Raw genomic sequence first — 72,089 nt, 5'->3', positions numbered from 1 at the left:
CATTTGAATGGCAGAAGAGGAAATTGAAACATTTGATTGTCTTTAGGAGTATGTAGAAAAAGCATTTGAAGAAATGTATGTTACCTTCAGAGCTAACAAAAGAACCCTAGGGAACACTTGTGATATCATGTTTATCTATAGATTTATGCCATCACAGCAGTTTCTATGATGTGTACTCTGCTTGCTGTTATTTTTAATTTAATGGAGAACATGGACTTTAGTTGAATGTAGCTTTTGTTGCCTTTTAATTACATGACTCTGTGTGTGTGCGTGCGCACGCGCGCACATTGTGCTGTGCTTTGTCTACATTAGATATAAGTATGTACTTGTTTTTATCCAGTCATTCAGATTTTGCAGTATATTTTCAATGACTTTAGACCTGATTCACATCAAAACCTATCCTGATACAAAATTAATTGAGAGTGCTTAAAACCCTGTCTGAAGTGGATGATCATCCACTCTATGTAATTAGCAAAAATCAGAGAGGTGACTGAGTACAGTCTCAGAAGCACAAACAACTGCCCCAAATAAGTCAAAATCCTCAAAAAGCTAATAAAGAATCTCATGTTTAATTAAAGTGTATTCATGAAAGGTAAAAGAACCATAGTACCTACTAACTCTCACTTTTAGAAACAAGATAAATGTCAGAGGACATTTTGAATCTCTATAGTACTTCTTTCTTTTATTTTAAAAACAGGAAAACATAATCCTGAAGCAACACTGAAACACACCTATAATGAAGAATCCCTTCCCCCCATATAGAAACTGTCAAAATGAAGGGTTTTTTAACCCAAAAGCTTGCTTAATAAATATTCTCCAACTATTTGGGTTGGTCTAATAAAAGATATCAAATTCACTCAAGGAACCTTGTCTGCCCTGGTCCAAAACAAGCATTTAATACAATTTCTCATCTTGCATCAAAATAAGCGAAGCCTGGCAACCAATCAACCAGAGATAGAGCTAATCAGTAAATTTAGTTTTTGGATTTAAGCCTTTGGATGCATGGGCACCATGAGGCAGTGGTATCAAGGTCTGGGATGAAATCTTAACTTTATTGAAGTCAATGTCAAAATTCCCTTTGACCTCTGTGGGATCCCTGGGATTTTATAACATGGAGGGCTATCCATACTGAAAACAAGAATAGGGGCTGTATGTGACAAAAGATTAGCTGGTGTCCTTAGGGAAATAGTTAGTTATAAGGTTTTACAGCAACACTCACCCACATTTTAAAAACAACTGTCTATCCTTTCAGCATATCAAATAGCTCATTGTTATTTATCCAGCCACTAGCAGTACATCAAGAAGAAGTAGCATTAAATTGAACACAGAAAGTGCAGATCTACTCTAACCTTCCTGTCTAATGTAGGAATATAAATCAGAAAATAAAATTCTTAATAAGACAGAAAAATCAAGGACAGTGTGGCAGTGCACGTTTGGTGCCTGTCATTTTAAGGGCAGGAGCAGGCAGCCACCAGGTGCCTGATGTGGGCAGCCATTTTCAGACAGAGGCCAGAGAGGCAGCAGTCTGTGTTGAGCAGCCAAGGATGGCTTGAAGCTGCACCCTGCCCAGGAATGGTGGCCTGCTGGGGCTCCTAGAGGCATAGGAGCCCCCAAGAAATGCCAGGGCAGTTACCACCCTGGTGAAAGACAGGGAAGTGTGCCTTATAACCCAAAACCCCACAACCTAGTGGGTTAGTGCGTAACCCGGCAAGGAGGTCAGCAGGACCCAAGGGTGTCCAGAGTGGGGCAAGGTGCCCAGAGTGAACGAGGACCAAGGAGCCCAGAGTTTGGGAAAGGTCATGGAGTCTAGCAAGGAGTGTTGAGCATAGTGAACACACAAGGAGCCCAGAGACTAGGAGCCCCAACTGTATGTGTGAGGCAAGGAGCCCAGTATAAGTGAGGGGTGTGGAGACCAATGAGAGAGGCCAGAGTTAGGAGCCAGGATATGATTACATCTTGGATGCTGTATGCAAGGCATGGGCCATGGTGTAGTCAAGGTGTAGGGAATGGAGCCATAGATGGTGCCCCCTGGCATCGGGGCATGTACCACCAGTTTAGTCTAATAGCATAGTCATGGCAGACGAGACTGAGCAGACTGTCCCATAGACAGGTAGGTGGGTCAGCTTGAGACCTGACCCCGAGTGTGTCCCCTATCACAGACGGCTATAAAGCTATAACTCAAAAATATGTACTAATATTTTATAGCCGGTTGCTACCCAGATTTAATTTGCACATGTAGCAGGGTCTCTCCTGTGGCTGAGAGCCCTGTCAGTTGACAGGGCTTCCAGCTACAGGGATACACCATACCCAGTGTAAAGCCTGCAGGCCCTGGGGATCAAGACAGCTGCAATCTCCAGAGCTCAGGGGTGCATGAAACAACTGTACTTTTGGTTCATTACAATATCAACAGCACCCTCCCATTACCTGCAATGGCTCCTACTATGGTATACATTTCCATATTTTATCAGAAACAAATCTTGGTAATCTCAAAAACATGGCAGGGAGTAAAATTATTTGTGTGTGTTAATTTTCCCCACTGATCTCTAGCATACAATAGTTTTGAAGCTGAAGACATGTTTTTGTTGCTATAGAAACAGCATCCACTTTTACTTTTCATCACTAAACATAATTTCTAAACATGTTTAAGAAAAACAAAAGGAGGGATACTTACAACGATAAAGCCAAGTGCAATAACTTTTCAACTAGATAAATATTTGTATTTACTTTTGTATCCATCTCTGAGAATTCTGAAGTCAGCATATTTTATTCACAAGTTTAATGGTTGTGTTTTTAAATGCCCAGTGGGGTTCACATCACAAATGCTCTTAATTCTATTTTAAAGGATTCCATCTGGTTGGAATAGGTACCAGTAACTTGTATAGCATCTTCATAATTAAAATACTAATGTTGGCCCTAATTGAACTATAACAAAATTATTCACAGAAGTAAGGGTTTTTGGGGGGGGGGAGGGGAGAGGGGTTTATAGTGGCAGAATTTTTCAGGATCAAACCATTAATTTGTGAACTAGTCTAGGGTTAATCTTGCTTTTGTCCTCAAAAGTGTCATTGAATTGATATGAAAGTGCCCTACTTAAGTATTCAGAAAGGACTGCTCTCATCCATTTAATGATACGCTGGGGTCCAACAACTTTCCTAAATTAAAATATAAATATTTTGTGGTATTTCTTTGTTAGTGGCCATTTTTTTGTCTGGGTGCAACTTGAGAGAATGTATTGAAGTGTCTCATCAAAAGCTTGAAGTGAAAGTGATTATTAAGTATGCTGTAAAAAAGGCTTGACTCTAAAAGGAAATTTGTAGGAACATGGTGGCCCTTTCATATGCCACAATAAAAAAAATGGATTGCTGAATTTAAGTGAGCAAGAATCAGTGCTGAGGGTAAATCAAGAGAGATCACCATACCAGAGAGAGTTGGCATAGCTAAGAGGGTGTTGATTAAGAACAGATCAAAAGCAACATGGATAGTTGAGTCTGTGGGCATCAACACTTGAAAGTGCACACCATTCTCAGTGAACACACTTGGATATGACAGAGTTTGTCAGCAGGATGGGTGTACAGAATATTTTGCACTGATCCAAAGAAAACACCACTTGATATTTTGGGAGAACTTTTGGGATCATTTCAAGCAAACCCCCAAACATGCATGAGCAGGAATACATGTAAGAATGGGACACAGGTTTCACCACTTTGATCCAGAGACAAAGCATTCAGGGGAATCGCACAATCTCCATACCTCAACAAATATAAGATGGTGGCATCAATCAGTAAGATCATTGCCACAGTTTTGGGGGCAGCCAAGGATGCTCTTGGATGACTTCCTCTCAAAAAAATAGTGCCATGAATGGTAGGTACTATGGTACTAAGCTGTTTGATGGCTTATTGCTAGCAGAAGGGCCAGGGGAAATTTTGAGTTGAGTGCTGCTTCTCTAGGACAGTGCATTTTCCTACATGTTCCATGTTGCAGAAAAAAACAGTGACTAAATGTGACTTTGACTAAATGTAGCTATTTAGTCATTTCGTCAGATTTGACTCCCTCAGATTTCTACCTGTTCTTCAAATTGAAGAAAGACCTTTGTGGTTTAAAGGTGACATTGAGATGATTGCTGTGGTCAAGGAATTTATGGATATTTGGCACAAAATCTTCATGGGCTAATCAAGCATGGACATAAAGGGAGAAAATGAAGAAGGCCAAGTATGATTTGAGATGCAACTGGTCAGGGTTATAAAAGGCAAAAAAGATGGATTCTATATGTGTGTCAGAAGAAAGTGGAAGGCCAAAGAAAACATGCAATACAGAAGGCAATCTAGTTATGGATGATGCAGAGAAGGCAGAATTATTTAATGATTTTTTTACTTAGTCTTCACAAATACAGTCAGCTATCACATGATAAGCACAGTTAGCACCAATATAGAGGAAGAGACAAACAGCATAGAGCAATAGTAGAATAGGTTAGGGATTACTTAGAGAAGTGAGATAGGATGCATCTGAGGATACTGAAGGAACTGGCTGAGGTCATTTCAGAGCCATTAACTATCACCTTTGAGAGCTCATGGAGTTTGGGTGAGGTCCTGGATGGTTGGAAAAACCCAAACATCGTTCCCATGTTTAAGAAAGGGAAGAAGGAGGATCTGGGGGAATACTGACCTTGATACCTGCAAAGATCATGAAGTAGGTCCTCAAGGAATCTATTGCTAAGTGGCTAGAGGGGAACAATGTGATCAGGATCTTCCAGCATGGATTCACTAAGGACAAGTCATGCCTGACCAACCTGATTTCCTTCTATGATAAGGTGACAGGTTCTGTGAATGGGCGGGGTGGGGGGCAGGGGGAAGGGAGCAGTGCACGTGATATACTTTGACTTTTGACACCATTTCCGACAGTATTCTCATTAACAAGCTTAGGAAATACAAACTAGACAAGAGTACTGTAACGTGGATACATAATTGTTTGGATCATTATGCTCAGTGAGTAGTCATCAATGGCAAAATGTCTATTTGGGAGGAGGTATCAAGTGGTTTGTCCTAGGTCTGGTATTGTTTAATATCTTTATTAATGATTTGGAAAATAGAATCCAGTGCATGCTTAGTGAATTTGGGGATGACACCAAGTTGGTGGAGTTGTATACACTCTGGAGGGCAGGGATCCTTAATGATCTGAATAGACTAGAAAAATGATCCACAGTCAATCATAAAAGATTCAACAAGGATAAGTGCAAAATCCTGTACTTAAGACAGATTAATTTCATGACAAATACAGTTTGGGGAATGACTGACTAGGCTGCAGTACTCTACAGAGAAGGATCTAGGGATTACAGTGGACTATAAGATAAATAGCTGAATATGAACCAATGGAACTCATACTGGGTTATATCAATAGGAGTGTCACATGCAAATAAAGGGAAGTGATTCTTACCTTGTATTCATCACTGGCGAAACCTCACCTGGAGTACTATGTCAAGTTTTAGGCCTTGCACTTCAAGAAGATTTTGGAGAGATTGGAGAAAGTCCTGCACAGAGAAACAAAAATGATGAGGGGACTGGGAAGCAAGAGAGGTGCTAATGAGCTGGGGTTAGTTTGTATGGGGAAGAGAAGACTGAGGGGGCATTTAAAGAGAAAATGGAGATGGGAAGTGACTGTAGGGTACAGGACTAGGAGCAATGGGCTCAAGCTGCAGAAAAGCAAATTTAATTTAGCAATTAGAAAGAACTTTCACGCATTAGAACAGGTTACCTCACCCAGAAAGTATCTGAATTTGAGCCTTAAATACTTAGTAGCAGTAGCATGCTGGGCAAAAACCGTGCTAATATGCTACTGTGCAGTAGTATTAGGCTACTGTACAGTAAGTGTCACTAAAAATCCATGTGCCAGCACTACTGTGCAGTAGTGCGAGTTATGGTGTATTGATTTAGTACTTGGTTAACCAAGTACTAAACTTAATGCACCACAACGATGATACATTAATGAACGTGTAGAAACGCCCAATGTTCTGCAATAAAGTGCACGTGCAGGGGCATGCGCCGCAGCACAAAGTAGTGGCACAAATTTGTGCCACTACTATTTGTGCTGCTGCAGATGCATGTCCTTGCACATCTGGACGTGGCTAAAGGTTTCAAACCCCTGCTCTAGGGATAGGAGTAGACCAACCTTTTTCAGTTCTGCTTACACAGTTGGAACATCTATGTTTTTGTTGATTTTTTTTTTGTTTGCAACTAGATCTGCTTGAAACATTGGATTTTCATTCTATAATAAATCCATTTTTTTCAGATATCTCTTCTTATCAAAACCAGGGCAAGGAATTAGATATTGGAGTGACAATAGGGCATTATAGTTTTACAAGGTAAACTGAAGATCTGGATGTAGTTGCCTCCATTGTGTTTTTACCTTGGAGGAAGGTGACATGCTTTAGTTACCCAAAAGTAAAACAATGAGGCTGTTTTTTTCAGCTGTGAAGACAAGACCGTACTCTCTTGTGTTTCAGTACATGAAAAATGGCTGATCTGTTTTATATTTTGCCTCCTGAAATAACTGACATGTTTATTTTTAATCCTAAGTTTCTAAGTTTCAGTATGGCAAAGTTAGTAGAATTCTAATTTTAGTGTAGAAGCTACAAAAATGGCAAGATTTTTTTTAAAGTACATTTGAAAAATATTCACTACTGAATAAGAGATCACAGTCAATTTTTATGGCAAGTCATAAACCCCCTGAGAAATGGGGGTTTATGATAGAAAGGCTATTGCTGACACAACCTTAACTTGAACATTGCTAATGGTCTCCCTATAACTTTATATGGCAATTTAATGGCCAGCTTTTTTGCCTTGCCAGTGGGAACACAGCCAGTTGAGGTGATTGGGTTTTCATATTATAAAATGACTCACCTTGGAATGCACTGATGTAAAAGCACTCGTTCTTCATCAAATAAATTTAAAATAATGTTCTGAAAGGAGAAGCATGTTCCATTTATACTTGTGCTGGATTCATAACATTTATCTCACCTTCTAAGTTTAATGAAATTAATGAACAGTTAAAATGTTTGAGGCAGTCCATAATGGTCAACTGTGATGCCAGTCAGCAGTCTAAATTGACATTTCTTACTTAGTAATGAGGGTTGGCCCACAATTTTTTTTTGGGGAGGGCCCTGCAACAAATAGTTTTGGGGCCCCCTGCCGCAAAGAAGTAGGTGGTGGTGGTGGAGGGTGGCGAGGATGGCAAGCAGCCGAAGAAGCTGGGAGTGGGTGGAGGTGGTAAGCAGCCGGACTCAAGGGACCCCTTAGCTGTGGGACCCCCTGTGGCCACAGGTTTCGCAGGATAGGACGCGTCAGCCCTGTTAGTAATCCATGTTCACTAGAGCTTGGCACACTTTGGAGCCTGTTTCATTTATGGCTCAGATAGTGCACCTCCATTCACTCTCTCTAATTTTAACCATCTATTTGTATTGTGTATGTTTTACAAACCTAAATAGATATATTTTCCTTACATACAAGTTTACACTCTGATGTGTAGAAACTGAAATTTCTGTTTTATGGAAAATTATAATATTTTAATTCAGAAAAGAACTGACATTCCTACCAAGTAAGAATTCCAGGATGTTTTGATTTGGGGCAGCCACCTTGCTTTCTTTTTGCTAATGTTGAAACACTGTGTTTTAGATTTTTAAATATAAAACAGCATAGAACATATCTACAAAAAAAGCTTAAATTTGTTAAAATGATTAGATTGAAATGTTTGTTCAGTCATACCAAGATTATTTGATTTTTCCTGTTAAATTTTCTTGAACTTATGTCTTCCTACAAAAAACAATTTCAACAAAAAATTTTGACTGCAAATTATTAAAGTTTTGACGAGCTCTCCTGAAATGTTGTTTAATCTTCCTGCCTTCCATCTTGCCAGGTTACTTACTCTGTCAAACTATGTAATGATGGTTAGTGTAACTGAATCACTTGGGAGCTGGAATTGAAATGCATCTAAAATTTCTTATGTACTGATAACAGGGGAAAAATCATTTTTGAAACATGAGATTTCCAAAATGAAGTGTATGCTCTAGGACACTGCTGATTTTGACTTTCACCAGTTTGCCTGGACATCTGGAAGTTTTCATGTCCCCAACTTTGCAGACCCTGGGAACCAGTCCTAAGACTCCAGGATTAGAGGCCCAACTCCCTGGCAGGGATCCTGGAAGCTCTGGTTAGAGATGTAGCTCTCAGGATTTGCAGATTCCCAGGTTTGTAGCTAGAAATCTGGAACCCTGGCATGTCTGCCAGCTTAGTTTTAGATTCTGGAATCAGCAGCATCTCTGGATCTGAGGCAGTCTCCTTAGTAGTGCTGTCCCATAGCTTCAGAAACTGCAACCACCATGTCTTGAGTGCCCAGTATCCACCCATAAATCCAGGTAGACTTGCATAGAAAGTCCCTTTCTGGTTTGCTGAAAGTTGCGTGAATCTAAGCAGTTTTATTCAGAAATTTTTGGTTTAATTTTGCTACATTTTCCCAGAAAAATTCTGACCAGATTTACCTATACGTGCACTAGACATTTCCCATGAAATTCATTAAAGATTGTAAGCTATATGGGGCATAAAAAGCTTCTTCAGACTATTATATAAATAGAAGTATATGTGATAAGTACAGTTTTTCTTAATTTTTCATTCCATACCAAATACCTGCAGTCTCAGAGGATGGAGTTGGAAGTGAGCGGGCTTCAAAACTGTAAAGGGTCCTTCACTTTCAAGTTCTTCCTCTTGTGCACAGTTTGTAAACCTCATTAGATACCTTTGTCTTCTCAGAGATGATGTATCCCCCTGTGTAGAGAACTATGCCTTTGTAATGCCTGGAAGGGAAGTCTACACTGGAATACTTCTTAACAGGCTGATAGTCTTTTTTCTTTTCAATAGGATATGTAACCAAAAAGAGCTTCCAGTCTATTGCTTTCATTCTTTATTACATTTAGCCATTTTAAAGCTGCATGATCCATGAAGTGATTTTCCTGTATGTAGTATGTAAGGAACTTTAGTACCAACTTACTGACTAAATATCCTTTTTTCCCCTGTTGCATTGAGGAATCAGTTTTCTGCTGACTTGCAGGACTGAGTATTTCTCAAACTCGTTCCTGTGAGATAACATTGCTCCAGCATTCATGATGATATATGCAGTTGTTTTGTCAGGACCTCTCTGGGATATCCTTAAAATGAAGAGTTGGCTTGGATCCTTTGTTGTTCTTAGCATCTTGGTTACACAGACAGTTTCCAAACAGGCACCTGCCCCAGGCTTGTAAGAGTACAGAACACTTAATGGTGTCTCATGGGTTTTGCAGGTCTTACTAGTATGTCTTTTTCCATGTTGGTGTGCCTCAGAGTCTACTGGTCAGACTTGATCACTTTGTGAGGGCTTTGCTATCAAGCCATCAATTTTGATCCAATATCTGATAACAGTACCAACACCTGACCTCCAGATTTAAAATCCTGTTTCCAGGCTTTCTGATCATAGGGAATGTTCACTCTTGGGAACTTGAGTTTCTTGCAGGTACTGTATGTTTCTTGCCTGCCCTTTCACAGCTAGCCTCTCTTTAGCTGCCCTGGGTCCTAACTGCAGTGTTATTTCCCCTTAAAGTGACAGGATCCCCAGGCTCTCTGTCACAGAAAGGCAGCTACCTAGGTAGGAGAAATGCTCAAAATTCTCCAAGGACTGTCCTCTAATTGTAGGTGGTTGATTTGGGGTGGATTGGTAAAGGATCTTGGTTTTCTTAAAGTTGACAGTGAATCCAAGCATTTCATATGCAGAAGCAGTAGAGAGTAACCAGGAACTCTCCAATTGAGCTTTCACATGACACAGTTTTCAGCATATTGAAGATTAATAATGGAGGTGTTGGTTATCTTTGATTTGGAACATAGCCAGTTGATGTTAAAGAGATTCCAGTCCATACAATAATGAATGCTGACTCCAGATGGAGTCTGATTTCAATGAGAGCTTGTATTTCCATATCATTTTCTTTGCAAACCTCATAGATGCCTTCTGTGAGGCTCTCCCAGTGATGAAGGGTGTCAAGATCATCAGGGAGGTTTGGAGAGTTTCTCACTAAAGCAGTGCTGGAAAATATTGCTTTTAGCAGGCTCTTCTAAACTCTTCCTTGGCTGCTTCTTTTGTTTACATCATTTGGGACAGTAAGGGGTGTAAAGGAGGAGGAGCCTTGCAAAGACATCTGGTGGGACTCTCCTTAACCTACATGATGGACTAACTCAAAGACTAATTTTCCCATTCACTCCCTTCTGTCACTTAAGACCAAGGTGTGGTGGGCAAATCCAGGAGTGAGGAGAATGGAGAGTGGGGCCATCATTTAGTGCTTCTGCTCCAGGAGGGCCATAGCCCTCACCCCAGCTACAATTAGATCATGTTCCAAACATTTGCTCAGGAGAAGATTTCCATTTGAATTGACTTTTGCCACCCCTTCCTTTCTGAATGCTTCTTTCCATAGCTCAGACTCCATGGCCACTCTAGTACTGAAATCACCAAGTAGAATTATCTTATTGTCCCTGCAGGCAGATAATAGGACTTGGTTGAGTTTAGAATAGTATCCCTTTCTTATTTCATCATCTGCATCGAGGCTCAGGGCATATACTCTGATGACTATTGCATGGTATCTAATGGTCAGTGGAAGATGAAGAGGTTGACTAGCTAAGTATAATCTTTTCCTTAGTTTCATAGTCAAGTCCTGTGTGACTGGTTCATGTCCTCTGGGCATTCTAGGTGTGCACTTTGCAGGCACTATAAATTGTGCCTCTCAGGCACTATGGAATCACCACTCTGGGTTTGCTAGGTGCACTCCTCACAGGTGCAATTAGATTGCCCCTCTCAGGCAATATGGTATTGTTATCCCCATGCCCCCTGCCAGTGTTATGGGACCTCCAAGGCTCCCCTTACAGTCCCCCCAAACCACCAATTCTTCTCTTAGTATACTGAAACCAAACATAAAGCAGAAGCCTTCATGGCTATAAGAAAACTACTACCCAACCCTGGGTCCTAATCAGCTACTAGCCCTCAGCTTCCTTAGCTGTTTCTGAGCCTAACACATTCACAGTTTGCTTCTTAGTTACAGGAACCTCTTGAGAACTCTTCTCTGCTTAGCAGCCACATCCAGATTGCCTGCCCTGGCTCTGGGGCTACCTTATCTCTCTTCCAGGGCCCTGCCTCCTTCTGGTCAGGTGACTCCCTTGGGTTGCTTGCAGGTGCAGGCTAATTAATCTTATGCTCATTCGGCCTTAGTCTTGACTTAGCCCTTTGGCTAATGCTGATAACAAATATTTGTCCTCTTCTGGACTATCTGTCTCTTCATCTGCATATTACAAACCTCTGAAAAAGAGTCCAAATCAGTCTTTTGGCTTGTCTACCAATCACTCCACAGTCTCCAGTCCTCACTACAGCCTTTAGCAAGGATCTATTTCTTCCCCATTGGGAGCTGGCCAGCATCACTTCACAACCTCTGGTTTATTCCACTGTGGAGCCTGAATCGATTCTTTCCCTGGCTTGCACCCTTATAGTTGCAGGGGGTAGAGCCAGAAGCAAGCATGCTTCAAAGTCATGAAGGGCTTGTTTGTAACGGCAGTCTCTCTCTCTCACTAAGTGAGGATCACAACTCCATCACAGAACAATTTCCCTATCAGATTCTCTACCACTTAGTTTTACTGATTTCCCCAAGTGTACGTTTCCTTAGGTACATACAATGAGAGATATTTGACAGTGCATTCTAACAGTTTGACAGATACATGTCTAGTACTCAACGTGATCTCATAGTCATCTTTGTTCATCTTTTAACATTCAGCCAGAATTACTCGTGCATAATTTTGGAGTATACTTAAATGTGGAAATGATAATGAAAATAATATGAAAAGAAACCTATATTGATTTTCTTTTTCTCCCAAGAAGATGCAAGTAGAAATCTAGCTGTATTTATGTAAATGATGCTTTTAGCAGAGTCCGTCTACCTTACCCTTAATTATGGAAAATTTCTTGAGTTTTTCAGTCTGCTGTGAACTCTGTTGCAGTGTTTCATAAGAGAGACAATTTGGGTTATCTCAGAAATCTTGAGCTGCCTTTAGCTAGATGCCCAGAAGACTCTGCTGGTGCTCTGCTTAGGGTCAATAGTTCCTTAAAATACTTTTAGGCTCTGTTCAACATGACAAGCAAATCAATCTTTTCAGTTCAAGACTTGATGAAAACTAGGTTTTACAAAATATTGCCACAAGAGTATGAATTGAATAAATGTCTTTCAGGCCCGTTCATCATCAATTTACACTATTTTACTAGAGTTCATATAAATGCAGACTATGAAATCCATTTAAGATTGTTTAGAATGAATAATCTGATCAAGCCAGGCAATAAGACATCCCTCTTATAATTTTATGTAGAGTATACAGCATAGTATAAAGGAATTGACATTGCCTTTACATGCTAGCATGACATTATGAACCTTGTATAATGATTAAAATCTTTTATATAATGAATTACTTAGAACAATGCCACATGAGGAATAACTTGCTTTATTTAGAAAACTAAAGACCATTTTATTTTAATTAAACTTTTCCATAACATGATATCAGATAGTGACTTCTACATTATAACCTTTAATGAAGTAGTCTCATCTCATCTTTATTTTTCAGGTGGAAATTCCCATTGCTTATGAGAAAAACAAAACAAAACAATCTTTAACATCACAACCAGAACAAATTACATTATGAACATTTTCTCAATGGCCATATAGGAATTGCATTGTATAGGAATTGCATTGAATAGGAATGACAGTAATCCTGTAGCAAGCCATTAAAAAAAAAAAAACTTAAAAATTTAATCATAGACTTAATTAAAAAACATAGACTTAATGACATAACTATTATTAATGCTAAAATATCAGGGCTAAATTCAAATAATTCTCACAGAAGCTTAAACAGGACTTATGCACAATTTAGAAATCAAAGTTCCCAAAAGTGAGCTTGATAACTGTAATGCAGCTGTGACAGAACTAGTTTGGTGCTTTTGTTTTGGCCTGCTTTCCTAGGTGTTTAGCCATAGGCTTCTGAGTATTTTCAAATGTGAGTTAAATCAAGCACCAAAGGGCTTAATTTTTGCCTAAATTCTATTGCAACCCAGACAAAGGCTAGCACGCACATAAAGTCTACTTAAGATCCCAAAATGCTAGCTATCCCCCTTACATGCCTAGCTGATACTGACAGAATTGAGTTCAGTATGAAGTGGAACTCTGGCCACACTTAATTGGTGGGGTGGTGCAGCCCAACTTTTGCATGACAGCCTAATAGTTAGAACAGAAGTGCCCAACCCCCATCCTGCAGAGCCATGTTATCTGGCCTGTGGGTCTCTCCACAGATCTGGAAATTTGGTGGCGGGGGAGAAGTCACCATTAACACTGCCACCATTCCCCTGTTGCTAATCCCCATGCAGTTGAATGTTGGCCCTGGGCTGGCCTTTGTCATGCGCTATGCACTAGGATTAGGGCCTGAGCTGGATCAAGCTTTCAGATTGATCTGGCATCACTTATCTGGGTCATACTATTCAAGAAACAGAAGACCTGGACTCTGAACTCTCTTCAGTTTGAGGGGATTTAAACCTGCATCCCTGGGGTGGGGGGTGCCCTAACTGCCTGGCTAGACAGTAGGCTTGGTAGGGCATTCTTTATTGTTCCTGTTGAAGCTGAATCACTGAACAGCCAGGAGTGCAAGAATCATGGCTTCCAAAGTAGAATATATAAGCAAGATGGACCTCATGATCTCTGCTGCAATATTTCTGTCCATTATTTTTGGCCAAAGTGCTTTCTTCCTGGGTATTCAAGTATTATCAGATAGCTACTTCTACATTTTGCATATTTGTGGATGGTAGGGAAGAAATGCTATGTGCACCTACTGTACCACCACACTTCTAAGCTTTTCTTACTGGTGGACCTAGAAGCTGACCTTTCTCTTGTCTTTATGCACAGTGGAGTCTAAATCCTCGCTGCTCCATGACTGGGTTGGGGTCAAAGTTACCCTGTTCTCTGTGCACTGGGGCAGAATGAGGCTGGGGCCCTGATGGATTTTAAGTGGTGGGGGCTCAGGCTACAGAGGACTGGCAGAGGGAGAAGGGGGTGCAGGTGCTGGGGGGTGCAAGGGGCAGAGGTCAAGCCACTTCACCCCTAGTTGCCAGGATGAATTTAAGATGACATTCCAATAATTTGGTACTATACTTTGAAAATTATAACAAATTTATACATGTATAAACTTTTCATGCCTCTTAGTATTTAATTATTATAGGGTCTTCAATTCAGAATCCTCTTGGATTTGGGTTAATATGGTAGGTGCCTTTGTCATAAAATGGAGAGCATCCTGTTCAGTATTCTGCATTCTGGGCCTCAAGTCAACTCCTACGGTGGGTATATATATTTTTTTCTTTGTTCTTTTTTTTTGTTCTTTTTTTTTGTTAAGAATGGTTTGCTACATGATTTTTCCTATTGTATGTACACTGTAATTCCTATATTGCCATTGTTGTGGTTTGTTCTGGTTTTGATGCAAAGTTATTTTTTGTCCTTGTCATAAAAAAATTGGAATTTTGCCCTGAAAAGTCAATAATAGATCTACCTACCCATGCTGAGTCATACTGTGCCACCAGTTCTCAAGCATGATATATGGTCTACTTTAAACTTTGGCCCCATGAATTTTAATTTTAATTAGATGGCATTACTGGTTCTTGATACTGTAAATGGGAAGAGTAATATTACACAGTCAAGAAACTCTAGGACCCTGAGGAGGGTTGAACGAGTGTAGGTTATCTCATTTTTCACAGAGTATATGAGGCATCAAACTTCTTGGATATCATTCTCATGACAGAGTTTGTGACAAGAACAGAAAATAGAACTACACAAATCTAAGCTAGTGACAATGATTAAGACAGAAATAGGGAACGGTACAACTTATCTTACTACAATTTTAAGATTGCAATCTTGTGCATCTTCTCTAATGCTGAAAACTGCTGGTGATTAGAAAAGAATTTCTCTTTAGGATAATTTATTGGAAGAGGTGAAGAGACTGTTATATAACACCTGACAGGGAGACTTTCAAATGTACTAACCAAATTTCATTGTAGTTGTAGTTATAGATTTTCATCGTGTCTTTACCCATATGCTTATAACCTTCTGGAAAATAAGTCAAGCCCCATAATTCAAGTCCCAAAGATGCCTAGATTCAGTAAGCGTTTAAATAATGATACATCAGAACACAGCTTCAGTATAAACGTATTATAGAGGTCAACAGGAGGTTTCACATCAGTTTCCATTATAAAGTTCTGTTTTAACACATTTATTACTTCCTGTAAAAATCACCTTTAGGACCTTAACCTTCTATCTTTGAAAAAAATGTTTTAATTTCAGCAGAATACTTTCAGCTATCTTTGAGTTATGAGAGAAAGGGTAAAAAATTCTTATCTGCACATATAAGCATTTTTCTCAGTTCTTGTGTAGGTGGAAAAAGAGAGAGATTATTCAAGACCAACCAAAACTTTACATTTGAAATTATACATTATACATAGGCTAAAATGAGCCACTCAGCCATTTGAAAAGCTTTAGTCACAAAATATATATTTATAAATGCACTATAGTACACATGCAGTATAAAATAGAGGTAATTGCAGTAGTGTTCGGAATTCATCTACCTTAACATATCATCAGCTTTTTAGTAGGCTGAGATGATTTAAAAATGCAAAAACTTTTAAGAGTTCTCCTTTTCATATGGTTTCAGAGAAAACTTACGGCCTGGTAAAATGGCTGGTACAGGCCTCCGAGCCTACAATTCCTGTTTTATGTTTTTACCACTTTTTATCGCTCGCTCCTTGGATTTAATAACATTCTGTGCTTGCATGGCACTTTGCAAACATTACTTTGTTAGACTTGCTAAAAGGTTTATAATAGAGATAAATGTTTCATTTATTTCATCTATTCAAAGTGACTCGAGGGCTCTAGGTGCAAGGGTGAAGGGGACCACATCTCAGGTGGTGTTCTCAATCCTTCTGGTCAAGAGGAAGGGCCTAGGCAAGAGCAGATATATCTTGCAGATCAATGTATGGCTGTATAGATAGTGTCACCAGCTTGGCTTTGGCTTCTTTGACCATGGAATATTGTTCCAAGAAGAAGGATTGCCAGGAAGAGATGGATATTGATGAAGAGGGGGGAGAGCATCTTTGCAGACAGTTTTACTAACCTAGTGAGGTTAAACTAGGTTTACTGGGGGATGGAGACCAAAGTCCTGAGGTAAGTGGGGAAGTGGAAGACCTGGAAAATACACAAGGAGGGAGGGGGCAACAGGGGAGGCCTTCTCATTCTTCCTGAGATAGTAGGGCAATTGGCCAGTTACCTCAGATGTCTGTACACACATACACAGAGCTTGGGAAATAAGGAGGAAGAATTGGAAGTCCTCATACTGTCACGGAACTATGATTTGATTAGAATAATAGAGACTTGGTGGGACAGCTCACATGATTGGAGTACTAACATGGATGGGTGCAAACTCTTCGGGAAGGACAGGCAGGGGAGAAGAGGAAGAAGAGTTGTGCTTTACATAAAAGAGCGGTATGATTTCTCTGAGCTCCAATATGAAACTGGAGACAGAACTGTCTTTGGGTTAGGGTCAGAGGGGAGAGCAACAAGGGTGATGTCATGGTGGGTGTGTGCTATAAACCATCAGACCAAGAGGATGAGGTGGATGAGGCTTTCTTCAAACAGTTTGTGGAAATTTCCAGATTCTTATGGGGGACTGCAATCCCCTGACATCTGCTGGAAGGGCAATATAGCAGTACACAAGCAATCCAGGAAGTTTTTGATGAGTGTTGGGGATGGCTTCCTGGTGCAAGTGTTAGGCCAACCAGGGGCCATGCAGGTTGCTCCTCACAAACAGGGAAGAATTGGTGGGGAATGTAGAAGTGGACAGCAAGTTGGGCATGAGATGATTGAGTTTAGGATCCTGAGGAAAGGAAGGAAGGAGAGCAGCAGAGTAAGGATCCTGGGCTTTAGAAAAGCCAACTTCGGCTCACTGAGGGAACCGATGGGCAGGATCCCCTGGATGGCCAGGCTGAGGGGGAAAGGAGTCCAACAGAGCACGTTGTACTTTAGTAAGAAACTTTAGTAAGAAACCTTACTAAGTGTGCAGGAATGAACAGAAGAAGTATGGCAGAAGATTAGCTTGCTTTGGAGAGATCTCTTCAATGAGCTAAAACAAAAAAAAGCTTACAAGAAATGGACAAGTGACTAGAGAGGAGTACAAGAATATTGCTTTGTCATGCATGGGTGAAACCAGGAAGGCCAAAGCTCAATTGGAGTTGCATCTAGCAAGGGATGTGAAGGGTAACAAGAAGGGTTCCACAAGTACTCCAGCAACAAGAGGAAGATTATGGAAAGTTTGGGTCCCTTACTGAATGAGGGAGGCAACAAAGTGACATAAGATATGGAAAAGGCTGAAGTACTAATTTTTTTTTTTTAACCTCAGTTTTCACAGGCAAAGTCAGCTTCCAGGCTACTGCACATCGCAGCACAGTTTGTGGAGGAGGTAAGCAGCCAACAATGGCAAAAAAACAACAAGTTAGGGACTATTTAGAAAAGCTGGACATGTACAGGTCCATCCAAGGGTGCTGAGGGGATTGGCCCATGTGATTGCAGAGCTGATGGCCAGAAAGAAAACTTGTGGCAATTGAGAGATGCCCTGGATGATTGAAAAAGGCAAATATAGTGCCCATCTTTAAGAAAGGGAAGAAGGAGTATCCAGGGAACTACAGACCAGTAAGCCTTACCTCGATTCCTGGAAAAATCATGGTCCTGATTGCCTTCTATGATGAGATGACTGGCTCTGTCATTGTGGGAACAGAAGTGGACATAATATACCTTGGCTGAGGGAACTGGGTTTATTTGGTCTGAAAGAGAAGACACTGAGGGTACTTAATAGCAGTTTTCAACTACCTGAAAGGTAGTCCTAAAGAAGATAGAGCTAGACTGTTCTCAGTGTTAGCAGATGACAGAACAAGGAGCAATAGTCTCCAGTTGCAGCAAGGGAAGTTTAGGTTTGATATTAGGAAAAACTTTATTATAAGGAGGGTAGTAAAGCACTGGAACAGGCTACCCAGAGAATCTATGGAATCTCCATCTTTAAAGGGTTTTTTTATACCCGGCTAGACAAAGCCTTGGCTGGGTTGATATAGCTGAGGATGGTCCTGCTTTGAGCAGGGGGGTGGACTCAATGACCCCCTGAGGTCCCTTCCAACCCTAATTTTCTAGGATTCTATTTGATAGGGTATTCATACCTTTGTTTCTTTTCTGGTACTCAATATGGAGTCACTCTTATTTGTTGATTTGCCATGCAGTTTTAAGAAGGCAATTCAATGCAGCAAATTTATATTCTAGTAGTTAAATTTTTAACACTCTTTGAGAAAGAATATACCTTTTGGGTCAATTTTGGCTCAGAAAACATGAATGGGAAGCAGGCCAGGGCTTAATACATGCTGTTTTAAAATATTCCAGATAGTACAAGGAATATTCCATATAATATGTAGGAAGTTGAACCCAGAGTAAAGGGAGGGCCAGGACACACTGCAGGCAGTGCAAGTTCACCTGATTTGGAAAGGGAAAGGTCCTTGGCTTTATAGGGATTTCTGGCTGCCCTGATATAATGGTATGTCTTGGCAGGGATTGAATGGGGGCAGGGGTAGTGATACTGGATTCCATGTTATAATTTTTTAAATTGAATAATATGTTTCTTTGAGGGGAAGGGGTTAATGAGTAGATTTTGGGGACAGCCAAAGACCCCTTGTGAAAGAGGGAGATATGGGCTTGCGAAGGACGTTAAAGTATTGTGAAGAGCACTTTCCTGGGTGAGAAGCAGACATGTGAGTGGAGTGAAAGAGCCATGCTGCCACATGAGAAAGGGAGGTACAGGCTTGGGAAGGTGTATTGGGATGTCCATAGCCCCATTATGTAGAGAGGAAGAAAAAGAAGAAACTATGCCATTAAGACTAGGCAGCTCCAGCCAGAAGTACCACCCCTGCAGGGCTATATAAGCCAAGCACCAAAAAATTAGCAGAGGGGCCCTGGCAGTGCTAGGGAGAGGAACTCTGGGGAGGTAGAGCTGATAAAGCTGGCTCTTTGGTCTGCTGATTGTGAGTAGGCCTCTAGAAGGGCTGGAGCAGCGTGAGGTCCTGTGGGGTTAGGAAGGGCTGAGCCTCAGCTGCTGAGGAGAAAACACCCAGCAGTGACTGTTGAACTGTGGCTGACTTGATAAAGGGTAATCTGGAAACAGGAGCTTGAGTTGCGAGGCATGGGCTGGAGGGGAACAAGGAGGCTACCGAGAGAGGGCACAAACAGATTGTTTGCTGTTGTTTGGGGCTTATGAGCCGGGTGAAGGGCTGCAAGTGGTATTTGCTCTGGGAACCATTTTGAGCTGATAGTACTCTGGACTGATTTGGGCAATCCAACCACTGGTATTACCTGGGGCAGTAAATTGCTTGGAATTGAAATGGACTCAGAAACTTTCTTAGGCTGACCTAGGTTAACTAGCCACCTGGAGTGGATTTGGACTAGTAAGCCCCTTTGATTTGGCATGGGACAGCCTTGAAGGATTGCTTTAGGAGGGACGGCACTGCGAGCTGAGATGGGGCTGGTAAATCCAAGGGACTACTGAGTAGATGGGACAGGGTCCACAAAAACTGGATACTTGGCCTGGGAAAGGGAAGGTCCTATGATGCAAAGAGAGGAAGGGAGGCGTGTAAGGTTGCCTTCTGCCTAGACTGAATATGGCAAAAATTTTTTTTATCATTTATGGAGGCAATGAATGGTGGAAGGGAAGGGAGCTTGTACTGGAGGTGTCCTTCTATAAGTGAGAGATGAGTGAGTGGGACTGGGAAGGGTGGGGTGGGTTATTTTAAATTTGGGGGTATTTTGGGAGGAGGTTATTTTGTTGTACTATCTCATTTTTAATATTTAAAACTTAGAATATTTTATAAGCTATTTTGTCCCTGTGTTGTAAGCCACCCTGAGCTTTTTTGGGCAGGACAGCATACAAATCAAATAAATATAACTGTAAGAAGGAATTAATAATCTGGATTAATTTATCTGAAGTATTTTTAACCTCATGTCTACAGCACTCAGACACTTCAAAGTCTTTTCTTTATTTGTCTTTAGAGCAGCTGCATGAAGAAGGGAGTACTATTCTTGCTTCTTTAAAGAAGAACTAAGCAACTGTGTGACTATTGTAAAGTCACACACAGGAAGTCTGTGGGCAAGCAGGGGTTCCTCACTCTATTCTAGTCCCATAACCAGTGGAGTCTTCACTATCAAACCAGCTAATTAGGCATCTGAAAGTAGATAAAACTCCCTGTTTCTCATTAACGTGACATAAATTACATTGGCTTCAGACAATAGGTGTATGTGACTCTTTGAGAACCTAAAATGCCACCATGGATTCTTGCTGAGACTTACAAACTGTCAGTGCTTGGGAGCAGCAAAGGATTATGGTTTTGCTAAAAATAAGAAAAGACTGATTTTTGCTGAGGGAATAGTGAGCAAGATATGACTTTATCTTGTAATAAAGGAAAAGCATCTTGTGGAGAGAGTTTCTTTGTTTGATTTCCCTGTCCACAGAGTACTCTGCTTTGGTGAAGTGCCACTTGAAGAAGCTGCAGAGCTACCCACAGGCTCTTTGAATGATGCTCTGCTATGGCTGGAGCATAGAACTACATGGGGAAGGAGCGCTAAGGCCATGCAGCCAGATGGTGATTAGGTTTTGAACTAGGAAACTGTCAGGTGCAATGTACAAACAGCAGTAGGGAAAGGAAAAGAGCATGGTAGAGTTGTATATGCCTTCTGTTAAGAGGGTGCTACTGAATTCTGAATTGTATTGATTATTTTTTTCTCAGCCGTCCGTATACTAAGTAGTACAGGATTAGTGGGTTCTATGAGTGCCTACAATTCTAGCCCTTGCTCTGATTTTCTGTGAGACTTTGGGTAAATAATTTCATTTCTATCCTCTTCAGAGTCACAGCATGTAAAATGGACTTCATATACCTTATCTGGTTCTCAAGGGAGCTGTAAGGAGTAACCAGGTATCCTGTATAGAGTGCTATGGAAATATGCAATATTTAGAACTAGGTTTCCTCGTGCATTTGGAAAAGCAGATAGCAACTCTGAGCATTTAGAACAAACTTCCCTGCTTCTGTCCTTGAAGGGAAATACTTAAAGTACGTATCTTGAAAAAGAAACTGGAGGAGATAGAGCAGGTAGGCAATCTCTCAGAAATGTTTTTTGCTGATAGTGAAAGAAATGAAACAGAAATTACACGCATTAAAGATGCATTTAAATTTCTTGTTCTACTAATAAACATATAATTTTGAAATACCTAGATTCATATTTACAGAAGATTGCTTTCACTTAGATTTTTATTTACAAATTACAAATATTGAGTTCCATTTTCCCATCAAACAGCTTGTTTCCTAGATCTTAATGAAATTCAGAAATCAATCCTCATCTGAAGACTTTGTGTTTTATAGGACTGAATATAGGTTATTGTGATGTCAAATTTAATTTGGATAGGTTTATTTTTAAATGGGGAAAATATATTTAAAGAGCCAATTTAATTCAATAGGTTTATTTTAAAAGAAATATTTTCCTTTTTTTTAATGCATCATGGTTGTTCTGTTCCATTACTGTCTTCCAGGAGCTTAAAACTAACCAATGAAACCTATATACAACCAACCTATTGTAATGAAGTACTATAGTGAAAGGCAAAATAATAGTTGTCTTCAGGAACAGTCCTGTCAAATTCAGTGATGCTACTGATGTATTTAAAGATTTATGTAGATACCCTCATAGTTACACAACCACTATGACCAAGATACTTGAAGACCTTCATAGAAACAAATTTCTTCCTTTCTAGCCATTAGGAAACAACACTATGATTATTCCCAATGTTGTTGTTTTCTTTAAGTACTAACTTTATTTCTGTTTGTATTAACAGATGCACCAATACCACGGAGGGGAGTCAGTAAGATCAACTAATTAGGCTATCATTTTAGGCAACAAAGAAAAAGGAAACAGATTGAATAGTTTATGAGTTTTCCTCTGGTTTTGGCATGCACTTGCTGAAGAACTTATTGAAGGGACTGCAAAGCCAAAGCTGTTTTGGATTTTGCCTTAGTAGCTGGAGAACAAATAAAGAGTCAAATCCTGTGAAATGCAGAATCCCACTGGAATCAATGAAATTACAGAAGTGAATGAGGGTGCTGGGGTAGAAAAAGAAGCATTATGCTTGTGTTTTCCCTTTGAATACATGGAATAATACTAATGGGAATCCTACTGCAAGGAAGGATTTTTTTTGGTTAAGTAACATAAAATCCTTAGAATTCTAAGCAAGGATGTTATTTTCACATAGAGTTGAGATAGCTACACTCCCACTATATTTAGCAGGAATGCAAAGGCTCAAGGTGTGTTGAAGCTTCAACATTCAAATATAAAGACTAAAACATAAAAGCGTGTGAATCATTCTTCAAAATAAATGGGTATGTGTCTCCTTCCATTTTTTGGGGTGCATGTGCAGATTTTTAATCAATATAACTCTTCTGGCATTGTTTGCATCATTCTAGAACTTAAACTGAAATGCAAAAACAGTGTACCACTAGATGTTGCTCTAAGACAACAGCTAGCAAAGGCAGAAATTTGGAAGCTGTGTTCCTTCTCAGATTTACATCAGTCATTATGATTCTCTTTAAAAATAATTCACAGATTAAATCTAAAGCTTAGAAAATACGTTCCAAAAAGCATCATGATCTGCCATTAAACACATAGTGCATGCATATCAAGAACTATCATATTTCTAGGAAGGGAAGGCAAATAAAATGCTCTTTTGACAGTTGTCTTCTTTTTTATGACTGCTTTTTCTATGGTTAAATGGTTACTAGTATTATCAGACAAACCAAGCTTCAAATAAATGTCAAACCTGCCCCCCCCACCTTTTTTTTTACCCTTTTTAAAAAAATATAGATTCTGTTTAATGCATTCACCTTCTTATTCTGGAATCCAAGGCTCATGTTTAGTTGAGGTTTCCAATTAAATGAGTTTTCTGGTCTCAACTGAAACATTATGGATGCTTCTTGGTATTTAAAAAGTTTATCTTGATTGAGTGCTTTCCAAAAGAGGCTCAGGATAGGAGTGTAAGAGGGTTGTTACCTGGGTCACTGTAAAAGCAAATCTGCAGAGCCATAAGCAGGAAAGTGTTAGCTGGAACAGGTGTAGTTGTTTTCACACTTGCATGAGTACAGACTTCCCTAAAAATCTAGAAATGTATTAAAAGGGTTGGGGTAGGCAGACTCCTTTTAAACATATCATAAATAATTTAATTATGTTATTCAAATCAGTAAATGCTTTGATTAGAAAAACTGCTCCACATAGAGAAAAGGTCAGTGGGAACGGTCTGCAGAATCTGGGTCTAAAATCTGAACAGAATTGTGTCTAATGAGATATTTGATATAACATGGCTAAACAATGTTTTTGTACTCTTGAGTATAATCTGTTTTTGGCCCCAGCCCTGTGAACATTAATTCACCGGCTTAATTTTGAGTCATTACACTGTGTTGGTAGTATCAATATCTTCCTATTTTGTGCTTGATTCACCTGAGTGAACAGCATAAGGATAAGATCAAAATCAGAGAGAGACTTTAGGGGAAAAAATTGCTTTGATTAAATGTGAAAGGGGCACTAAAAGATCATTAACACTGCAAAATGAATTTCTGATATGTTGAAAAACATTGCATGTACCTTTATCTTTAGCTCACTGAGACTTACTATGAACAAAGTCTTTGCTGGTTATTTTATTTTTATATTTGGAGATTAGATATTTTACTAGGGATCCTGGATTGGAAATGGTTTGAAATTAGTATTCATTAGTTTGTTTTACATTCAGCTTCTGCAGCCAATTTGGTTTATATTTGGCAAATTGCAGCTTGCCCTTAACATACTGTCAGAAAATGCCAGAAACTGTTTATCAAATATTTCCAAATAGCTAACTTTGAAAGAATTGTCAGAGAAACAAAATTAAAAATATGTGAATTATATTAAATATCATTTTACATACTGTTGTGTGCTGCTTTATTGAGGAAAATATTGAAAAATAAAACATCTGCATGGACAAAAGACTGTTTATGCTCATTTTTACATTTTCCCCCTAACATTATTGTGGGTATAGAAACAGATGTTTGAGTCTTGGTCCCCGGTACATTTTACTTTCTCTGTTTCTGTCCCTTCTTCCTCTCTATACACATAAATGCACATACACACTCACAATATTAAACTGTCATTCTAGTACTGTCATTCTGGTGCTAATAATAATGTCAGCCAGCATATTCCTCTTGTGAGGAATGAACTCTAACACACAATAGAAAGTGCCTTGTCTATCCTTTAGACTGTCACTTGGTATAAATGCTAGCTTTACTTTTACTATTATTATTATTATTAGCTGATGCTTCAACACTGCTATCCAATAAAATCAATTAATTTAGCCTACTCTTTTAGGTGACAATAGAAACAAGAGCTTAAAATCTGTGGTTGGGCATCATGCTGTGTAGTTTGTGATTTTTCTTCCCATAAAAGCATAATCAGCCTGGTCAATATTTTGCCTTTCTGAGGCTGGGAGAGAATGCATTTTTGAACTGCTCTTGTGTTAAGTTTTGTCTTAGTAATGTAACTGCTGTGGCAGCAACAATATAAACTATGTGGAAGAATAGTGCCATTTGCACTGTTGCCATATATCAAAGGAGTTGTCTGCATTTCCAATAGAAATATCTAGTCTCTTTGTTTGCGGTTTAATTTTTTGCTCATAAAAATAGTCAATTTTGTCTCCTCTCAATGTGGATGTCAGACAGTTTTCTTGTTTCTGTAATCCAGTAACAGCATCGTTCCTCACACAGATAATGTGCATATCATTGACTTTGTTCCAAAACATAAATGGTACAGTGCCATTGTTGAGGAAATTTTGTAAATGGAAGAATCAGAAATGTCATCTCATGCTGAGTTTTTGAAGCACTCTGTCTACGTGCTGAGAGTCCTGAAGAAAGACTGAAAAGACTCTGAGCACATATTTACACAATAGACTATAGCAGCTTTGAGTTGTCAACTTAATAGTTCAATATCATGCACTCTTAAAAGCCTTCAGTGTATATTTACAACCTGGATTCTGCATAATGAAAGGTCTCTAAGTGCATGCTGCTTTCTGAGTAGAGGCTGAACCCTTTTTGCTTAATCTGCAGTAGGACTTCAGTCCTGCTTCCATTCATAGTTTCCCAATTGATAACAATGGGAGCTGAACTGAGCCCTAGTTCCACTGAGTTAGCCAAGGCAGGATATGCTCTAGACCTTGAATGTAACATTTTAAAAATCTGCTATTCTAGTTTATATGCTGCCTCATAAACTTTGACAGGAATTTTTTGCCCTCGTTTTATTTCCAAAAAAAAAAAGGGGCGGGGGGTGGAGGGGAGTCAGCACACAGCTGATGTATGCATGGAGATTTCAACAGATAACTCACATAACAAGATTGTTTAAGGTGTTGATGCTCCCTCCCCTGTGTCACTGGGAAGGAACAGGGCAGGTAAGATTGATTTGTAGGGAGGGGATTGGTAACTCCAGGTGATATACGTGATCTGCGTGCTATTGTTTTTAAGAGAGTTAGAGAGCATGAGTGGCCAGCAAACAGCTTGCTCTGTATATTGTGATCAGATGAGAGAGCTGGAAATTTTCAGTAGTTTCCTTTAGATTGTAATTCTGGACAAGCATTCATTTCCTTACCATGGAATTAATGCCTCATAGAATAGATATAAATATGCAGTCATACTTGGAGAGCCACTGGCTTTTTGGAACCAAATACAGCAGTATTTTCTGGATAGAAGAGGATGCTTGAAACAATAGCTCTCTGATCTGGTTCAGGATCTATGCAATATCAACTTATGTCTCCCATTGCCTTCAGACTAAACAGACCCTCTAGTTTAATTATGTATATTAGAGAGAAGGCAATGCAGTGAAGGTGATGGCAAGTACCTTTTTGAGAGTTAGCAGTGGCTCACAATGAGAGAACTGGCTATGACATGAGTAATGTGATCTCCATGTAAACTCACATTCCTCATCCTCTGCTGCTTTGTCCTATGCTGAGATCAGCATCATTTTCTGGCTCAGCAATGGCAGTGACTGGGCCATATGGTTTGGCTTCCCAGTGGAATGTAAGAGAGGGTTGCTCCTTATAGATTAACTGAATTGGAAATGCATAAGCTTTCTGATGCATAGCATCTGATGAAGTGAGCTGTACCTCATGAAAGCTTATAGACTAACAGAATAAGAGGTGCATAAAGTGGACCTCTGCTTTGCCATTCATCTAACTAATGTGGCAATCTGGCTTCTCCAGTAGAGGAAAGTTGATGGCATGGAACCTATGTGTGCTATAAGTGTAACTCTTTTTTACTTACTCTATGTGAATATATGAGTTGAAAAATAGGGAAATATTCCTCCTCTTCCCTCCTCCTCCACTATTCCTCAGGAATATTGGTTCAATACTGATGCCTTAAGAATTGACTTGAAACAGACCCATGTAGAAAGCAAACTGTTCTGCATCTCAGATACCTACTTTTACCCAGATCTTGCATAACCAGAAACTAACAATATCACAAACACTTCTTTAAAGATTAACAATTTTCTCAGCTGTTAAAACACACATGGGCATACCCTCCCTCCACAAACAATACTGAGATAGTGACAATGGTAAAGCCTGTTATCACAATAAAGAGTTTTTGTTGGTACCTCTTGGGTTTGCGATACATATTTTAGGTCTCTTTGTTTCTGGTACTAAACCAGAGGCATTGCAGAGAATAGACTGTGCTAGGAGGTTTGCAGTATTTTGTTCTTTCTTGAGTATATCCATGGACAGTATCATTAAGTTCTTAATCTTTAAATAATGTTACATTGTTACAGAAGCTGGAGGCAACAAGAAATGTGAAGGTGCATGAGTTGTCTGGAGCAGAACTGCTTGAATGGAGCAAATAAAGCCTTAATGTCAGCTTCCCTCTTAATACTGCTGCTGACTGAAAAATTGTGGGGAGGAGAGTCGATTACGCGGGAGGAAAGGTGAGTGGCAGAAGGAACAATTCATCATTATTTTCCCCAGTGATAAGCAGTGATTTATATCCCTTTTAAAGGCTGCTTCAAAGTCCATTGATGTCAGTCGAAGAATCAATAGGCTTTGAATTGGGATCGTAAATACTAACTTTCAAAATGGTCCTAATTTTTTTTAAAAGGGAAGAAAAATAGATCAAATTTTAAATGTAACACTTGATATTAGTGTAATATCTAGAAGCCACTTGGGTCAGGGTCCCATTGTAGTAGGAGCTACTGAAATGTATAGATCTGACCAGTGCTGAGAAGCAAGCCTCAACCACTTGCTCCTGCTCTACAGGCACCAGGTGCTGAAAAAATGTTACGTGGTTGTCATTAGAGCAGTGCTAGGTGTGCCCTGTGCTGTACTCAGGGGCACATCAGAAACCGAAATCCCTGAGTATATACTTAAAGGGGATTGTAGTGGTCATGGGGTTCAATAAATACAGGCATACATGAAAACGGCTTTGTTACACGCTGCACTTCAAGCTTCTCAAATGTTGATTGGTGTTAATGTTGATAGCAGTTGTGACTTGCCACTAGATGGCTGGAGAGCAGGGGCCTTACTAGGAGCAACAGCTGAGAGTTGTCCACACAGAACAGAAGGGTGAGTGAAGGGGATACTGCATCCTGGGATGCTGGAGGACTGAAACTTGGGCACTTTATCTCTGGGGGTTGGCCACGTATATTTGTGGAACACAAGCTGGGTAACATGGATCAGAGATAAGCCAGCCCTGGAGTGGCATAACTTTAAGATGCTTAAAGGGTGCTTAAGACTAGTTTACATTCCTTAATGTGAACAATCCAACACATTAACAAAATTAATGTGTAGCAAAGCCCTCATGAGAAGAACTAAACAATGAACTGCACTGTGGACTAATAGGGAGCCTCTGAAGACTCTTTGTTTATCTTCCATTAATAAACTAGCTAATGGCCAAGTTCTCCAAGTTCCTAATTTCTGTCGTATTCTGTTAGGGAGCATCACTAAATTATAACTTCTATTTCTACATTGACTACATGACATTTTAGGCAATTGCCTCATGTACAATGGGATTTCTGAGTGGGGCCAGTTTCTTAAGGATGGTCAGGCAGTATAGCTATACTCTTAGTCACCAGGTGACTATGGACTTACATAACTATACTCTCAGATGCCATAATGAAAGAAGCTCAACCACATAATTTAATTTATGGTAATTGTTTTCACTTCCTTTTACTAAGGAAGTAGTGTGATTTACTGGCTTTAAACACAAGACTGAGAGTTAAGTGATCTGTTTCTGTTCCTTGTTCTACCCGTAAGGCGGGAAATAGATGTGCATTCCCCATGTTGCACCAAAAATACCCCAAATTTGTGGCTAAAACATAGGTGGCTTAAATTTGCGGTGCTATTTTGCAGCAGATATCTATTTGCTACATGGCAGAAGCAGCCCAGAGTTTCCTGCTCTGCCCCTGGCAGGCGCTCCCAGAGCTTCAGGGGCCTGTCCCCTGTCACCCTGGCAAGTTGATTTGCTTCATTTAGTGATGTCTATTTATAACCTTAATGGTTGCTATGTGACATTGGCAAGTTACCTAACCATGCTATTCTGTTTTTTTCTGTGTAAAATGGGACTACTAATATTTAAATGAAGTTGTTGTAAAGTTTAATAAAGGTCTTTGCTACTAATGGATGGATAATATTAAATGCATGCAAAAATTTCTTTAATGTGTTACATGAATCCACATCTGAAACTTTTTAGAAGTTCACTCATCTTGATCAGTTATCCATATTTATGTGTGGGATGTTGTGTCATTCAAAAACTTGTCAGTTAAGAACTACACAAAGACCACTGAGGACATAGAAATAAAACTTATTTTACATGGATGGCCAATTTGGTAACTTCTCATTACTGCTACAGTGGGCCACATTAATACCATAGGAGGTCATATAAATTTCTTCTTGAAATCCTTTTGAAACATACTACAGAGGTTAGTGCTCAGTTTAAAGAGAGAGAGAGAGATCCTGTAGACCTCAGCTCAGTTTATAGTGATACATGTTGCTATTGTTCTTAAACATGGTGGGAATGTCAAAGTTTGCATGCTAGCCTTGGCTCTACATTTTCTGGCATTTGTTGATTTGCACAACAACTGTAACAAAGATTTTTAAAATTACGCTATACTTTTGACCAGGTCTCCTTCTGCTGTTAGTTTTCTTTGGTAATATAAATCCTTTTTTGGAGGTTTATCTTAAGGTAATACATAAATACTAAAATAAATATCTTGGGATTTTTGAAGGAAATGGAAGCTGTGTTTTAATCCTGTAATACATTCCTCAGACATTACAGAGCTTAAGGAGTACAACGGCCTTAGACAGAAAACATTATGATGAGTCTGAATAGTACAGCTAGGGCAGGGAGAACCTGAGAACACCACAACAGATGGATTAAAAAAATCTCTATAAATATGCATTTAGTTATTTATTACAAAATAAATTATGTATTGACACAAGAAATTACACTATAATTTTCTGTTTGAAATGTTACAAAAGTAAATTGGTTTCTCTCTAAAAGGTAGCACACAATGTTGGTTTTGTGTTTCTGTCATGACATTTAAGTCATTAACATGCAGGTGCACTCCCTGGGCTTCATGCAATAACTGTCTCCTTTCACTGTGTTTACAGATAATCCAGCAAGTTTGCAGGCCAAATGGCTTTCTGAATATGAGCCCACAAAGCATTGAATCAGACGGCATACTGCTCAGGGAGATTCCAGCACAGTTCAGCCATAAGGTGAATATCAATAGCAGCTCTAAAAAGAAAAATGACTTGAAATTGTCCATAATTTACCATCACAATAATTAATAGTGGCTAATGCTTCAGTCACTAATTAATTTTTGTTCTTTTTAAAATTAACTCTGTTGTTGTCAGCAACTGATCCATGGGTGATAGTGATTAGCAGTGTATATCTGAGCTCTTGGTTTACTAAATGTAGTAATTTATTCTGCTTCATGTGGAACCAACAACGTGACTTGAACTAAAGTAATTGGTGTGTGAAATGGGAAATCCTAGCCTCTTCCTTAGCAGATCCAGAGGGCCAGAGGCACAGTGGTTCTGCTTAGGGTCTGCTCAGCTGCAGAGAAGCAACACAGATAGGAGGCACTCTTTCTCCTTGAGATCCGAGTCTCAGTCCGTAATAACATCAGGAGAGGGCATGGACTTAATTGAGGGAGTAGAAGTCAAGAGTTGACCCACAGCTATTGGAGAGGAAGGACAGTCTTGTGGGTAAGGTATTAGCTTTGGGCTGATCTAGGCAAAACAGATGTGTTTTTGGGCAAGTCATTTAATCTCTTTGCATATGTAATGGGGCTCCTGCTCCATTACTGAAAAGGGGGAGGGAGCCCAGAGCCTGCTGGCCAGCCCAGCCCATTTGAACAGACTTAATGGTGAAAGGGATCTAAATAAGATGGCTGCCCACCACAGATGTAGGCAGTGATTGATAGGCCTGGGGCAGAAGTAGAGGGTCAGGTGACCCAGGGAGAGGCTCAATAGCCCAAGGCTTAGCCCAGAAGAAGAAGTCTGGCTATAGGAGCCATGGGAGGTAGAGGTCCAGGGAAGAGCCAGTCGAGACTACTTGGAGGCTAAGGACTGCCTGGGGTGAGGACCGTATACTACAGATGGATGGAAGAGACATGAGATAAGTACTTTGCACCTTTTGTGTTTGTGTTACTCCAGGTAAGAGTTAACCCTGACAGGGGAGTTTGCATTTAGCAAGTTCAGTATTTGCAAGCAGTTCATACTTTGATTTACATTTGCGCCGAAGGATTGGGGTGGCTCTAAGGGGTGCACTGGAGGCCACTGGGGTGCAGCAGATGTACTCAGTTTACAATGTTCCTCGGGGGCTGATGACCTGGGGTGTTGTGAATGGGCAGGAGCCCAAATACGTTACAACAGGGAGGATTGTGGCATGTCAGAGGACTGGATGTCTGGCCACAGGACAGGTAGGCAGTGTAAATCCTATGCCTGCAAAGGGGGTATACCTAGGGGCTGAGTGGTCTAGAGCCTGCAGAGGGCTGAGCTGGAGCTGGAGCCTGAGAACCTAGGGTCCTTGTGTGGTGGGCCCTGGATACAGGACCCAGCCAGAGTTAAAAGTAAGCTGGGGCTTGGAAGAGCCTGAGTTTAGACACCCACCAAACCCCATATCTGCCTCTTGGGGCAGCATCCCAATGAATCTATTACACCAAGTAATGGCGTGTGAGATAAACATGAAGGGGCAGGACCCAGAGAGACTGGAAGTGAGGTGAGGAGGTTGGAGTCCAATGGGAAGCTGGGGTGGGAACCTTGGTAGCATCAGCCCAGAGCTGCTGATGTTACAGCATTGTTTCCCCAACTGTAACGTGTATATAATTTGTACTTTGGCTCATGCTTTGTCTGTCTTGTGTATTAAGATTGAAGGCTCTTCAAAACAGACTGCCCTTTTCCTCCTATGTGTGTACAGTTCCTCGCAAAACAAAGCTATAATCTCAGATAAAGCATCTAGATGCTACAATAATTCAAATAATATATTAAAACAAGTATGTGGAACCTCTTCATCTTCCAGAGCAACAGACTGGGAGCAAAACATGCAGACATGATCAAGGGAAGGGTTCAGTCTCCCCACTGAGAATGGCTGCATTAAGCCTAGTTTTACTTGAGCTTTTGTGATGAGAGTTTCTCACATTTGTTAAGATTACTCCAGATCCATAAATGTTCACAGTGAATGTACAACATGGTTCACTATATAGGATACAGGAAATGGGGCGGTCTGCAACCAAAAGGTTTAACATCTGTTCAGTGGTTCGCGTGCATGATTTGGTAGGTAAAGGTTATCAGAAAAGTCAATACGAGTGTGCTCTGAAAACATATCACTTGTGGCAGGCATGACACAAAGCAGCTAAAGTTTATTACAAAATGACCAGAAAAAGTTTTGAAGGTAGAAACTCTTCTTCATACCACAGGGCAGTTATGAGCCCAGGAAGCTGAAAGCATTTATGCTGCTCTCACATGAGACGAATTACATTTGGAAAAGCACACAGTTCCTTATGTCTCTATAATGTGCCAATTTGGCAATCCTTTAAAGCAGGTGAATGAATATTATTTTAAAAGAGAATTTTCATGCTCATGAAAGATGCCAGACTGAGATCGCTGGAAACAAAAATCCCCTGCTTACCCATAGAAATAGTGGCACAAGCTTCCTCACACAGTTCTCAGTCCTCTCCCATTTGGGGATGGAATGACAGAGTAAGGTCAGATTTTAGTTCTGTTCACTTCCCTCCTGACGTGTTCAGTGCACATCCAAACTATGGAGGTGAGGATGGTATCTGCTCTAGAAACTGGAACAGAGCCTCTAAACAATGCCAATGATTTTTCGTATTGCTACTGGTCTTGGTCATTATCAGAGAGCCTTTATGGAGCTTGGCCCCTGTGCCCATCTCTTGCTCAACATTCATTAAGCTGCTGAATTCGGGTTGCAACATGTTGGCCCCATGTGCTTTTAAGTTTCCATTAGTCTGAGTAGGCCCCGGCACTCTCACTTTTCATTAGCCTCTCTGGAGCTCTTCCTAGGTACAGGTCCTTTGTCTGTTATCCTTTCATAGAAATGGGCCCTAAAAGCCCATTTGCCTTGGACTCCCAGGCTTCATAGTAGCTTAAGGCACAGTCTTTCATAGAACTTCAACCTTGTAGATGCTTTGGGTTTGTGGCTCAAGTCTTCAGGCAAATTTAGGCATTTTAGAGTTGAAATCGATGAACTGCAAACTTTTTATAAGGGGCTCCAAAACTCAATCACTCTTTGCTTTAACACAAGGAATACAGAGATTTAACTGAAACAAAAATGCTGATATGGATTTCTTCATTGCTGTTGCACATTCTTTGGGTCACAGTCACCTAAAAAGTACAGGATCATCCTACACGTGGTTGTTTCTCAAGGTCATAGGTTATCTTTCCCTCAGCAGGCCTCCTGTTTCTGTTCTTAGCCTTTTCTCCCCCCTCTCTAAACTAGTCAGTAGGAGACCCTTCTCTTTGCCAAGGTGACTTAATAAGCCTCATAAGTTAATTTAAAATTCTCTGACAGTTAATTTCTTCTGTATTTACCACCCACTGGAATTTCAGACCTTAACATGGGTTTGCATTAGGCCAGAATAAATTCTTGGTCCAAGGATGCCCTATTTCCAGAGACAAGACTCTCTTGTGAACAAAAATGTTTGTGCTGTGAGCAAGAATTTCTCTTCTCACTTCTAGTGTATTTTACTTTAATATGGGGGCAAAAGATAGCAGAAAAAGCACTCAGGCCCCACATTAAGATTGTTTTTCATATGTTGAAAGGATGTGCCGCAACCATACTTTTTTGTCATTTGACTGACTGTGGCCATGTCTACACATTCATTAATGTGCCTTCGCTACTGCACATTAAGTTTAGTACCTCTAATATGAGTTATTAGATAAAGGCACAGGAGCTGTGCTAATGCACCATGGCAAAAAGTTCCAAAAAGTGAACTTTTTGTGTTGCTTAATGTGCAGTAGACTAATTCTACTGCACATTAGCATGGCTTTTGCCATGACATGCTAGTGCTCAGTAGAACATTCTGCACATTAAGGCATCTTGTGTAGACATGCCCAGTGAAAGGATTGTTTTCTCCCACTTCAATCCCTTGAATAGTCCAACTGCCAGATATAAAAGTTTCAATTAGATGTTTAGAAATATTTATAAGCCAGTGGGATGACTGAACAGAAACCCAACATACTACAAAGGACATAAGATCTATTCATTAAGGGAGGAGCTTTATAAATAGGTGCAAATCAAAATAAAGAATAAAACAAAAAAACTACTTGCAGCTAGGAATAAAACCATCCTTTTGAGGTTAATGCCCTGTATAGCCAACGTACTGAAGCACACTCCTAACTTTAAGTTACCCCATTTATGTGGCAAGCTTACATATAAGTAGCTTGCTGAACTGGGGTTTAGGCAGAGAGTCTGGGCTTTCCATTTGGAATTGCTGATAATAATTCTTGTTACATTAGTGCTTAGACTGATTGGGACTTCTTGTACTAGGCATTGAACAAGCATAAAATAAGAGAGATTGCCTTGAAGAGCTTAAAATTTAAATATGCTAGACAGGCAAGCATTTGTAGAAAGTACTAATGGCTTCCTTTAGTAGATGACAAACTGAAGTGTGGAGTGATTAAATGATGTGACCTAGATCACACAGATAGTCTGTGGCAGAGCCAGGAAATTACTTTAAATATGTCCTGGGCCTTAACCACATGACTCTCTAGGTCGGGGGTAGGCAACATTTTTGGCCAGAGTGCTGAAAAATCTGCAATGTCTACCTTGTAAGGTGCTAGTATGCCAGAAAAACAAAATTCTGGTGGGGCGGTTCATGGCAGGATGCATTGCATATTAATATACAGTTAATAATAATAAATTCTGCTTAAAAAAATTCTAAGTCTGGTGACAATAAATAAAACTTCATATACTACTCTTGTTGTTGCTTATTCTGTTTTTGTTAAGCATGTTGTGATGGGAGAGAAAGAACCAGACACACACACACACACACGTGTGCACACAGAGAAGCAGACACACATGTAATGCACACACACACAGAACCAGACACATGTGCACACATGTGGGTGGACTGCTGGGCAATGGGACAAGGACTGATTCGACAATGCCTCAGGCCTGCTGCAGCCTCTGTGCTTCCCCGGGATGCAGCACGGCTCACCGAGGCCCTGGCTTGGAGGCAGGGGTGGTGCTAGCTGGGCCTGGGGGCGGGGGCTATAGCCATCCCAAAATTCACTTTAGCCACTCCTCCCAGCACAGCCACTGCCCAACTGCCCCGTACAGCTGAGCCTGCAAAGGCGCAGCACTCCCAGGTGTAGGGGCTGGGCTGGGACTGGGCTTGGAGCAGAGTGGGTAGCAGCAACCCACGCAGCACTGGAGGATTGATTATGAGGAATTAAGGTGAATTTTGGGGTGTCTGTAGGCCTCTCAAGCCCCTCCAGCACTGCCCCTGTGGGCTCCAGAGCCCTAACCAGGCTTTGTGCCAGCACTTGCTGCATGCACCTTTCTGGGCAGATGGCAGGGTAGGGACCTGAGGCAGCACAACCCCAGCCCCTCCACTGCCATCCGCCCAAAGGCATGCATGTATACACTGCTCCAGCCCCTCCCACACCCTGCTCTCCAAGGCACACATGCGGTCGCTGCCAGCATGGAGCTGATGCCAGGCCTCCAGAGCCCCAGCACCAGCTCTGTACTAGTGGCGACTGCATGCACACCTCAGACTGGATGGTGGAGGAGGGGCCTGGGGTTGCATTGCCTCGGGTCCCTCCCCTGCCATCCCCACAGAGGATTGTACACAGCTGCCACTGGCACAAAACCCAGTTGGGGCTTTGGAGCCCACAGGGACGGTGCTAGGGGGGGCCTATAGCCACTCCAAAATTTGCATAAGCCCCATCATACCCACCCCTCTAGCGCTGCCTGGGCCACCACGCAGCTGAACCTGCCCCACTCCTGCCCACAGCATAGCCCTCCCTGAGTCCCCCCCCCCGACTGGGAAGAGGCTGGTGCTGCCCCTGCAGCTGGCCCAGGCTCTGTGTAGCTGCTGCCAGCCATGGAGCTCAGGGTGCTTGCAGCAGGGCTTGCAGCCTCCCAGCCACCTGCTGGGAGCAGCCTGGGCTCCACGGCTGGCAGCAGCTGCCCAGAGCCTGGGCTGGCTGTGACGTGCTGAGCAAAATGGTCTCATGTGCCATGCTCTGGCACGTGCGCTGGAGGTTGCCATTCCCTGCCCTAGGTATACTTATGCTCTGACTTTCCAGTTGCCTTTTCTGTAAGCACCTGCACAAAGGGGAAGAGAAAGGGAAGCTGAAATTAATGAACGCCTTGAGTATTGGGGTGCAGAGAATCTATTGTCACAACACTGATTTTGAAGCTCAACCCTTCTAGACTAAATTAACTAACATGTGTATTGTCATTATCATCAATCTTGTGCACATTTCACAGAAAACAAAGATATATACAGTATATATGTATTTTTTTTTCCTTTTTTCTCATGAATTTAGGTAACTGTAACTGATAACATCTCCTAACCAAGTTCATCAGGCAGTCTGCTACTCTTCATTTCATAGCACTGAGGCTCAGACAATAGGAAGCAGACTCACCAAACTACTGAGTGCTTCAGTAATTAAATGTAAGTCAGAGCAGTGGTAATAAAGAAAGGAAAAAAGAAAAAACACCGGGTAACTTTTTTTTTCCCAAAGGAAGAAAGGTATAATTACTTCAGCCGAAGGGCAGCAATAACACAGACACAGACAATATATGAAGATTTTATATGCTTATTGACTCAGCCATTCACAAGAAAGTCATTATCTTAGCAAATGCTGTATCACATGATGGTAATCAAGCTACTGTAATGTACCTCTGAGATAACAAAGCACCTTTAACTGAAAATCAAAGACACTTTTAAAAATATGTAAAGAAGGACCATTACAGGGTGTGAGATAAGGATGCACATCTTATTTCTTACTTGTGATAACATGCATAAATTTTTATGCGAAATTATTTATATTCACAAAATTCCTATGGATATCCAGTGGACAAAACTAGTGTTGGTGCTGTTTGGTGCACTTGGCATAGCCACTCCAGGCCACTGGAGTGACCTGGCAGGCTAAAGTTGCAAAGTAAAGTCAGAAAATGGCAAAATTATCTTGCTCTTGTCCAGATAGTAGAGAATGTGGCAGTTTTTTTATCTTTAATATTTAAATGTTTTTGAGTTGTAGCCCCCTATTTGCAGTGATTCAGTTGAAGTGTCATACATTTTTAGTCCACGACTGAGAGGAAAATGTTAATTTCCTGGCTATAGACAGTTGGGGGAAGAATTAGTATTGCTATTGCTGCTGCTTGATCATCTGAAATAGGCTGGGAGTCTTAAGAGGCTCCAGTTGTGAACTTTGGGAGCTGACAGACTAAGGAAGTTTGATTTAATTGGCTTCTTCCAAACCACTTCTGTCTTAATTAGATTTGAAAAATGATCTCCAGAGGTACAACACTAGTGTATTAATTTATTGTGCCATGAGGCACAATAAACTGGGTTGGAGCCAACAGGATGAAGTTCAGTGCTGACAACTGCAAGGTGCTACACCTTGGGAAGACTAATCAAAAGTACAGACATAAGTTGGGGGACATCTGGCTGGAAGGCAGAATTACGGGAAAGGATCTAGGAATTTTGATGAATCACAGACTCAATATGAGCTTACAATGACATGCAGCTGCACAAAAAATGAGTGCATTTTTGAGCTGCATTGACAGGATAATTAGGTGCAAGACATAAGAGGTGACAGTGTTTCTTTACTTGATACTGGTTAAGCCTCATCTGGAGTACTGTGTACAGCTTTGGGATACACATTTTTTAAAAGGACATGGAGAAGTTAGAGAAGGTCCAGAGGCAGGCAACAAAAATTATAAAGGGCTTGGAAGGAGGTGTTCAAGAAGAGGTTGAATAAGCACTTGTTGGAGAAGTTCTAGGAGTAGCTGTGTCTGTTATTGTATTTTCGGTATTTCTGAACCTTCTGGACCTTGCTGGTTTCTGCATGGGCCCAGGAAAATATCCCTTCCCCTCTCATGCCACCCCCCCCTCGTTGCTACTTATGGCAGGGTTTTCTTTACATTTTCCTCAGAAACTGTGGGTGTTGTCTTCAGCTTAGGCTGGGGATTTTGTTTGGGGTATGCCTATGTTCCTGTTATGACTTAAACATGGAAGTTCCTGGTTAGAGGTTCTTGCCCCTCCGCTTGGGGTCAGACTGATCACCACATTTGATGTCAGAAAAAAGTTCTACCCCATGGTCAGATTGGTATAGACTTTGAGGGTTTACTCCTTCCTCTGTAGTTGGGCAGGGGGGGTGGGGAGCCGTCTTCCTTGCATCTCTTGCGTGTGTTTTTCAGACATTAGGGCTTGAAGGGACCTCATGAGATCATTGGGTCCAGCCCCCCGGTCAGCTGGTGTCAGATCACCTCAAAGTCTTTAACAACACTTGCAGAAGGAGGATGTTGGTTGCTATTGTCCCCCTGCTTTACCTGTAACAGTTTATATTGTTATGCTTTGTGGTTGTGTGGCAGGGTTGAATGTGTAGTTTCAGTAATGGGTTAGAGAGAGATTTTATGGGGGTGGTTTGGGTAGGAATGATCCTGCCTCATACAGGGGGTTTGACTAGGTGACCTCCAGAGGTCCTTTCCAGTCCTACTTTTCTATAAGGCTCCAAATTACAAGTCACCGACTCAAACTGTCTTTCCATTTAAAATATTGGTGATTTATATTTTAAAGCTACTCAAACATTATGAAAAAATAACCAAAAGCGCTATTGCACATAGAAATTTAAATGGTCTCGTGTAGAATGGGAAGTTAGAAACTGACATTATCAAAGTTTCCTCTTTTCAACTTTAGTCAGCTGCAAATATTTAATGAGCGTTATAGGTTGATGCATGTTACCTTCCCAGCTGGCATGATATGACAGAAGACCACATCATCAAAACTCTTGAAAATGGCCATAGTGGCTAATCTTCATGGCATTAACTGTTTTAATTCATTTCCTTTTTTAATATAATGGCACTGCTTAGTGGTTAAAATAATTTTTATCTTGATCATAAAAAAATGGCACACTCTTTATTAGATCATTTAAGGTGCAGGAGGTTTTTCAGCCACAAAGGTGCAGCACAGGGACGAAGCCGGGTTTTTTATGCATCAGTTTTAACATCTTCTGTATCTATGGATAACAGGCTGTCTGGTGAACTGCTGAGTATGTCATAGTAAGCCCGATGGAGTTAAGTCTGCAAAGTCAGTCTGAGCATACACTGTAATAGATTTGACCTCAAAGAGCACTACAAAGAGAAATTGCAGATAACCATCTGAACTGACTTCAGAAGCTTGTAGCCCTGACTCCCTGGATAGGAAAAGAAAAGAGAGACTAAACAGATAGAAGTGAACAAATCAGAAATACCAGAATGAATATATGCTAAAGTTTGAAGTGATTTCAAGCAAAAGAAGAAACATAAAGTTTGTATGTGTATTTTTCCTTATTTTATTTGAACCATATGTTAAAATTTAAATTTCTTGGAAGGCATGTATGAAAGCAAAAACATATCTTAAAGTATTTAAGTATGTTAACTCTTGAATGATAACATAAGAAATGCATTGTTGGCAAGATTCTGAGCACTTTACACTAATAAGCATTTAATCCAATGACTTGTCTCAATGAAGCCAATAGAATAAACTTTTCACGGGAGCATAAAAGGGTTCATAATTTTATCATTTAAGTATATCCACAGATAAGGTAGCACAGACACAGATTAAGGCAGGTAGAAATGGATCAGAAAGTAACAAATTACAGAACTATATGTATTTGTACAGTAATGTCCGGAGTAGAGCTTTCGGAAAGGTAGGTTTCCAGTTGACAGAAAATTCCATTTTTTGAATTCCACCTTTTGGTGTGAATCTGAATAAAACCAAAATTTCCAGTAATTTCCTGTTAGCAAGAAATCCATAGAAAATCCTGCCTCTCTGAAACAAAATCTGTTTAGTTAAAGGATATTCTTGTCAATTTTCTCACTTCTAAGAACAACGTGGAAACTAACAAGAACGTCAGTTGCAGAGATCTATTGCTCCAAGCCGTTCTGCCATGCAGATTGTCCTAGAACCTTTTCCATGATTTCCACACACTGTATAGGTACAGACATTGCGCTTATCTCACTTTAAGCAGGCAGAAAATGCTCTAAAGCCGTAACTAAATAGACATTCACAGCTCTTCAAGCACTTTAAAATGGCAGGTTGCACTCTAAGTTAACCCTTGATGGATGAGGTATTAAAGTCCTTTCTTTTAGAGCGCTTTATTGAATTTCTGTGACAGATCCTATCAAGAGTTCACTTAGAGCGCGACTGCTGCCATCCCAGGTGGGGGATATTGTGCAGGGCATTCTAGCCTCAGGTGGAGCTCTTGTGCTGGCCCTGCCCCTTCAGCTATCACTGACCCGAGTCAGTGACAGCCTCTGATCCCAGCCCTGTGCACAGCTTGGTTGGGAGTGGGTGGGGGAAGCAGGGTTTCTGTCTGCAGCTGCCCCGGCCCTAGAGTGTGCCACAGCATACCCAGGAGGGCGGTGGAGGAAGGAACCCAGGGTCTCTCTCCTGACAACTGCATAGGCCAGGCTTGCAGAGCATGAAAGCTGCCGGTGCTGGCAGTAGCCAGCTAGCAGGGAGTAGGGCTGGGAAGAGGGGCCCAGCTAGCAGGGGGCTGGCTAGCTCATCTGCTTGGCGGCTCCTGAAGCTTCCTGTGAGGTTTGCTGGAGAGCCCCCAGGATGCTGGCTGTAGCTTGTGCAGGCAGGCTCCAAACCCTTCCTGCTAAACAGCACTAGTGTGTTTGGCTCTGTCTCGACCGAATCTAGAATGCTTGAGTAAAGTACTATACTCAGAGCACTTCTGCCTTGGGCTTCTTGAATGTCTGTACTTAGCCTCTGTGTCTAGCCTTTGCAACAAGGAGCTTGATAGCTCTGAGAGCACTGGCTCTAGCAGTGTTTGCAGATTGTTTGTAACCTCCAATACCATGGCAAGGGTGGTGCAAATGGTGCACCAGTGTCAGACATGAGGGAGTGCCAAATCAAATCAAATGTGCAGGTGGGTGAGGGCAAACAAGCCTTGTTTCCCCTCTTGCAGCTCCGGGCATGAAGTTAGCTAAGACCCCTGGATGCAACTGGCACTGAGAGAGCCTCACAAGATGGAAGCTGGGGCAGGTTGACTTGCTTTGGCATGGGGGGTGGGTGGGGGGAGGGCAGATGGTGGTCCAGGGGTATGGCATTAGCTAGGTAGCCAGGTGGGAGCAGCCAGCTGATGGCCAGACTGCAACACCAATTCTGGGTGCCTCCTCAGGAAGCTCCCCTGTTCCTCCAAGGGGACAGGCTTTGAGAATGGGGCTGTCTTGCCCAAATGGGGCACACGATCACCCTATGGGTAGGGCCCAGCCCCACAAAAAGTTTGTCCTTCACAGTGCTTTAGAAGAGGGGCATTGCCCTCCTGTGTGGCACTTGGGGCCACCTTCTAGTTCTTTCTTTCAAAAACAAAGGTCCCAGCTTCTTTCAGCTGAGCTGAACAGAGTGATGTTAACTACATTTGGCCACATGATGTAGATATGGCTCCTGGGATCAATTTCCCCCAGTTTTTAAAGGTTCCAATTCACTGATAATTTTAGTTTGCGAAGGGGATGCAAATAGTTGCTTGTGATTCAGACCCTGCTTAGTTTCTGGGCATCCCCTGAGCTCGGCCAAGAACCAAATGAGAAAATAAATGGTTCCAAAGAGTTTTTCTATGTATCCTTGACTCTTCCAGTGATTGGCAGGCAAGGCAACCAAACTGCTGGCGTCAGCCTGAAAATGAAGCAGGCCAAGTTCTCTTGGGTAGCCTGATGATATCCTAATATCAGACTTGTCAAAAAATATCCTCAAGGCATTGCCCATAACTTGCTACTGCCATACACAGCTTCAGCAAATTAAAATTAGTTAAAAACTATTTAAGGTTTCTGACGGGACAAGAAAGGTTATCCAACTTAGCAGTCCTGTCAATTGAACAAGACATAATGACTTTGTTAAACTCTAATTTCTTAATTGACATATTTGCTATGTTAAAGGTGAAAAAAATTGGTATTTAAACAAGATGTCTATTGGCACAGGATTTCCTGAGAATCCTGGAAAAAAACTGATTTTTTTTATTTTAGGTCTTTAATCCTAGGTTTTAATCTTAGGTTTTCTCAAAAACTTGGAAATGTATGTTAATTTGGGGTATTGCTTTAAAAAATATTGTTTTTAATTTGAGAAATGGCTCATTTTAATAAATTATTTTGCATTTGAAACCAAGATTGTCATGTTAATTGGGAATATTCTAGTACCTATTTTCAATACTTTTTGTATGTGGTGTTTTGTGTCAACACAGGCAGCAGCTTCTTAAACGTATAATCCTCTCTTTCTTTTTGACACTAATTTGGGGTGTCATGTTAGCATGCTTAAGGGTCGTGCTCTTTTCTATTCTAATAATTTTTGTTTTGTTAATGTAGTGAAGTATTGAGATTGTAAGAAAGTCACATATTAAAACAAAATACTTAACATTTATTTATTCCATTATGTTACCATATAAAGGTAAAGCTATGCACTTTTTGACATAAATTTGTTGAAGATAATCAGAATATGTGAAATATACTGTGAGACCTGGAATCTTATTTAAAGTGTAAAATTTCTGAAAAATTCTGTAATTTGACAATTATTCCTTAGAAGATACTATGTAGAGAGATTTTTATGATTTTATATTTAACTACTTACTGTTGGCACACGTGGCAACAGATAAATATCCAGTTTCTTTACTTGCCATTTAACTTTTGTAGACACTGTGAAAAAGTATCTGCTGTGCATTATCTTCTTTTTCATTGTAATTTTGTTTGTGTTTTGTGCTATGCACATTTGTATGGACTTAAGGTATTCACATATTATATTATACAAGTGCCTTATGTCAAAAACAAACAAACAATAATGCATAATACATTTTATTACATAGTAGCATGCAGGGAGGTACTCTGCACATGACCTGCACCAGGCCCCAAAATGCCTAACTACAGCTCTAGTGACCTCTTTTGTCCTGGGTCCCAGGATGATCAGGCTTTCTGGCTCTAAGCAGACTACCTGGAAGTTCTGATATGGCTGACTGCTCTGGAGCTACAGACCCTAGGACCCAGAGTCTTAACCCTGGCACAGACTGCCTGATGAATCTGACCTGGGGTTGCAGATCTTGCAGTCCAACCAAGCAAACTGCCCCAGGATCTGGGTCCTAGTCTTTGTATTTTTAGGGTCTGCAGTCCCATGATAGACCTGCTAGACATGCTGCTCTAGATCCATTGACCAGGAAACACTGGGTTCTTGGGCCTAGAGAAGTCTAGTAGGGGGTCTGATGGAGCCCAGCTGTGGATTTGGCAAGAGTTTATTGAATCCAAGATGTTTCTATGAATCTGCATTTTCTGACAACAGTTTTGTTGGTAAAATTCTGACCAGTCCGTACATGAACTGCCTCTAACTGGATGAACCTACATGTACTATTAATGCGATGCAATAAACTCCAGAGCCATTTGATCTAGAGGAAACCGCTCCCAGGCTTAGCATCTACACATGTGCCTGGGACAGCAGCAATTTATGCAGGGGCAGAGCAAGCCCATGGCTGGCTGGGCTGACTAGGTGCAATTTATGCCCACGATTAGTGTCCACGTGGGCATTTCAGCGCAGTAAATTACTCTGCCATAAGATTGTACTGTTCCCAACAGTACTGTCTTACAGCGCAGTTAATTTATTCCATCCTAATACTTTTGCACTTGTAGACTGTTATGCTTCATGGTGGAGCTAAATTAGTTTACTCTGCAGTAAGGTGCATATGTAGATGCACCCACTGAGATTAGTGTGCCAATATGTTTGTCTAATAGCTAACACAAAATGAGAGTCTCTGCTCTGAAGAACTTATTTCATAAAAAGACAAGACAGACAAAGAGCAGTAAGGGAAACAGAGGCAGGTTAGTCATACAGCATATCAGTGGCAGAGCTGGCACTAGAATCTGATTTCCCAGCCTAAGGGCCACACTACCATCAACACTATATCTATATGCTTAGAGTTTCTTGGTTTTGGTTATTGTGCGCAGTCTTTTATTAGTAAGATGAGATATTCAAGCTTTTGAGGGGAATAAGACTGCTGTGATTGAGTGATACCTGTTTTCTGCCTATTGTGTTTACAGACAGAGAGTGCAAGTATCAAGAGGACACAATTAATGCACATGTACATTGCCATATCTACTCTACAAAATAGCAAGCCAAAGTTAAAACAAGCCTTTAAAGAGAATCTAGATGGTCAGACATTTAGTTTTGATTTATTAAAATAGTTTTCAAGACTGTATGTTTATTTTTCCTGTGAGAACTGCACTCTGGTGTAATAGGAGCACTGCATTTTCATGTGAAACATTTTAGAAAGCTTTTTTTTTCTACCTACAAGACTGTGACAGGAATTTGCTCTTGTATGATGATGTGCAAGTTATTATTGCTACTGTGCTAAACATGTGTTTATGAACACTGCTGGCAGAAATGTTCTGCTTTTTTATTTTATGTTGTTACAAATCTACCCTGCAGGAGAGCACTGACATGATGGTAGGTCCCACACCTGATGACATAGGAGATCCATGAAACCAGAGGGGAAACAACAAACCCAAAGCCTGGGTACAGTTGTCGATGCACAAAGCCATAAACCAAAGCACCAGGTAATTCTTGTCCTTGAACCAGAATAACTTGCTTCCATTGAAAACAAATTTTGGGTCAAGCCGAATCCTGGGTGAGTAGCATCTAGGGGAAGAATTTCCTCAATATGAAAAAAAATAAGGCGCACACAAACGAAAGCCACATCAGCAGTATATTTTAGTGAAGCATTTCAACAAATTTTCTTATTTCCTCCTTCATGAGGCTCTTATATTCCAAATTAGGGAGAAGAAGGCAATTTTTAATGGCTTCTGTATTTTGTGTGATACTTTGATATATCTTCACAATCCTTTGTTTTCAGAAGGGCTGTGCAAAATAACTGAGAGGAAAAAAAATGGAAAATCTCATACCCAAGGTTTATTGCATTTAGTTTACTGCTGAAATATGAAGTGTTCAAGGGGGTTCAATGTGACATGGAACCTGTTTGCTATATTCTGTTTTTATGCTTTTTATTGGCTTGTTCTTGTTCCAAATGTATCAACTAGCCAAGATCTCATTGATTTCAGTGGTTCAGGATCAAACCCCATTACAGTTGACTGTTGGGTTTTTGTGATACCCATTCAAAAATATAGCATGTTACTTTTCTCTATTTTTTTTCTAATGCATTGATATATCTTTGATAGTTTATGAATTTAATTTGATTTTATTTCTAAATTATTTTGATATTTATTCAATATTTCACCTGGCCATTTCTTTGGTTAAAAATGACCTGTGTTGTGATTTTTTTTTTTTATATGAACAAGTAGGTTTTTTTATTTGAAATCCATTGTGAAAATATATTCTTCCTTTACGTGTTTTAGTGTTTTTCTAATTTTTCACAATCAACAGAATTTGGCTCTGGAAAGGAGCAAGCACAAAACTATTTTTTAAATGTTTTGTGGGGTAATGAACAGATTTGTCTTCAAATTCTGAAAACATTCAGACATGTATCCTAATGCCTATATGTAGTTTCTTTGGGGCACTAGTCAGGTGAACAAATTTTAAGTGGATGTGGCTTTGCAAGACTGGGACCTAATTATTTTTTATCTGCTTTTATAAAGAGAAGAGAACATGATGTAGAGACTTCCAATTTCAAGCCTCCTAGCAGTCAGCTCTGCAATAACTGGTATTGCTGGGAAAGAATCCAAAATAATTATTATGCAACTCTGAGAATGAACCGATAAAATTTTTGTTAGTCATTGTTATAAAGTCAACATTTGCCATCCATTATGACAGGTTTACTTAAGATATGTGTTGTCTTCTTTGCCCGAAGTCTTAAATAACTGATACATTTTATAGGCTATGGGGTAACAGTTGGTTACTAGTGACCTTTGAATGGCACACTGTATATAGCTCTTGGCTCTTCAAAACTTAACAGTTGATTATGGAGCATCTGTTCTAATTATGTTCTTTTATTTAAAATCTTGTGTAGAGCTCTGTCATCCTGAGGAAAATGGCTGAAACTGTAGGTCAGTGACCCTTTATATACCTATAGCCAGACACATTTTCATCAGGGATTTTTTCCTTATTCTGTCTTGCATGTATTTTTTTAACGGCTGCAATAATATCAGCCCAGCAATCTGAACAGTTGTTATAACATGAATTACTCCTTACAGTCCAACAGTCAGCTTCCTTTTATAATGCACAGAATACATGAATGTAACCAAATAAAGCTAAGGGGAAATGCAGCACTGAAAAACAACAGAAATGTGAGAGGGAAAGAGCCATTGAAAGCCCTTAAATTTCCTGACACATCACAGTCACAAACCCCTGTGCTAAATATATGTGCTGATCTGCTGTGAAAATTCACTGTTCAATTGCTTTCAGAGTTTTTCATTTCTTACCTATAGTGAGGTAGTTTGGGCTGACCATTGGGCTTCATTACAGAGCACAGAGGGCTACTGACTGGTCCAAGGATATTTAGAGGAGTTTTTTTTGTTTTTGTTTTTTTACACATTTCTGAGGTAAGCCTGTTCTTTTCCATTTATACATTAACAAAAAAAAGAGAGAGCCAGTTTACCATAAATCCTGTAATAGCCGGGGGGAGGGAGGGGTGGGGGGTGGGGAGGAGGGCTACTGAATTTAATGAATAAGTGAGCAAACAAATGATTAAAAACAATATTACTACATCATAATGAAATGTTTGTTTATTTGGGCAAGCATAAATTAGTGTAATTTATATATGACAATATGTAATGTTATGCAGATAAATGTATTATGGAATCATGTGGCTAAATTAAGTAAAGAAACACTCTACACCAATTTGAAAGTTAACTTAATGCGATGTCTCCAATAATTTTTAGGGGAATACAGTGTTCCCCTGCATTACAGTTTTATAGAAATGTTGCAGATAGGACAGAGTGGAATAGTGACCAGTTACCCGATTCTGAGAAGCAGGTAGGCTGTTTCAATCATCATCAGGTCCACAATGGTGTCTTTCCTTAAGGAAGCTTGTGTTGTTCCAGTTATTTCCATCCGGCCTTCAGTTTATATGTACATTGTTTTCAATCATCTTTTGACTTGTACTTCTTTCAACAATTATTTATTTCAGGAACTGAACCCCTCTTCTTACTGTATTTATTTCCATGCATTTTAGGTCCCATTCTTCTGCTTATCTTTATTTTGCTGAACATGAACACTATGAGTGACTTGATGAGATTTACAAATGGAGTTTTATATCATCCATATTTTGCAAGCCTAAGGTTACACAAAACTTAGCCTTGTCTTTTTGCCATGAATATTCTCTATAGGTGTCTTGTTCAACTTAACATAACCATCCTTTAAAAAACAACCATAAGAACTTACACGGTTGGTCTATGTAAGTGTACTTAACAAGCCTTCACCCAACATGTTTTATTTCATATGACCTCTAACCATGTAGAATAATAGAATCATAGAAAATTAAGGTTGGAAGGGGCCAACCTTAGGAAGGAGGTCAACTAGTCTCCCCAACTCTGCTCGAAGCAGGACCATCCCCAACTGTATCATCCCACTTACCAGCCAACAGGATTTTGCCCCACAATATAGCCAGAATGGCACAAAGTTAATATGTTTACAAAATGATACCCTTTCTACATAGGACAGAGCTAGCATAGTATTATAACTCCTCAGAGTCTGAATGCTGTCATCATTTGTAGCAGTCTTAAGTCTATTGTTAGGTTGCAGTTACACATTACCATTAGCATTTACTAACTCTAAAAAATATGAAGTTGCATTAAAAGTAGTTTGTGCTATGAGCAGTGACACATTAAGGGTTACTTCCCTTGCTAATGTGCACAGCACAGACCTGCCACTAGTGACCTGGTAAATAGGGGTGTGGCTAGGAGCTGCCAAGTGTACTCCATGCCTTCCCAGCTCTCTGGCTGTCTAGTGGCAACATAGGCTCCAGGATCAGGCAGCATCACCCAAGCCAGCCTGGAGCCAGCCTGCTGGGCCTTGTGGTGCCTGGCAGCTGTCCATGGGAAAAAGCGTGGCTGGGTAAGTGAGAAACTGCCAGGGAGCTGTGGGGTCTGGTGGGGGTGGTACAGACTTGTGGGTCCACCTGTTCCCTATCATGGCTGCCCAGGAGCTCCCTGCCCAGCTCCCCTCCCACCTCCCTTTTCCACCCCACTTCCTCCTTCATTCTTACTCTTCTTCTTACCTCACTTTCAACTCATCCGCAGCTGTCCACCTGTCTCCAGTTGTCAGTCCAGAGCAGTTGAGTTTTGGATGTTATCTAGTCCATGCTGGGCACGGTGCCTTCTGGGACACCAGAGGCTGAAATTGCTGGTATTAGTCTTGTGAAGCAGACTGAAGTCATGACAACACAAGCTGCATAACACCAACAAAAGATAACCCTTCCCTGAACTCTCTCTGATACTCTCAGAGGGTACTTAGCTTGTCTTTTGCTGACTTTATATGTGAACACCCATCTTAAGAGCATTTAACACTTTTGAAAGGTAACTACACTGTAATTCATGTTGAGACCAAACTGGACCTTTGAAGCTTTGAGAACTGGAGGAACAACAATAGAAATGTAAAAGGAGTGATCCGCTTATGTTAGGCAGCAAATGGAGCTCAGCTGCCTGGGAGGGCTAGAAGCCATAAATCTTGCATTGGAAAGACATATTAGATCATTTGTATCCAGCTTTCTGCAGTAGCAATGTTCCAGCTTCCTTCAGTACCTTTTCTAATATTTCATTTAGTTTGGTTCTTAAAGTGCCATTGAGACCTCCGCTGCTTTCCTCTGGAGATTATTTTTTTACTTTATACTAATTGCAGTATAATGCAGTGCACTTTATGAGAGAACAAAGGGATTTTTTTAAAATGGAAAGCTATTACAGTACTCTGCTGTTAGATCTCCGTAAAGAGTGAAGGCCGTTTTTGTGTCATAAGACTTACTGGAATTGAATTGGTGGGCGGGTCTACATGAAATGTAGCAATGTGCTATGGTGATGTAGCATTGGCAGGCACAAACCATGATGCCACAGCTATGTCACAGTAGCAATGTGCTCCCTTACTATAACGCATTGCTATGGTGACGTAGCGGCTAAAAGTAACTGCACCGCTAGCACAGCACAGTACAGGATGTTACCAAAAGGACTAAATGACAGTGCAGTAATAATGACACCATAGGGGCACATGTAAATGCACCCAGGATGTACATTTTTTTTTTTTTGTATTTATGTTCTCATTATTGGAAATGAGATACATTTTATATATGTTGCTGATCTAATTATAAGGACTCTGTAACTGTGTGCCAGATCCTAAATTCTACACAGACAAACAACTGTTAACTGATTCATTCTGAAAACCAGACTAAGTTGGTCTTAGTTTCAAACCACAAGTATAAGTGTTGGTCTGTCTTTGGAGGCAGAGACAAATAATAATGGGGAAAGGACAGTCATAGAGAAAATAGCCCAAGAAATCTCTAAATTTAAGCAGACATTTATTCATTGGGATTACTGGGATCCTCATAAGGTGCTAAGTATGGATCCACCCTATGGATGAAGGCTATTTGCTTAAAAAGAGACGCAAAATCTTAGAGGAAAACTCATATGGAACAAAGTACTATGACATTTGCTTTGAAGTAGAAAGTCTCCAACAGTGTGGCAACTATTTATCATGTTTAGGTGATATGACTGTGAAGAGCAGGTCTGTTGTGATAGTGCTGATGTAGAAAGAGGACAGGTGTCTGTAATGTTAAGCCATGAAAAGATGTGCAAAATAATAACAGAATAGTGAGGTGTGGGGACATTGAGTGGGATAATTAAGAGGCTAAGATGATCATGGTAGAGGGTGGATAGTTGGGATGTAGTGATGATTCAGATGCCATGATTCAAATTTTAGCTGGCTACTTTGAGTTGAATAAGATGGGTGATCTAACCCTGTATAAAGAAAAAAAAATTAACGTGGAACTATACGTATTGTTTGATGGTTTTGTCTTTTATGGTAGATTTGTTTTTTTAATTTGAAAAGAGTTCAAACTTCTTGACTCAGTAGTGACACAGGGTAAAGTATCCACAAGTGAATAGATAGATAAATAAAGTATCTTCTTTTTTGCTTTCAGTGTCTAATATCTGCCAAAATGTAGAGAAACTGCCAAACAACACTGTGACAGCAAAGCTAGTAGCCTATGCAACCATATTAATTGTTGGGGGTCATCTTGACTGGGGATAACTTAATTTTGGATGGAGATTGCAATACCTCATTTGAATCTAAGATTCCTTGGCTGTATCCAGACATGCAGGCACAAGCAGGATATGGTGCTGCAACCTGTTTGCAATGCTACAAACCACATGCCTGGCACGTTAAAAACTGCCCTGTGCTGCAAATGTGCAGGGTGGGGGCTAAATTTGCTACTGGGAAATTCTGTGAAAAATGCTACAAAAAAGTAGCACCACAGGAGTGTGTTCCAGCAGACACAGAGGTTCAGTCCTCCAGGGAGATGCTTTAGCTGGTGGCCAAAGTGTCCCTTCTCCTCTAGTTGTCCCCCAGCTCCTCCAGCACAGCCGGAGCCAGGAGGAGTGGGGAAACGGCATTTTCCCAGTAGCGGGGCAATTTGCTTGTACCAAACCGCACGTGCAAGGGCATGTGCAGTGGCAAAAAATAGTGGCGCACAAATGTGTGCCACTACTTTTTTTGCCTCTGCAAGCACACACCTTTGTATGAAGGGACACGCCCCTTGATTACAATAGAAACCAAGGCTTATGTAAAAAAGAAGCCAACTTTGGATGCTACTGACCTCTCCTTTATTATTTAATGATTAATGAGCAGATCTGAGAAGATGTGAGTATAGGTTCTCTTCAGAAAAAAAAATCTGAAGATTAAAATGTTTATGGAACTAGCATTAGAATCTTCTCCAGCTGCCAGTAAGGGTTATATTTTGCCCTCAGTGCACAATCTATCATAAGGGGAAAAGGATGATTTTGTCTTCATGACTAATTTAATTTTTTCTAAAGCTGATTGGGAAACATTCTTTATTTCCTGTGAGCAATACGGTGGAAATAATTTTCCCCATGAGAAGAGAGGCATTTGGGATTCTCTTGTTCTTAGTGTTGCTGGGTAGAACAACCCTCAGACTTGTGTCATCAGAGGTGGGGTTGGGAGCCAGAAGGCAGGGGGGTAAGTGGCTAAGCGTTGTTACTTCCCTACTGCCTGTCTACTTGCAGTTTGACCAGGATATTGCTTCCCTCACCTGACCTTTGTTTAGAATTTACCCCCATCTTAGCAAAAATAAAATAGAGCCAACCAGCATTTTATACAAGACAGGGGCTTACAGAGACAAGGTAGGAGTGGGGAAAAACAAGGCTTGTACATACTCAAAAGGTTTCCAAGCATAGTTTGGTTAGCATACCTCCCAGTGTAGATGCAGGTATATAATAAAAAGGTTGGTGTGGTTCCCCCTCCCCACCTCCCTGCCAGCAAAGCTATACTATCTCTCTGAACAATGTAAGCCAAACTGATAAACCTACTTCTTTGCTGGTATGCCTATACCAGGGTTTTTTCCAGGACAATTGTCAGCTAATGGGTGTTACCTTTTTCACACCCTTTGCTAATGTAACTATGCTGACAAAACTAATTTGGGCTACACTTCAAAAATCCAAGAATACATGTATTCCAGGAGTGAGCAAAATGAAGTATCCAGCAGGCAGCCAGACTTCATTTCCCAGTAGCCCCTGCCTGCATGGCTGGGGTCAGTCTTCATGGAGACCCCAGCCATAGCTCTGTGCTGTGATAGCGCAAGGCTGAGGTTGCCATGGAGACTGGCCCCAGTCATGCTGGCAGGGCAGGGGACTACTCTGGAGCTGCTGGAATCTTGCAGCGGGGGCAGCTTGGTTTGGGGCCAGGCAGAGCCGCGATCTGCAGCCTTCAGGCAGGGGTGCACAGGGAGCAGATCACAGTTCTGCCCTGGACCCAACCGACTGCCCTCGCTGCAATATCCCAGTGGCTCTAGAGCAGCCCTCTGCCCTGCCCTGCCCTGCTCTGCCCTGCCCTGGTGTGTGCCCTGCCAGTGCAGCTGGGGTCGGTCTCTATGGCAATTCCAGTCTTGTACTATCACAGTGCAGCTGGGACTGTGGTCTCCATGGAGGCTGGCCCCAGTTATGCGGGCAGGAGTTGCTGGGAAATGGAGTCCACTGTAGGCTGGATCCGGCCCATGGGCCAGATTTTGCCTGCCCTTGATTTAGTCTTTGCAACATAATGCATAGTTATATAACAGTAAACACAATACAGTGTACATGGTTCTAAAAGTGGAAAAGGAATTAGTGTAATTGTACTTATTGATATTTTCTAATTTGTTTACTTTTATGTGAAATGAGGAAGACAGCACAGGAACTAAATATGGACTAAATTGATACTGTGTCCTATGAGATTATCTCAATTAAATTGGAGGGTACAGGACTAGAATAAAGCTTTTACTTGCCTGTGTCCCAATGGGAGATCTTGCCTGTATCCCAACAGGAGATCTAAACAAGATTCTGTTATGCAACTTGCATATAAAGAAACAAGATGATTGCTGTACATAATCCTATTTGAAATGTAGCACCACCAGGCTGATTATATATCAGTATGTAGGTGGAATTTGAACATAATCTAAGTCTGCTGAGGGAGGGTCCTCTTCCTATCTCTAATCAATACAGTTCTGGTAATGACTAATATATGTGTTTATTCAGTTGGTAAATGATTGGGAAATTTTATGTACATCAGCTAAATGTATAGGGTAATTCCTTAGCATATGAAAAGGACAAAATATACTTCTCATTATTTTATCCTAATGGTAATGTATATAAATAGTTGAGTGGCCCATGTGGTGAAAAGATGATTGTGTAGTACACATTACAGGTATTGCACAATTAACTGGTTAATCACACAGTTACTTTGAAACCAGCTACACATACAAAGTAGTTCTCGCACCATAAAAAGCTTGAACCAGCTATAAAGTAGACCTAAAAATGTGTATTAATGTTTATACCTGGTTTAAAAAGGGAATAATATTTCCTTGTTCAGGGGTATGGGATCAGATCGATCAGTTGATCTATCTACTTACATGCCTATTTATCTATATGTGTGTGTGTGTAGATTCATAGATTAATAGACATTAGGGCTGGATAGGACCTCGGAAGATCATCAAGTCCAGCCCCCTGCCCCAGGGGCAGGAAGTCAGCAGGGATCATAAGATCCCAGCAAGATAAACATCCAAATGTCTCTTGAAGGTGTTCAAAGTAGGTGCTTGAACCACCTCCGGTGGCAGTCTATTACAAATCTTGGGGGATTGGACAGTAAAAAAAGTTCTTTCTTATGTCCAGCCTGAAATGGTCACAGAGGAGTTTGTGATCATTCAATCTTGTCATCCCATGGAGAGCTCTGGTGAACAGACGTTCCCCCAGATCCTGGTGAGCACTGCTGACAAACTTATAGGTTGCCACAAGATCACCCCTGAGCCTGTGCTTTTCCAGGCTGAAGAGTCCCATGGCTCTCAGCCTCTCATCATAAGGTCCGTTTTCCTGACCTGTGATCATGCATGTGGCTCTCCTGTGGATTCTCTCAAGCTTCTCCACATCCTTTTTGAATTGTGGAGCCCGAAACTGGATGCAGTATTCCAGCTGCAGCCTCACCAAGGCTGAGTACAGCGAGAGAATGATGTTCTGGGATTTGCTTGAGAAGCATCTATGGATGCAAGCACATTTTGCTCGCTTTACTAGCTGTAGCATCACATTGATAGCTCATGTTCATCTTGTGGTCAATCATGACACCCAAGTCCCTTTTGTCTGTAGCACTAACCAGAGTAGCACTGTCGAGCCTATGAGCATGCTGCAGGTTTTTCCTCCCAAGGTGGAGAACCTTGCATTTTTCGGTGTTAAACACCATCAGGTTCTTGTCCACCCATTTCCTGAGCCTGTCAAGGTCAGCCTGGGTCACCCTCCTGTCCTCAGGTCTGGATGCTTTACCCCAGAGTTTGGTGTCGTGTATGTGATAGTGAATATTCTCTGTTCTCAACAAAATTCTCATAGAAATCACTGGAATTTTAGGTGAAGAAGGTTCTTACATAATGGTCTCAGTTGGGTAACAGTATCAGCACAGCAGGCCTCAGAACCTTTTGATGTTCACAGGACTGTATATTGGCACAGGTATTTAACCTATGGGTCCCACTGCAGGGCTAGGAACTGTGGGCCTTATTCAAAACCCATGACAACTAGTGGGAATATTTCCATTGGTTTCCATGGATTTACCATCATATTTTAAAAGAAATCTAGAAGATTAGATTCCCTCGTAGATGCATTGGATATGCGGTGGAAAAAATACAGATTTCTATAACTCTTCTCCCTATACTTGCACTTAAATGTGGGAATCTGAACATACGTTTCATGTATTTTAATAGTAGTTATACACGTAAATCCTGGCATACTAAGATAAGACTTTTTACCTTCTTTGTACTTTATCTGGTGTAATGGGGGAGCAGGAAATACCTAGAATACTTATGGACAGCAGAAAAATGGGCTAAACAAAAAGGAAGGTATGAAACCATTGGCATACTGCCAAGTCATGCTGTGCCAAAATTAGATTTTCAAATTATTTCTGTCATTTTCATAAACCCCGTAATGCTTTGTGTTAAAAGTCCTAAAGCTCTCATAACTTGATCAGAAAAAGTTGGATGTTCTCATCCTGCAAGCCATTCTGGCATGCTTGGAAGCTGAGATACTTCAGCATATTGCATCCATTTGAAAAAACAAATGCCCTTTTCCTTGGCATATCCTGGAAAATATTTCCAATTCTGCACAAAATTATGAGGACAGATTTGAAAAGTAAAACAATTCATGCAGGAGTAGCTGTTAACTGCTCAGCTGGACTGATTCCTGCTTCTAGTGTTCCCAATTAATTTGCTTAATTTAACCTTTTAAAATGTCATTCCCTGCCCCTCCTTTAAAGATAACTGACAAATGTGATTCTTTTCTGGCTTTTAAGAAACTTATGCCTTTGGTTTGACAGTAGAAACTCTTTGGGATGACTGTGAAAAAGGAAAGGATACATGCAAATGCTATCTCCTGGGAACTACGGATAATTTTATGCCACTTATAGGCATCATAATGTAATTAATTTCGTGCCTTTTACTCATCAGAAAATATGAAAGTGCAAAGTGTCATAGATAAAATTACTCAATGCACCCTTTAGAATTGGCTGATGCATGTCTGTACTATTCACCACATACTGGAATTGTCAGCATCTGGTACTAATGAACTTTATAAATACCTCCACAAGTTTAAAAAATATACGATCTATCATGTTGACATACCTTTAGACTTTGCAGTTTTCACATTAATGAGCCTTGCATTATGTTAAAAACAAAGTCCTTTTTTTCATTCCTACTGACATTTCATTCGTAACTGTAGTGACCACTGGTACCATATGCAGATAACGGTGAAAAATGACAATACTAAATACTTTACAAATAAGTTTTAATTCATCGTATTTGCCATAATACAGAATGATGTAATTAGTAATGATTTTTAACTGCTGCTAAGAAGGTGTCGTGTATCAATTTTGTCACATGAATTAGTTGTTATGGCAGTAATATAATACCAATTATTCTTTGGAAGGCTGCATTAGATAAGTTCTATAATTAATCTGTCTTCTTGCTTTCCTTATTTATTTTGTCTGTAATTATTAATATACCATTATCATATATAGTTAGTACTTATTTAATTTTTCAGATATGCTTGTATAGATTATTTTGGACAGAATATATTTCCAAATGTTTTTATAGCTTTTTTTTTTCCTCCAATGAAAATAAGATGAGTTTACTCAAATTTTAATTAAGTATACTTCCATTACATTAGTCACAGTTCTTTGTTTTGTTTTTTTCCCCAAAAAACATGTTCATCAATAACAGGTTGTTTGCTTGCATAGTAAGCTGATCTGAGTTGATGGTATTTACTAAGCATGTGCAACTGTGCATATCCTCTTTAGATCCTTGGAATAAATACTGCCATGAAATTAATGCCATAACAAGAAATACATATATTTCATCCATATTTAAGACCCCCAGTACATCCTTTCAGTTATCCCAGAAGTTCATTATTTGATGCAAAATACCTAGTTCAGAACTAACGTTACTCAAAATCTCCTTTCATTAGATAGAGCTTTGATTATGGGGTGAAAGTTACTTCACCCATATCAAACCCAAGTATTTTCAGGTGTTGAAAAAGGGAAAACCAACAGTGGTACTTAATTTTTTTTAATATCTTTAATCACTTCTGTTGCTTTTATTCATAGATTGTAGGGGCCAGAAGGGGCCTTGCAAGATCATTGGGTCTGGCCCCTCTGCACTAGGCAGGAAAGACACCTGGAGTTAGGTGACTATCCACTCTCCTCAAAGATTTCCAATGTAGGTGCTTGTACCACCTCTGGAGGAAGCCAGAGTCTGGACACCCTAACTGTGAAGAAGTTTTTCCTAGTGGTAAAGCCGAAACAGTCTTCCAGGAGTTTATGGCCATTACTTCTGGTTTTCTCCAAGGGTGCCCCAGTGAACAGTTATTCTCAGAGCTCCTGATGTATGCCCCTGATGTAGTGGTAAGCTGCTACCAAGTCCCTTTTCAGCCTTCTCTTTTTTTAGGCTGGTCCCAGGTCCCAGGTCCCTCAGCCTTTCCTCGTATGGCTTGCTGTGCCATACTGATAATATGGGTGGGTGGCTCTTCTGTAGACTCTCTCAAACTTTACCACAACCTTGTTGAAGTGCAGCACCCAGAACTAGACGCATTACTCCACCTGCGGTCTCACCAATGCTGAGTAAAGTAGAAGAATAACTTTCTTGGTTTTGCTTGCGATGCATTGATTGATGCATGCTAGAGTATTATTTGCCCTGCTGGCTACAGCTTTGCACTGCCAGCTCATGTTCATACTGTGGTCTATTATTACCCCCAGGTCCCTTTCAGTCATAGTGCTGGTCTGTGTGGTGCCACTGAGCCAGTAGGTATGTTGGCGATTGTTCTTCCTCAGCTGGAGCACTTTGCATTTCTGTATGTTGAACTTCATTTGGTTCTGATGAGCCCAACTTGCTAGCCTGTCTAGGATCTTCAAGCATGACCACGCTTCCCCATAACTTGGTGTTGTCTGCAAACTTGGCCAGTGAGCTCTTCACCCCCACATCCAAATCATTGATAAAGATGTTGAAAAGAACTGGACCAAGCACTGCCCCTGAGGGTTTAAAGTTATACCTTGAAGTCTAGGGCAGATTAGAGGAAATTAGGGCCTGGGCTGATAAGAAGTGCTCAAAATATAGCTAAACAGGGTTCAAAAGTCACAAGTTAAACTTCAAAAAGTATAAGATGAATTTAAAGATCAGATTTCCCATGGTTTTTCTACCCCCTAACTGGAAAATATGAACGCAAGCAAAGGAAAAGAATGCTTGTGCCTTACATTTTACCCAATATAAGGGAAAGGAGTGTAAGATGTCTTTAGTCATTCTTATGATTCTAGGCTGCTTCAAAGGCTGAAGAGGTTCTTGTAGTCATTCTGGGTGCCTATACATGAGTGCCAAGGCTGCCCTGATGTGCTGGAATTTCAAAGCATCAGAGCAGATTCAATTAATGTCCCAGGGTTAAACTCTCCCTCCTCCCCCATTGCAAGGTAGCAGTGTGGGGAGTGCTTGCATGTGTGGCATCACAGATGTGTCTGTAGCTCCACATACCACATGCCCATGCTCATCTGGATGTGGCCTAAGAAGGCAACCTGGCTCTGCATCTCCCTCAGCACTACAGCCTTCTCTCTCCTGCTCACTACCCTTCCTGGGGGGTTTTAACTTCCTCTAGGGACAGCCAGCCCCTGTCAGCTAGCCCAGTGCTCCTAGGCAGGCAGGCTGTTACCCTCTAACCCCCTGCAGCTGGGATTCAACCCCTAAGCTATGCATCTTGTTACAGGGAGATTTTATAGCAATCGTCAAATACCAGAAGGGTGATTACATAGAGAATGGAAATAGGCATTTCTCTGTGACCTTAGGGGACTAATAGCAATGGTTTTAGGCTGCAGCAGAGGAAATTTAGGATGGAGATTAGGAAGAATTTACTGGCTATGAGGGTGGAATAGTCTGCCTAGAGAAGTTGTGGAAGTTTTCCAATTACCTTAGAAGTTTTCAACAGCAGGTTAGATAGATACTTGGATGGGATAGTCATCCTTGACAAAACTGTTTTGTGTAGAGGGCTGGACTAGATGACCTTTTGGGATACCTTTTAGCCCTACTATCCTATGATCCTGTACCAGGAACCTTCCCTTCCATGCCAGGACTTGTGAGACTGTTGCTAGTTCTATCTTTTAAAATTTGGACCACAGAAATGGGCTCTCCTCTTTTTTGCCTACTGTTCACTAACCATTCCTTGAAGTTTTTTTTATGCATACCCTGGATACTTTTGTGATTAAATAATTTACAAATGTAGAGAGGCACGAGTCTTGTTTCTTCATTAACATTGTTCTCTAGGTTATTCTGCTGTTCTCTTAATACCTTCTTTAGTTTTATGATGCTTTGCATGTGTATAGCTATTGAATGCTTTGTAACAGTGGTTGACACTGATATGTCTTTGACTGAGTGATTTCATAAGCAGTCTTGATGATGAAATATATGTCACCTTCGCATACCTGTTTCCAATATCATTGTGTGTCTAGCATATGGAGAATGATGCAACATGTGCTCTAACAAATATATTTAGAAGTTTCCTTGAAAACTGTTTTTAAATTTTAACTCAGAACTTGTGCTTTCATATTACATGCTAGAGCAGCACAATTGTTCCATTTCACTAATACATTTCCAGTATACACATTTTCTTTCATAAGTTTCTCCTTCTTTCATAAGTTTATAGCATACCTTCATAGATTTACTTTGGGTACAAATTCCAGAAGTAATGAAAGGAAACCCTACTTGAGGCTTCACTTTAGATAGATACTAATTTAACAGGATTTGTAGTCTGTTCTTCCTCATCAAAATAGCTGGCTTAACAATGACTTTGAAATGAGACTTGGTCACTGCCATGCCATAGAGAAAAATTCTAATTTAAGGCAAAGCCACGAGGAGAAGAATGTGCATAAGACAAACCACCCAAGGAGAAAGTCATTATGTCCTTTCAGCTGGAAGGACATCTGTTGCATCATTCTCCATAGTTAGATCAAGGATGGACAAACTGCAGCCAAGGTGTCAGAGGCAGCCATTGTGTGTGACATGAGGCAGACTGCGGAGAGGCTGGCAACATAGGGCAGGGACCAGAAAGAGCATCAGATTAGGCAGGGAGCACAAGGCAGGAAACAAAAAGCAGAGCAACAGCTTGGTCAGGGAGCACAGGACAGGGAGCAGAAAGGTAAACTCCAGATAGCATAAGAGAAAAGGATAGGAGGAGCACTTGGAGAAGATGTGGGGCTAATTTTGTTGCACACCAGTCAAAAGAGTTGGCACCGCTGGGTTATCATTATTTGATGATATTGGTTGTATGGGGTTAAGATGACTCATAGATTCATAGATGCCAGGGTTGAAAGGGACCTCAACAGATCATTGAGTCTGACTCCCCTGCCTAGGAAAAATTAGGACTCTAATTATATGAAATCACTATGTCAGTCAAAGGCAGAGTGACAAATTTACCAGTGGTAAATTAATAGCAAGAAGAGGGCTGGAATAGATGTTCTCTCTGTTCCCTGCTTCTTTCTACTTCAGTAAGTTGGTGAGTAGCTCCATTTAGTTCCAGGCCCGAGGACTTCAGGGATTTCTTACCTCTCTGAAAAGGCACAGTTGTCTCAGACACTGATAACTAACCATAAAATAGACAAAAAAAAAAATAAAAAAATCCAAAATAGCTGAATGTTTGCCCCATCTAACAAAAGTAATCAGATGTGAAACACTGGTCTTTTGCATAAAGATTTTTACAGATAATCACACTTCTAACTCTTAAAGCTTTTTTGTGCAATTTTAATGCACATTACTGTCTGTAATTTTTCTTCGTAAAATAAAAGGATTTTTTACCTTGTTTTTGCATTTGACAGCAATTTAATTTCCTGGGGGCTTGCTTTGTGGGAGTTTATTAGGATCCAGAATAGTTTCTTTGTCAAAGATTACTACAGTCAAGCACTGATGTGAAGAAGCATCTTCTCGAATTTGAAAAAAGAAATTAGTTGTTGTTTTTTATAAAGCAACTTTCAATCTCAATCTTTTCAGCTAGAGGAAATACCAGCTCTTAGCCAGATGACAAATGAGTCTGATGTATTTCCTGCTATTCACATGAAAAAGGATGCTAAAAAAATTGGAAGTTAAATCTATCAGTCACAAACAAATAGTTTCCACTTTAGACTACAGAAATATTGGCTTGGGAGATTTGAAGGGGAGAGGCAATCAGTCAGCTCTCTCAATACGCCTATGTTATGCTTATGGTAAATGCTAGCATTTTAGTGACAGGTTGTTAGTGCTACTTGATTTCTATTATGATTTAGTTAACCCTTTATTGAGGCTAAGGGAACTGAAAACTCCTGTGCCAAAGGAAGTTGATGGTAACTTGCAATTACTATAAATATTTAGCTCAAAAGAACTATGGCTACCTCATGCACTTTAAGTGCATTGGATTTCTCAGTGAAGAATGCCCTTTTCATGGTTATTGATTGATCTTTGTAAATTTTGCATAACACCTAGGTGCATAGTATAGATCAAATGCAATGAGACATTAAATTGAGTGGTTCTTGAAAGATGATAGTAAAGAGCCTCATTCTTTCTTTAACTTCCCAAAAGTTGTATGCAATTCTGCAAGATAATACATGATGAAAAAAAAAATTTTTGGATAACCCTCCAAAGGCCGAGAACAGATGGACCTTTGGCAGGAGTAATTTTTCCTGCCACCCAAAGCAATTTATTTCTTATATTATCGAACATCTACCTACTGTGAGGCTCTTGCACGTTCCTTTGAAACATCTGGTATTGTTCATTGTCAGCAGCAGGATCATGGATTAGCTGGATTTTGTATTTAATCCACTCTGGCAGTCCCTATAGGCACTTCTCCATGACACAATGCAGTAATATTCAGGTAGAGTTGAAGTAGTTTAGAGATTAGAAGCACTATAGATCCACATCTATATAGTATGGAGCTCTGCCTGGGTTGACATTCTCTGCTTCTTGGCAGTACAGATTAGTTTGGGTGGAGGGCCAAATTTTTGTGGCTATACTGCTTCAGATTCCAGAGCCAGAGCTTGAAGATCTCGTTTTGAGTACCTCTATACCATATGGGGTTGTGCCATGTAGACATAGCTCATGGGCATTTATACAAATACTTTTTTTATCTTGTGATGCACCAGAGATCTGCTGCTTTGGAGCAGACCTGATTAATTGAATCTGCTCTGCATTCAAACTGACATGCACTGTGCTGCTCTGCGTGCGGTTGTATAAGCGGTGAAATGCATATCAGTGTGCAGAAAATGGCAGTGGTGTGCTTTTGAACTAAAGCACCTCTGATGTGTTTTAGTTCAAAAGCATGCCACCACCATTTTCTCAGCACTGATGTGCATTTCGCTGCTTATACAACTGCAAGTATCGCAGTGCCGGGTGCCTTTCAAAGCGCCCAACACTGTGACACTTACATATGTAAGAATGCCCTCTGTGATTTAGACTCTTACATCACACTTTCAATATTGTTTTTGTGGGGTTGGAGTGGTGTAGCCATGAGGATCCAGGTAATGTCCAAAAGGCAAGGGTTGGTTTTTTGTTTTTTTTTTTTGTGATATCTTTTATTGGATTAAATGTATAAGTGGGAGATCTGTTGGAAAAGTGTTGAGATGTCAAGTGTTTTTCCGTGGGTTGAAACAAGCCTGAAAGCTTGTTCAACAGGTCTCCAAACCATATAGTTGTTCCAATATTACTTTTATTCCTAAATCTTATAGACTTCTGAAAATATTGTCCTTAGTCTAACTGATGAAACTTAATTAACAAAACATTATGCTAGGATTCATGGACTGCTATAAAGACATAAGAACATAAAAGTTAAGACTGCAATCTGTTAATAATAATGAACCCTATAGATGTAGATCATTCTAAACAGGCAGAGGGTATATGGAGGCAAAAGTACTTGAAAATTCAAAAGTATTATCTAGTTAATTGTCTTGCTTCTCTAGTGGTGGTTGTCCTTTTGGTTGCACAATACAAATTCTTTTTCCTTTTCAGAAACTCATTCATCAGCAGCAGGCTGTTTGCTTGCAAACTGAACTGATCCAAGTTGATGGCATTTACTGCTGTATTTATGGGAATATAAGATGACCTAGAATATAAGGAAACCCCTAATAATTAGATTCTATATGTGGAAAATTAATAAATCTCTTATATTTTTCTGGCATATGATGTAATTATTGGAGGTTTGCCTTGAATTTGTCTCCTTCCCATTGGTACAGCAGGGAAAACAAGTCTGGAGGGGTCAGATAAGCTCCTTGCACTATGCCTCCTGCAACTTCTTCCACCTTCAGCCCTTTTCCCCTCCTCCTTACTGTTAGATCCTACTCTCCCTAGGCACATGCAAGTGAGGGGAACATTTAAAAACACTGATCTAGAAATAAGCATACCTATAGTATTTTGCATATAGGCAAATCACTACATGTATCCATAGACTATTGGCCTGAGCCCCAGCAGAGTCTACCACATTTCAAACCATGGTGACTCCACAAGTCAGCACTGCTTAATGTGTGTATGTACTCCAGGTATCCCCCACAAAGGATCCATGTGCCAATTAGTCCCTGCTCATGACTGGAACTGGGTGTTCTTGTCATGAGTCATGGGATACTCCAAGAATTTATATGCAGATGATGCATAGGGCAACCTGGTCTAGCTCCATCTTATGGTGGAGCCACACTAATCATATGTGATGGGCTGAGAGATGGGGTGATGTACGGATTGTGGGTGAACTGTTTTGGGCCCCATTTGGTGAAGTTTACCAAACATTTAAGGCTGGTGAAGAAACAGGACTCATTAGAAATGGGTGCAGCTCAACTGTGGGAGTGAATAGGGAATTGAAATGTATTCAATGTAGTAGCCCACCATGACCTGAAGAAGAGTTGGCAATGAGGGGGACTGTGCACAGTGGCCATAACATGTATCTGTTTCAGATGGGTTTCACTAATCTTTTTTGTAGTTAGCCCAATATGGGCCATGAGTTTGTGATTATGCTCCATGTTGGTTGCATTTAATCAACTTCAAAGTTGGTTTTCAACATGGTAAGTATTTGTAACTGTGCATATCCTCTTTAGATACATGAGTAAATATTGCTATAAAAATGAATGTCATAACAATGACTACATGTGTTTCATCTTTATTTAAGATCTCCCAATATATTCCCTTAGTTATTCCAGAAGTGCATTATTTGATGGTAAATACTTTAGTTCAGAGCTAACTTTTTTCAAAACATTTAACTCATTAGATAGAGCTTTGATTTTTGGTTGAAAATTGCTAATATTAAACCCAAGCATTTGCACGGATTAAAGGTTAAGGAATCCGTGGGCATGTCTACATGTGTATTTGCATGTGCCTAAACTTAATTCACTGTCACGGCAGGGTCCTACAGGAGGGCCGTGATCTCCTTAAGGCCCCTTCCTCTGTGCTAAGTCGGCTCAAGGGCACCCTCTGATTCTCGCCCGCCACGTCTTTGATGTTGTGATATATATTAGGGAGGCTGCCTCAAGTCTTCATGGACACGGTCCGTTTTAACCTCTGGTCCTGTAGACTCCCGGACCCCTTGTGGGTCTTGTCCTGCAAACGGGTGCTTTGGGGCACCCTAGCCTTATGGGCTATGCGTGGCTCCAACCACCCCTCATACCACGCCCCACGCCTCGCAGTTGGGATAGACATTGTTCGGACTCTCTCTCTACATACACGTCCGTCTCTCAGGCCTTCTCGGTAATGCCGCCCCCTCCTGGGGCTCTCCGCACCCACTCTGGGCCTTCTCTGTACGGTTGTCCTCTCTCCGGGCCTTCTCTGTGACCACTATGGGCCTTCTCGAACAAACCGTCCACTCCTAGGGCTCTCCGTGGCCACACTGGGCCTTCTCAGTCTAACAGCCCTCTCTCGGGGCTCTCCTATAATGCCGCCCTCTCTCAGTACTTGCCGGTAAGCTGTCCCCTTCTCTGGGGCTCGCCACACCCACACTGGGGCTTCTTAATAGTGCCCCCTCTCTGGAGCTTGCTACGCCTGCACTGGGGCTTCTCAATAGTGCCTCCTCTCTGGGGCTGGGGTCTATGCACCCCATATGCCACACCCTCACTAGCGCTGGGGTCCCCACACTACTGTGGGCCCCCTATGAGGCCTCCTCCAGCCCCTGATAGCCTCACCCAAACCACCGGTGTAAAAACAACAAAACACAAGCCTCTGGGTTGTAACATAAACATAAGTCACCTGGCTATAACAACATTGCTCAAACCTCAAGAGCTGCTATAAGCTGTACCTGTGGTCAGGCTTCTTCCCATATCCTAGCTTAGGGAGCTCCTGCCTCTCTGGCTGCTGGCAGGGAACTGCTAGCCTGGCCTCAGCCCCTGGGCCTTATGAGGGCCAGGCCCTGCTCCTTCCGGTCAGCTGACCTCCTGGTTGCCCCGGGCAACCCACAGCTGTGCTCCTTACTCCCTGTCAGGGCTCTCTCCCTGGCAGTTTCCCCTCTCTAGGAGCAGGGCACCTCAGTGTTCTGCGACATGCACCTTTCCTTAAGGTGTATTAAGGTGATTTAGACATGCATCTACATGTGGACGCACTAATGTACATTAAGGCACATTAAGTTTAGGTGTGAAAAGCTAAGTTGCAATAGTGCACATGCAAACACATTAATGCACATTAACACTGCATCTATCCATTGATGTACACCACATCAATGCACATTAGCGCATCTACACTTGTGCTAATGCAACTTAGCTGTTTGAGCCAAAATTTGATACCCGCTTCATGAAGGTATCAAATTTAGGCTCACATAGCCTTAAATTGCCATTTTTAAGGCACATTAAGGGTGTGCACATGTAGACATATGCCCTTAATGAGCATTAAAAATGGCAATTTTAGGCTAAGCCCACTTAAGAGGCATGTGTACATATGCCCAATTAGTGGGTAATGATGTTTTAAAAAATAAATCTGTATATCCTTAATCACTATTGTTGCTTTTATCATGAACATGCAATCTTAAGCATTGAAGTTTAGAACAGACCAGAGGAAGTTAGGGCCTGGTCTCATTTAGTCCCTCTGAAATGAAACAGTACTGTCAAGCAGTATTCAAAATCAGACAAGAAATGTTTGAACTGCAACCTGTTAATATTCTTCTAGTTGCAGGTCTGTTCTCTCATGTGCTTCTGGGAGGTTCATTTCATTCTGTCAACCAGAAACATGATTTATTTCTCTCTCATGCCTGTCTATTATGTGCCTCGGGGATTACCTCTCCATACATACTCGGACGAGGGTTCCCTTCTTGAATTCACTTCCTATTCCAATTCCAGCCCTTAACTGCCCACACATGCACATTCTTGAAGCACCCCTCTATGCAGTGGCTTTTCCAGTCCCATTGTCAAGATGAAAACTCCTTCAGCTTTGCTTTCCCTTCCTACCATTTTGCCTATCTGTCATCTGTTCTGGGAAGCTGCTTCATTCCCTCTGTTATTCAAAGAAGAAAGGACCTGCTTTCTTGATTAATTTACTTGTACAGAATTTTGACTAAGTGAGAGGAAGATGGTCTCATTTTCCTTACATGATCATGGCCTAGAAGGTGTCTTTTGGGGTGTCCATCCTTCAATCAAGTCTGAGGTTATGCCACCAGGAAAAGAGGTTTGTGAAGAGCTTACATTTTTATTGGTTGCCAAATTGAAAAATAAAACGAAGTAGTGCCCCTCCCCACTTCCCCTTTGTGCCATTTGAACCTTAGGGCATTTGTACACATGCATGTGCCCCAGTGCCAGGAACTTTTAAAAGAGCCCGGTGCTGTGGCGTACACATTTGTATAAATGGCAAAAAGTGCATCAACATTGAAGGGGTTTTAGTTCAAAAGTGCACTGCTGCCATTTTCCATGCGCTGATGTGCATTTTGTCATTTATACAAATGCATGTGATGTAGCGCTGGGCACATCAGCTCACATGCTCTGCAGACTTGATTAATCAAGTCTCCTCTGACGCACTAGATTTCTGGCACATTGGAGCAGACAAAGGTACATGTATAAATGCCCTTAACTTCTGATGAATTTTTGGTGAGTTGAAAAAAATAAAAAGAGTCAAATAAGATTATATTCAATGCAAACAAAATATTTCACTTAATTTCCTTGTATTTTTAATAAAATAAAAATAAAGGGCTAGATTCACAAAACCAGTGCAGGGAGAAGTTTTTCCTTCCCAACTCCCAGAGCTCAGTGATTTGGGCCCACACTTAGAATAGAAGATAACCCAGTTCAAGTTGCTTCCCCATAATGCTTGGAGCAGGACCTCAAAACCCGGGCTTCTATCTCCAAGAAGCTTCCCTAACAGCTGGAATATTAAGGTATTCTTTGATTCTATTCTACTTTACAGGAAACCAAACACTGTGGAAATCTACAATGCAGAACTCTCATTTTTAAAGGCTTGTTACCCATAATTCATCAGAAATTTCTGAATGAAGGAATCGTTTTCTCAAGATAACTGAAATTTGCTATAAATGCGTCTCTCTATTGGTTAGATGATGACTGACTACGTACCATAGTATTACTGAGGGAGTGAATCACAAACAGCTGCAGTACTTAATATATCCAAGAGGAATACAAAAGTAGTTGAGAAACAATATCTTCAAGGAGCCTCTATGTACAAATTATGTTGTATGCTGTTCTGTATAAGGCAATCTTTCCTGCACTTTCCATGCAGCTGAATCAGTTATCCCTCTCAAGGATAATGTCAAGTATTTCCTGTTGTTTGTGTAACATAATACTGCCTTCCTTTCCTTGCTCCCTTAATAGCAAGTAGCATGTTAGGTATAAGCAGTATAACTTCCTTCCCAATAATACTTCTGAAGCTCTTAAGAAAAAGTGTTTTTTGTTCTCCTTGTGCCATCCAGGTAAGGCCTCTGCCTACTCCTACAACTGAACATTGTAGAAATTATAAAGGGTCCTTCAAATGTCTCCAGCAGCACAAAGTAGCTGGAAACTTCCCTAAAGGGCACAACCAAGGAGTTCCTTAACACAAGAACCTTCAGAAAATGAAGAGTTGCATAGCTCACTTCCACTTTTTCAAGAAAGAGGCCAGGATGGTTGGTTTCAAAGGTGAAGTGGTGCAGGGCATAGGAATCGCACAAAATTCCTCTAGATCTTGGGTGCGTAGCTGTGGCCGGCAGTGTTTGAGCAATTTAGGATATCTCTAAATTACGTTGAGAGCCACTCTGCTTTCAACTGGCCATGCACCAGGATATAGAAACATGGGCTAATACTAATGGTACCTGAACACTCATCCCTATTCTAATTAAACAGACTAAATATTCTAAACTAGGCATGTTCCTTCCTTCCCTTCTTTCCTTCTGAAATCTCTCTAGTGTTTTGTCAGGTTTTTTTTTTGTTTTTGTTTTTTTAACAATTTTCTGCTTCTGGGAATAGCACATTCTTTTTTTTAATGGGTGTTTCAGCACTTTCATTTCTAAACAGCTCTAGAATTAAGATTATTAAAATGAAAAATAATGGCAATAAATATTCTAGCTTTGACATATTTGAACCTAATGACATTTAATTCAAGTTTGTATGTATATCTGAATGAATGTTTATATTGGTGCTTATTTGAAATGAGTTACCTATTCCTACTTTATGTCTAACCAGATGGTTCTCTTGTTGTTTGTGTAGATACACATATTTTTTTTCTTTAATTCCAATTTTAGTGAATTAACTCAAGGCTACCAGTGTTCTAGGGGAAAATGCCATAGTGTGGCTAATTTCACACAAAATTAAATGCCCTTGTCTTGAAGGTGGATTTTGACAATGTTGGAATATCTCTGCTTTGTGCTTTAATAATTACTTTTAGTGTCTGCAGGCATACTTTTATATTCATTTTCAAATTTCTTCATTTCTTTTCCTACTTCCTACTTGCACTGATTCCTATTTCTTTTTTTCAGGACTTCTTGGCAGTTATCTCTGTACTGTTTTATTTAATCCTTGACCAATCTTGCTGCACTGAACCAGAATATTTTTGAAGTATGAATGTGAATGCTAATGCCATCACTACAAAGTTCCATTTACATTATTAGCATGCACATTATAAAACTTAGCTATTCCTGTGCAAAGGGAGGCTGGTGTAATGTAGTTTGTCTGCATTGTTTATTTTACTTTACAAACTTAACTTTCCCAAACTAGAAAATATTTGGATTTTCTGCTGAAGCCTAGCGTTTGGGGCTCTCAGCAATAATATCTGACTGAATGCAAGAAGTATGGTCTGGTGGTTAAAACTGAAGTCTGAGAGTCAAGAAATCTGGGTGATATTACTACAAAAGCTGTGCCACAAACATGCTGTTTGACTTTGATCAAATTACTTAGGCTCAGATTCTATTCTATTTATTTGATGTGTGAGTAGATTTAGGCACCTAAGTGCTATTCTATTCTATGTTGCCCAAGTTGCTAAAAAACTGTTAATACGAAACTTGAGTAGGACCCCTCCTTTCCTTTTTTGGGTCTCAGCTTTCAGGGTTAGATGATTCTGGGTGTGTTTACATGGGATGCTTACTGTGCATTAACTTAATAATACTGCACAGTAGCATGGTGGTTAAAAACCATGCTAATAGCCATGTTAATTGCGCAGTGTTATTAGGCTAATGTGCAGTAAGCATCACAAAATAAGCGTGTGCCGGCGCTAAAGTTAGTACTTTATTAAGCAAGTACTAAACTAAATGAGGAGTATCTAAGTCACATTAATGAACATGTAGATGTGCCTGCAATGTTACAAAAGCAGATTTGATATGAATTTTCAGGGACTTAAACAGGGTGGAATAAAATGGCACTTACTACCTAAGTCCACTTGGTTACCCAATACATGGATTTGAATCTGGCCCTTAAACTCTTTGTGCCCTGGTCCCTTTTTCTGTAAAAGTGGGATTGCAAAGCCTACCTTAGAGGTACATTGTGAAACTGAATTCTTTAAATATACACACAATATTTTGAGATCACTAAATCAAAATTTTAAAAAGTGAAAAATATTAAATCATATCAATTCGTATCTATAGTCTTCAGTGACTTTTTCATAAAGGTGATCTCTAATCTGCATACAATGATTGATTTTTATGCATGCTCACACACACACACAAGTGTACTACGGCTGTGTGAAACAGCACCGTTCTGTTTCAACTTCTGTTTAGCTATTTTGAAGGGACAGTGTTTCATTTTGCTGCTTCAAAGCACTGTTTCATTTCATTTCGTCGAAACTGTTTTGCTGTTTCGAAGCTGTTTTGATGCATTTCAATGTTTTGTACATAGGCTATAATGGGGAATCATGAAAATGACTATAACTTTGTAATTTCTTTCCTGATTCAAATGAAAACAGCAGGGAGGGTAGCCCCCACTGAGGCCACAAAGCCTGTCACGTTTCAAGGAGATAGGTGCAGGGGTTTGTGGGAAACTGCACCTCAAGCTGCTGACAAGCAAAACTTGTGACATGTATGACTGTGTGTGTGTTAAGGCATGCCCACACTGGTGCTGGGGCCTATACATGACACGGTAGCAAGCCCTAATGTGGCTTCCTCCTCCCCTACAGCCTCAGTCCAGTCCACCACTAAATAACAACAGGTAAGCAGCACAGTAGCACTAGCATCTCAGGCAGCCAAACTGTCACAGAGCCTTTCTTTCCTTTCCTGCAGGAGCTCCTTCTCCAGCAGCTGCCAGAGAACTGTCCCTGCCAGCCCCAGCCCTGGGGCTTAGATGTGCCCAGGGCCTTGCCTCTTTCCAGTCAGCAGCCCAGGGACAGGTGCTAGGGGTGTAGGTTGTAGCTGTGTTGGTCTAACGACATGGCACTGGCAGACAAGGTTCTTTGGGTCAATCTGGTATCTTTTAGTAGACCAACTGAATAGTTGGAGAAATATATCTTAGCAAGTTTCAGGTTGAAAAATTTTTTGTCAGGCTGAAGAAGCACCTACAGTTGGTGTGTGTGCTTTTCCTGGATGGAAGGAACAGTAAAGAAGTCAGAGGCTGGCATGCAATGCAGGCAAGAAAGCCAGTAGGTGAAAATAGAAACGGAGGTGTCAGGGGGTGAGGGACAGGCTGAGGGGGCGCGGGGGGTGGGGGGGAAATGTAGTAGGTAAAAGTGGAGAGGTACCTGGAGAGTCAGATGTCTGACAAATGCCCTGAAGGAAAATATGTAGGGACATCAAGCAACAACTGCACACCAGAATGAGCGCACACCAAAAATCTATCAGAGAAGAACACCCAACTACCTGTCACCAATCTCTCAGGCCTGATCCTCAAAGGGAATTTACAAACCACTTTTCATAGATGAGCCTATGAACTTCACTTCATCAACCTCCTGGATACAGAAACTCATGGACTCAATATAGACACTGGAATTCTGACACACTGCAACCTGCCAGATATCTGACTCCCCAGGTAAGTTTCCACTTTTATGTGCTACATCCCCCTTCCCCCACCACCCCAGCCTGTCCCTCACCTCCTGACACCTCCATTTCCATTTTCACTGACTGGCTTTCTTGCCTGCATTGCATGCCAGCCTCTGCCTTCCATCCAGGAACAGCACACACACACACCACCTGCAGGTGCTTCTTCAGCCTGACGAAGGGTTTTTCAACTTGAAAGCTGGCATCCCAAGCAGCTAAACTGAGCTCACCTGGAGCCTCACAACTCCACTGCAAGCCTCAGGCCTGTCAAAAATGTGATGATTCTGGGCTTTTCCCAGCCAGGACTGTGCATGTGTGTAGTGGCTGGAGGTTATAAGGCGCCTCCTATCTGCCTTTCACCAGTTCAATGCTGGGGCTGCTGTGCCGCCGGCAGTCCCACCAGGCCTCCCAACCCTGGCAGGGTGCAGTTTTAGTGGTCATGCCCAGGACCTGGGGTCTCCTCTTTACCCATAGACCCAGCCCATACCTCCAAGTTTGTCCTGGCATGGGAGCTCAGCAGGGACATGTTCTTCCCCTGCTGGCTGGTAATACAATAAGTGCCCACTTCAGCTCTGAGAGCAGGACATTAAATGGTTGTGAAACCCAAGGGTAAAAAAAAGAAGGAAGTGCAGACAGAGTGAGGAGGGTGTCACTCGCTCCATCTACACATATAGCTTAGGGAACCCCAGGACCAGGAGGTTCACCTTCAAGAACACCAGCTGCTTCACCAAATCAGGATCCAAGCAGGTGTGGTGGGATGTCACTACATCCCCATCAGTGCTGAACACCCTCTCACTTGGAGCACTGGCTGGTGGATGGGACAGGTGTTCCTGGGCAACTGTGGCCAGATCTGGCTGCAGCTTGCCAAGTAGGCCAAGGGGTCACACAGCAGTGGCTCCCTGTCCTCAGAAAGATAGGCAGCCACTAAGGCCTGAGTGCTACCTGCCTGATGGTGGGGTCTGGTGCCTCTGGACCCCACCATGGAATCCATGCCCTAGGCCCACATTGGCAGCACCTGTGGTGGAGGAGACTGGCTGGTGGATGGCATGCTGGCAAGGGACAGTGGATCACCCTCCACCTCTGCCTTTCTGCTTCCTTGACTCTGTTCACCAGCACCTCCATCCACTGATCCAGTGTTTTGCTGCTGTATACGTTGATGCACCCCTTCACCCTTGGGTCACACATGGTGGCCAGCACATGGACTGTACTGGACTGCAAGGGATCAAACCATTTCCTGATGCCCTCCTTCAACTGCCTCACCAGTGCCTATATGTCTGGTGATAGTGGCTTGCCCCAGGCAGGAACAGTGATTCCCCTGGAGCTTCTCCATCTGGTTCTGAAGTTCCTCACTATAGGGATCACCTGGCAAAGAAGGAAATCACCAGTACTGAGGCTCCTGGTGGCCTCAAGGAAGGGCTTGAGGACCACCAAGATCTGGGAGATGGTATCCCACTCAGCTCTGTTAAGGGGGCCACTGATCCCAATCTCTCCAACCAAGGCCATCTCATGGATGGCCTTCTATTGCTCCATCAGCCTCTCGAGCATCA

The 72,089-nt window shown here is 41.0% G+C and overlaps 1 long non-coding RNA gene across 1 annotated transcript; it reads left to right on the top strand.

Moving 5' to 3' along the window:
• Positions 1–27,032: 27,032 nt before the first annotated feature.
• Positions 27,033–44,518, top strand: LOC109286250 (uncharacterized). The gene is made up of 3 exons (XR_002094233.2): positions 27,033–27,178; positions 29,859–29,966; positions 44,399–44,518. It is a non-coding gene; the product is annotated as an uncharacterized LOC109286250 (long non-coding RNA).
• Positions 44,519–72,089: the final 27,571 nt, after the last annotated feature.

This window comes from Alligator mississippiensis, chromosome 1 (assembly GCF_030867095.1).
Source record: "Alligator mississippiensis isolate rAllMis1 chromosome 1, rAllMis1, whole genome shotgun sequence".
Taxonomy (NCBI): Eukaryota; Metazoa; Chordata; order Crocodylia; family Alligatoridae; genus Alligator; species Alligator mississippiensis.
The sequence above is the reverse complement of the archived record's forward strand: the minus strand, read 5'-3'. Positions and strand labels throughout refer to the sequence as shown.